Genomic DNA, 72,089 nt, shown 5'->3' on the forward strand with positions numbered 1-72,089 from the left:
CGGTGTTTGCTGGTTCGGACCCTGGGCACGCACCGACACACCGCTCATCAAGCCACGCTGTGGTGGCGTCCCATATAAAGTAGAGGAAGATGGGCACGGATGTTAGCCCAGGGCCAGTCTTCCTCAGCAAAAAAGAGGAGGATTGGCATTGGATGTTAGCTCAGGGCTGGTCCTCCTCACTAAATAAATAAATAAATAAATAAATAAATAAATAAATAAATAAATAAATAAAATGGGCAAAGGTCTTGAACAGACATTTCTTCAAAAGAGACATACAAATGTGTAATTTTGTTTTGCTTGATCAAATTAACTAAAGGTTTGTCTAGTTATCAGTCTTTTCAAAGAACTGACTTCTGGTTTTGTTGGTTTTCTCTATTTTATATTTATTATCAGGAGCTTTGATTTCTGCTCTTTTCTATTCTACTCTCTCTGAATTTATTCTATTCTTTTTCTAACTGTTTATGTTGGAAATTTAGATATTTAACTTTTTGGCTTTCTTCTTTTCTCATATATGCATTTCCATTGAGATACATGCCGGCTTTCATACCCCATGAATTCAATTCTAAGTATTTTAAAATTTCCACAAAATTTTCATTGAAACACAAATTATTTAGAACTTTTAAAATTTGAAAATGTATGAGAATTAGGGGAAAAAAATCTCATTATGAACTTATAACTTGATAGTATTGTGGTCAGAAATTTAGGTCTACCTAATATTGATTCTTTGAAATATGTTGACATGTTCTCCTTGGTCAGTTTTGGTAATTGCTCCATGTGTGTTCGAAAAAAAATGTGTATTCTTTAATTGTTGAGGAGAGTTCCATATATTTCATTTACATCATGATCGTCTATTTAATCGTTAATATTTTTCATAATTTTTCAAATCCATAGCATTCCTATTTTTTTGTCTGCTTGACTTACAGATGGTATAAGAAATGTATTGACGTTTTCTGTTATGTTGGAAAAATGCTGTATTTAGTTAATTTTGGGTTTATATATTTTGAGATTATCATATTAATTATATACAAGATTAGAATGGTCCTGGTGAAATGCACTTTTAGTTGTGCAGTAGCACTCTCTGCTCCCGATAATGCCTTTTGACTTAACATATATTGTCTGACATAAATATAGCCACGTTAGAGGTCTGTGGGTTTTCTGGGTATATCATTTGCCTATTATTTTACGTCCACCTTTTCTGTATCTTTATGTTTTCCAGTATGTGTCTTATAAACAGCAAATAGATGGACTTTGAAAGTCCATTTTGATGTTCTCTACAAATATGCTAAGCTCAGACAATAGCTTTAATTCACTGATTTCTTCTAACAGCTGCTCATTGGTAGAAACTGTGTGCATGAGAGATGAAACATTTGCAGACATCAATTAATTGTGAAAATTATTCTAAACTGCATCAGAAAAAAATTAGTCAAACATTTTTTAAATGAATGTTTATTAAATTTTGGCCACGTGTTCTGCACTGTGCACCACTGTTTACTGGCCTTTACCGATCAGGTTACGGCAGGGTGTGGTGGTGGTGTTGGAGCCGATCAATTGTAATTCTTTGTAAGAGTTAATGTGAGGCAATAATACCTGAAAAATGATGGTAATGTGGAAGCAGAGGAAAAAGTTATAGGACAATGAAAGAAAAACACAAGAACTTCTTTTATTAAACGTGGTCAAGGAATGCTTTCTGGAAGAGGTATATTTATTTTAAAATTTGCTGACATAACAGTTCCACTTATTCTCCAGTAATTAGCACTTTATAACTTGACAACACTATGATGGAAAATTTCTGTAGCGTAAGCTTGGGTTTTGGGTCTTGTGGGACTGAAAAGCATCTAGAAAGCCAAAATTGCTACAGTAAGAGACAGTTTTGTGTCCCGTGGTTCCTCATTTGCTGTTACCTCTTTGTTCTCATTGATGGGAGTGTTTCTGCCACAAAATCTCTAGTGAGTGCTAGAGTAGAGTCATGCTCTTTCCCTTTCCAGCTGCTTCTTAAGTGCTCTAAAGTGTTGTGTTTCTTACCCAGTTACTTCTATTGACTCATTTTAAAGCAAAGACATTTCTGTACGTCCATCTAAGGCACCATTAAATCTCGTACCCAGACGCTACTTTTCTTTCTTCTGTTCTTTTGCTCTTTTTATTCCCTGTGTGAAAATCAGTGTGGACTCTGAAGTATAATTCCCAGGAAAATCCAATCAAGAAAGGTCTGGCTATTCCCAAAACCGTCATTTAGTCACCAGTATTCAAGGTTGCTAATTAGAATCTGTTTTACTTGAGAGAAACAATATTAAGCTCTTTGTTTTGGGAAAGGTTACAGTCTCAGTCAGAATGTGAAATTGTCCTCCCCTGAAGCTAGAAAAACGCTCTTACTTCAAATACTATCATGTAAAACATGTTTTACAGTTTAGCAGATTGAACATTAATCCAACCTATCCTTGGGTGTCTCTCCAACTACTGCTCAGTAATTGTTTCCTCTCTTAACTTAATCTACAGTAGTATTAATATTCTACACATTTCTTATATATTCTGGGCCAGGCATGGACAGGAGTATCAAGATGAGAAAGCTATGGCTCTTGCTAAGTGTTTCGAGGAGGACGTTTTTGGAGGAGATGACACTAAGCAGAATGGTGGATGAAGGGTGGGATTTTGACTAGAAGACAATGTTTTAAGAAGACCAAACAGCGTGATAGTTTTATCTTTCCTATTTCTTTTCCCTTTGTCTTTCCCTGTTCCATATTTCCTTTTAGTTTTTCACAGTAGATAAATTCCTAAGTGAAATTTTCAGTTTCTGTGTTTTATAAACTCCCAATTTCTCTCATTTGTTTCTCAGCATCCATCAAACTAATTCTTATTTTTCTCTTTTAGAAATTATAGATCTTATATAATGGAAGCTTTCTATATTCTCAGAAAATTTAGAAGGAATTGATCTATCATCTGAAGAGAATAGATTCTTGGGTATAACTCAGGTAAGAGAAAGTTCTGGATCCCACTGCCTTTCTTTGCAAATAGGATTACTGACATTTTCATCCTTGGGTATGAGTCATTTCTAGGGCTCAGAGAAGATTCATCTGTGCTGTTTTTGATTCCACACAGATGAAGCAGACAGTGGAATCCAGTAAACTACAATGTGAAAACTTCATGATAGGGAACTAATATCGAGTATAGGCAACATTTCAGAAGTTGAGTGCCAACTTGTTGATGTCTCTTTCTGGTGTGCAAGGAAGGCAGGTTAAGAGTGGGTGAGTTGTAGCAGCTTGGAATAGTCAGGAAGCATGGCACAGTTAGGGAAATGTATAACTAAAATAAAGATATTATGACAGTTAAATTTATATAAACTCAGGTAACTGTGTTGATTTCCTCCTAATACCTCATGGAGAAGTGGCTCAACATGTAAATAATTTAATTGAAAAGGATCTGTAAAGGATAATTCTGGAGAGTAGGAATTTAAAAGAGATAGATGTGGACAAGAATGACATAGTGGAGGTCTTGGACAGCCAGAGGACAGTATGAGGATAGTAGATAACTGAGCAAGAATAGAAAGCAGTTTGATAAGAGATAGTAGAGGAGCTGGAGATGAGGTGGTGGATACCAAGACCTATTTTGCCTTCACGAAATTCTATCAAGTACCTTGACAGTAAAAGTTACTTCCTCATGCTCCTGAAGTTATTTTTTTTTTTTTTTTTTTTTTGGTCAGGAAGATTTGCTCTGAGCTAACATCTGTTGCCAAGCTTCCTCTTTTTTTTTTGGCTTGAGGAAAATTGTCACTGAGCTAACATCTGTGCCAAATTTCCTCTATTTTGTATGTGGGTCACTGCCATAGCATGGCTTGACAAGTGGTGTAGGTCCACACCCGGAATCCAAACCCACAAACCTGGGCCACCAAAGGAGAGTGTGCCAAACTTATCCACTACACCACAGGGCCAGCCCCCGCTGAAGTTATTTTTGACTTTAGGCTGTCAGGGACTTACAGAGTAGTGCAGTAAAGAAAGTCAGAACTCTGGAGTCAACTTGTTTTTTAAATTAATATTGTTTTCTTTAAACAGAAATATATGTGCCAAATAGAAAATTTATAAATGTATAAAGAAGAGGAAAAAATCATCCAAAGCCCCTTCGTAGAAAGACAGCAACTGTTAAAATTTTGACATTTTCTTTGTTTTTATTCACTTTAATCTTTACAATTGCAAGAATTGGGTTTGAATTTGACATTTAGCTGTGCAAAATTGGACAATTCAACTGATCTCATTGAGTCTTTATTTTCTAATCTGTAAAATTTGAATCATGTTCCTCTTTCCTACACTCTTCCCTGGCTACTGGGCAAAAAAAGATATGAAAGGTTTTTAGAGGCTTTAAACCTTTAGGAAAAAAGCAAATTAATGTCATAAATTCTGGTATTTATATCTCATAGGAAATGATTACTAAAACTAGATAAAAAAGATAGCAGCATTTATGGTAGAAAAGAACTTGATGTGAGAGAATAGGAACATTCTCAATTCAGATGAGTTTATAACTCATATGGCTAATCATGAGAACTAATGATATTCTAACATACACTATCTTTATTTCCAGAGGATGTAGTATAACTATAATGTATAATATTCATATAATATTAAAGTTTTCTAAAGCTAATATGAGATCAGAATGAACAGAAGTATGACCTGCAAGATTCAGGAAATAATTGTATTATATTTGTAATGATATAGTCTCATTAAAGTTTTATAACCAAGATTCATCAGCACATTAAGGAAATGGAAATGATGTGTAGGTAGTGAAGAGAACCAGAGAACTACTAATATGTTAAAAAGACTGAGAGGAGATGCCATTAATAATAAAAACTTTTAATTTACTCCAGATATCTTAAGATTAAGGAGAGGTATAATAGTTTTTTTTAAAGTTATATGGCTGTGTCATTGACCAGTTGATTTAGTTGATGGCTCCTTTGCCATTTTTCACGTGTATAAAAGATCAGTATCTAGTAGATAATAATACTTTCCATCTCTACCAAAGACTCAGCAGAAGTAAATGGTCCTAATAATCATCTTAAGTAAATTGTGTCTGAGGGTTTGGAGAGGAGCAGAAAACCATTTATGAAACCCTCAACAGAATGCCCAAAGCAGGTTTTAGAATTCATGTGTTTGCATATATTTAAAGTTAAGTTGTGCATTGTGTATTTAGGCACAATGTGCTCTTTGGCCTCTAAGCTACAAGGATTTAAGTCCTTCCCTAAGTTAATGACTCTAGCTGGAATACTTATTTGAAGAGTTATCTTCTTTAGGTCCAGCCTGTAGAATAGACATTACCAATAGGGAGAGATGACAAAGTCTTTTCACATCCCACTACCTACAATACTTCTCAGAATGCAGAAAATGGTAAACAGTATGAAATGATGCAGAGAGATCATAAGCATAAACATTTAGCTACTCTGAGGTATTTGGTGATCTTCATGAGACCAGTTTCAAGAAGGTAGAGGGAACAGCTGTCAGACTGAAAGAAGTTAAGGTGGAGGTGATCATTGGGCAGTAGAGCAGATAGTATTAAGGGGGAATAAATGTTTCTTGAAAGTGGGAGCATAGAGGAAGTTCATTCTGGAAAGATGGTATGGAGCCAAATTATAGCAGCATATTTTAAATTAGGAATTTGTACTTTCAGAAGCAATTATACCTATATAATCAAAGTGCTACTTAGAAAGAGTAATCTGATGGCCACTTTCAGGATAGATGGGGAGAGATCAGTTGTCCTGTATTGTAGGATTTCAGTAATGGTTAGTGAAAGCAAATGGAAGATTGGAGAAGAGCAGGATGCATGAGATGCTTGTGATATTATACATAACATATCTGGAGGGAAAGCTGCATTGGGGAGTAGAGAGATGGTGATGAGTTTTGTTGAAATTTCACATGCACAAGATCCATATGTAAGCATCTAGGTGGTAGTGCTTAGTAGGCTATGAGAAATATGACTATACTGTTTAGTTTACAATTAGGAGATTAATGATATACCTACTCAGATTCAACCGGCATTTAAATGCTAACAAAACTACTAGACCCTTTCATATATATTGCCTTTCACGCAGTGGTCAAGCTTTTGGGGAGGGAATAATCTGAATATAAAGAAAGCCCATTAGGAGAAGAGAACAAGGAGAGATCTTAAATAATGTTGTTATTTATATAGTGAATGAAGGATGAAAAACTAGGGAATGACAAAAGGAGGAGATTGAGATTTAGGATTGCCAGCCACTAAGGATGTTTATAATAATATCATTATAGCTAACAGTTATGGCGTTCTGGCTATGTGTGTGAAATACTGTTCCAAGCCCTTTACTCAGAGCAATTTTAGAGGCCAAATCTATTATTACTCTAATTTAACAGATGAGTAAGTTTAGACGCAATATGATTAAGTAACTTGTCTAACGTCAAGGTAAATGGTAGTGCGAGCGATCGAGACAAGTTTAAACCCAGCAGTCTGGCTTGTGATTCTTCATTTTTAACCGATGTTTTACAGCTGTCTCTCCAGAACATTAAAAATAAAAAGGAAAATGAATAAACCAATTTGAATAAACTACATAATACCCAAATTTGGATATTTGGAAAGATTAACAAGATTGGGTTTTTATTTTATATTCTAGGTCTTTGCTATCTTGTTGAGAAAAATTCACTTGTCTTCGAGATCAGCCTTCATTGTGACAGAAAATATTTGGGATGAGATTAATTCTAAGTTAGGAGCCTCAAAAAAATCAAACTTTCAAGTAAGCTTTTTTAAGTTACATCATCACAAACCAATAAATAAGAACATTGTTATTGAGAGTTATAGTTTACTTCAAACCCCAATGCCATGATATTTATTTATTTCACAGATTTCTAGGCTCTTTTCTACTGTCAAGTTATTATTCCAACAACACTTAACACAGAGTCTAATGCTATGTATTAGGTGGCATTTACAACCCTGGAGAGATTAGAGAGTGAAAACAATATCAGACTAGACTGGATATATTGAATGAGTCTTGGAATCAGATGGTCGATATAGACGATTTCTGAAAGTTCATCTAAAGTATTACGTATAAAACACAGATTAAGCATATGTGATATTAGGCTAATGTTGGATACAGAGCTGTTGGAAGAAGCAGATGCTAATTTCAATAAAAACTAATAATACATTGTAAAAGGATTCACGAACAGTATAAACAAGACCCTATGGAGCTGAACAATTTGGATGAATTTAAACAGAGGATGATTATTCTTGAAATCCAAATTTGAGGCTGGAATATTAGGTGCAATGGAGATCTTAAAACACATAGGATGAAGATGGAAATAATGAAGGGAAACAAAATAGGGAGGATAGATTCAGGAGGCATAATATGTAAAACAAATAGCAGTTCCAGAAGGATAAAGAGGAACTGATTTAATTTAAATGGGGAAAAGAAGTGAGAAGAGGGGGAGAAAAGTATTTTAAAGGTCTCATCTCAATTGATGTTGGGGGAAAGTAGGAACAAAGTAGAACATTTTGGTAGGGAAAATAGTTGGCATCTTATTTTAATATAAGAGTAGAGGAATGTATCACTGGACAAGAGAGATAAACATGAAAAAACTAGTATAGGACTTCATGTTAACAAGGGGATGATGAAGTAAATACCATCTTAATCAAACCAGCAAAAATTGATATGAAAAAAGTTCTCCTTTTTTGTTGATGACATTATACAAACCTAGAAAACCCAAGACATTTGAGTAAAAAGTTTAGACCCAGTAACAGAATGTAGTAAGGTGGCTACATAAAACAGACAAAAATAAACATTTTCTTCATTCCAGCAAGAAGAACGTAGAAATAGAAATGAGAAAAGATATTCCATCCATAATGCCAAGAAAAAGGGCTATAATATACATAGGAATAATTTTAACTAAGAAGGCAGAGAACATATATGGAAAAAAAAAGACAAAATCTTATTTGTAGGACATGACCCAAGGTTTGAACAAATCGATGGATGAACCAAGTTCTTTTTTTTGTGTGTGTGAGGAAGATCAGCCCTGAGCTAACATCCATGCTAGTCCTCCTTTTTGCAGAGGAAGACCGGCTCTGAGCTAACATCTATTGCCAATCCTCCTCCTTTTTTTACCCCGAAGCCCCAGTAGATAGTTGTATGTCATAGTTGCACATCCTTCTAGTTGTTGTATGTGGGACGGACCTCAGCACGGCCGGAGAAGCGGTGCGTTGGTGCGCGCCTGGGATCCGAACCCGGGCTGCCAGTAGCGGAGCGCGCGCACTTAACCGCTAAGCCACAGGGCCGGCCCTGAACCAAGTTCTTGAATGAGAAGACACCATCATAATAATGCTACTTCATTCAAAGTTAATATATAAATTTAATGCAATCCAAATCAGAAGTCCAAAGGAATTTTCTGGGGGGAGTGGATAAAATGATCTTAAAGTTTATAAGGAATAATATATGTTCAAGAATAGTCAAGAAAGAATGAACTATAAGAACAGTGAAGGAGGGACTTGCTTTATCAGATATAGTGAATAGTATAAAGCCATTGTTGTGAAATACTCTGATATTTCTACAGAAGTAGAAAATATATCAGTGGAAACAGAATAAAGAATTCAGAAGCAGATCCCAAAATATCTGAGAATTTAGCATAATGCAAAAATGGTAGTTAAATTTAGTGGGGAAAGAGTGATCATATAACATATGGTGTCATTATAATTCTATTCATCTGGAAGAAATTAAAAGTGGACTTATATTTTAAAACATTTGCAAAAATATTAGAGCACAGTTCTAAATAGAAAATTAAAAATAATGAAATATTGAAAGAAAATCAAAGGGTGTACAAGTATGCTCTAGGAGCTAGAGTGATCTTAAACAAGACTAAACTCAGTAGCTATAAAACAAGTAATAGCTGTCTTCAATCATATAAAAACTGAAACTGGGGTATAGCAAAATATCATAAACAAAATTAAAAGATAATTTATTTAGAAAAAATACATAAGTGACAAAAGCTTAATATCTGTAATATAAAAAGAAAACTTACAAATTGACAAGAAAAAGACAGCACAATAGGAGATAGGAAAAGACACAAATAGGCAATTCACAGAAGAGCAAATCCAAGTAGCAAGAAAAAACATGTTCAAATTTATTGATTGTCAGAGAAATGAAAATTAGAGTAACAATGAGCTATCACTTTACACTCTCTATACTGGCAACAGTTTTAAAAGGGGTTAACATTTCTTCCTGTGGAAATATGTGTTGTTACAACCTTTTTGGACAGCAATCAGGCAAAACTACTAAAATTAAAAATATATGTACTTTGACCCATCAATCTCACTCCTGGGAATCTATGACACAGAAAGAAAAGCATTAACGTACAAGAACGTATATATATATTCATATTTATTTGCAGCATTGTCTGTAAGGGCAAAGAAATTGGAAACGAGGAAAGTGCTTATTTCCCTATTATAGGCAGGCAGTAAGTAAATTATGGTGTATCCATAATTTACTCCCTAGCTTAGGAAGCCATTAAAAAGAATAAATTAGAGCACCTTTCCACACAGTTCTCTGTGCCTTTATGCACATATTTCTATTCTGTGACATATTTCAGTGTAGAAATTAGAAAGTATAAGTCTATTTCCTAATGTGCCGCTCTTTAAATTCTAAGGTGACTTTGCCTACAGTTTCCTTTCTTGATTACACACTAAAGCCCAGACAATTTAGTTTGGCCTTTATCATATGATTCAATGATCTAGGCATGGAAAAATTTCTGCTGCTGGCTCTCTGTGGTTCTTGTACCATGTAAATTCTAAGGGACTGTGTAAAATGGCAAGACAATCTTTAGTTTTTGACATTTGTGTCCCTCTATAGCCAAGACTTCCTTTTCAACTTAAAAATTATGTTTTTCTCCCTCTTATGCTCTTCAGGTAACTTAGGATCAGCCTTGCACATGAAGTTGATGGATGGAGTAAAATCACTCAATGGTGTCTGAATTTTTGTTGCTGGGACTCACCAATTCTTAGGAGATTCAGATTCTTCTTTTCGTTTTCTTCACAGTATTTTATATGGCAAGTATGTTAGGAAACCTCATTGTGCTCACAATCATCTCAGACCAACACTTACATTCTCCCATGTACATTTTGCTGACAAATCGCTCCTTCGTTGACACACGTGTTTCCAGCATTGCAACTCCGAAGATGATTTACAACCTTTTCAGAAAAAGTAAAGTCATCTCCTTGAAAGGGTGTGGCACTCAGATGTTCTTTATTCACACTGTCGGAGGTACAGAGATGGTGCTGCTCATAGTCATGGCCTATGACCCAACACATTGCTATCTGTAAGCCCCTCCAGTACCTGACCATCATGAGCCTAAGATCATCTTTTCCCTTTAGCTGTTGCTTGGACCATTGGACTCATCCATTCTGTGGCCCCACTGGCTTTTGTTGTAAACTTATCTTTTTGTGGTCCCAACAAAATGGATAGCTTTTATTGTGATTTTCCTCAGTTCATCAAACTTGCGTGTACAGACGCATATAGATTGGAGTTTCTGGTCACTGCCAACAGTGGTTTCATCTCCATGGGCACCTTCTTCGTCTTGATTGTGTCTTACGTCTTCATCCTGGTCACAGTTCACAAACACCCTTCAGGTGGTTCATCCAAGGCTCTCTCCACTCTCTCAGCTCACATCACTGTGATGGTATTTTTCTTTGGTCTTTGTGTTATTGTGTATGCATGGCCATTCCCTACCTTATGCATGTGGATAAAATATTAGCCATCTTTGATGCCTATAACACTCCTTTTATGAATCCTATTATCTATCATTTAGAAACGAGGAGATGAAGGTGGAAATGAGGAGACTGGTAAGTTTTTTAGTTTCAGGAAGAGTTCTTTCAAGCACAATCGAAGAAATTCAGATTCATCTTGACTACCCTTGGAAATTAATCTCTTTGCACTCTTTACAAATCTTTTCAGTTTAGTTAGTGATTTCAATAGCTACTGTGAAATCTTCCCTCAAAGTCTCTGTTCTGATCTGGTCAGTTTTCATAGGGACCTTTGCCCTAAGGATCATGAAAATATTGAGGAGGAATGAATTCAGCCTTGGAATGTAGTGTCCTTTTTGTTTATGATTGAAGACTTTGGTGAAGGCTGAAATCACATTCTAGGCACATTTTCCATTAAAACAAAATGTTGTCTACTCTTCTCTTTGGTAGTTGTTCTCAAAGACATATCTCTCCTAATCTACATATGTACTGTTATTCATGCCCTTTGAGTTTTTCAGTGTCTATATACTGGTAGAATGAGCAAAATGAAGATAATTGCCTAGGTACCTTTGAAAATGAGGCTTCTAACATCTGGATTTGCCCATCCACACTAAGATTTAGTTAGTACTAAGGGTTTTAGGTTTGGTTATGATTGGAAGGTGAAATTTGGGATAAATCATAGAGTGACAACTCAGGAAACTTTAAAATTATTAGTTAACAAAATGTTTTGAGACCAGAAGATGTAAACTACTGCAACATTCAGTGTGTATGATAATTGGTTTTACACCAATTATTTCCCAAACAATGATTATTTTTATACGGCAAAGAAAACTAGGTGAATATCAAAAAATTATAAACGGATTGAATATTTTGGACCTAAAAGAGGTGACACTGATTTATGAACAAATCAATAGAAGGGCAAAATATGTCTATATTACGTAAACCAGCTTTATAACTAAATAAAAAGCAAATACATAGTGTATAAATTTCAAAAGAAAATTTATTACAAAACTGGAGATAGAAAGATATAATGGAGAAATATATTAAACTTTCATGTGATAAAGTATATTATATACATCTAGTAACTAGTTTGACAAATAAATATATGTTCAGAAATAGTATAAATAACTATTCAAAGAGTATCTCATTTTTCTTTCTGAGTCACCAAATGAACAGCAGCAGGTGTTGAATGAAGGCGTTATTATTCACGTGTAGGTTGGGCAACTTGTTATGAAACTGTGCTGCCATCTATGAGCATCCAAACGATCATCAACAGCAATAGATTGTTAGTAAAAGACAGGAAGAGTAATGTTCAATGCTGCAATCAATGTTTCTGACAGATCTTTACCGTCACCCCTGCACAAATTTGCCAGTGAACCTCAGCTAAACGATCAGACCCTCTCAAGCTTGAGGAAAGATATGTTGGCACTCCTCTTTTGGTCTTCCCTTTGTGTATTAAAATTTTTCGGGGCCACCCCGGAGGCATAGTGGTTAACTTCGTGCACTCTGCCTCAGTGGCCCAGGGTTCACCGGTTCAGATCCCTGGAATGGACCTACACACCTCTCATCAAGCCCTGCTGTGGCAGCATCCCACATACAAAATAAAGGAGGATTGACATAGATATTAGCTCAGCAACAATCTTCCTCAAGCCAAAAGAGGAAGATTGGCAACAAATGTTAGCTCAGGAACCAATCTTCCTCACCAAAAAAAAATGTATCCTATTTTTCTATTGATATAATTGACATATAACTTTATATTTGTTTCAGTGTACAATATAATGGTTTGATATTTGAAATGATATTGAAATAATCAGCAGAATAAGTCTAGTTAACATTCATCACCACACATACTTACAAAATTTTTTTTTCTTATGGTGAGAACTTTTAAGATCTATTCTCTTAGCAACTTTCAAATATATACTACAGCGTTATTAACTATAGTCGCCATATTGTACATTACACCCCCTAGGACTTATTTATTTTATAACTGGAAGTTTGGACCATAATTTTTTAAACCAGCTGTCCTTTGTGTTATATTTAGTGAGTCATCAAATATGACTAATAGGAAGCATGCTATAATACGTCCTTTTGCACTTTTCTATTTCTTAGAATAAAATCTTAAATATGTAGTTACTGGGGAAAGAGTAACCATATTCTTAAGACTTTTGATTCATATTACTAATTGTCCTTCTGAATGAAGAGGATTTTGTTTGAAAATTTAGACACTGATCTAAACGTTTTCATTTTCATTCAAATCAATATATATTCAATATTTCCTTGCGTCATTTATAAATTTCAAGCTTAATAGCTTTCTTCCTCTTTACAATTTAGGGAACCTGGTTTTCTAGGAGTTTTCATGAAGAAAATGTGTTGTATTTTGTCAAATGTATGTCTTGTTGAACATTTCGTGTTAGAGTTTTTTGTTTTTGTTTTTCGGATGGGGTACTCTTTCAATTCAGAAAGTCAAGTCTTCTTTTATTTCTGGAAAGTCTTCCTAAGTGGTAGCCTTAAAGATGTGTTCTCTTCTGCTGTGTTTTCTTTGGGACCCCAATTTTGTGCAAACTGAATCTCTCATATCTATATCTTCTCTTACACCTTTTAATCTCTTAATTCATTTCCACGTCATTGGATTCTTCTCCCTGTCTTTATCTCTCTCCTGTTGCATTTCTGCAGTGATTGCTTTTCCCTGGCCTCTTTCCAATTTTACCTTAATATTAATGGTGATTAATTGTTTCCTACTATTTCTTTTTCTTTTTTTTGAGGAAGATTAGCCCTGAACTAACATCCATTGCCAATCTTCCTCTTTTTTTGCTGAGGAAGATTGGCCCTGAACTAACATCCGTGCCCATCTTCCTCTACTTTATATGGGATGCCGCCACAGCATGGCTTGATAAGCGGTGCAGTATGTCCGTGCCCGGGATTTGAACCTGCAAACCCCAGGCTGCCGAAGCAGAGCACGCAAACCTAACCACTATGCAACCGGGCTGGCCCCTGTTTCCTACTGTTTCTTTCTTGAGATATGTCTGTTCATATTTAATCTCTTTTTCTGGCATATCTTTCTGAGATTTTAAAACTCTATGTCTTTTATAAAGTTAATCAATCCTGTAAGTTTAAAAAATTCATGGTGATATATTTGCTCCCGAATTTCATCTGCTTTGTAGCAATATTCTTCTGGAGTCTTTTCTCTGCTATTTGTTTCCATGTTTATTTTGCCTTTTTAAATTGTGTAGATCTTGTGCTAGCTCTCTTTTTATTTTTAATTTTTTTAATTTAAATTTTTAAATATTTGTGTTTAAAACATTGCCTCACATTTATTTAGCATTTTACAGTTTAAAAAGCACACTTGTAATCTCACACTTTTTCCTACTACATTTTAATTTGCGTTATTATCTTGTTTTATGTATCCTTTTATCCTCTTCCCATCTCTTTCCTCCAATCATTCCTTTCTCTTTTCTCTTAGCCTCTTTTTTGATGAAAATTCAGCATGAGAGTTCCAAATATGTAGTTTTTCCATATGCCTAGATTGGGGTCTACTCTTCATTCTGGATCCATCATTGCTTGTTGTCAAACGTTCTGTCTCTGAGCCTGTGGTGGAGGTAGGTAAGGACAAGGCAGAATGATGTTCCACACGCAGAGTCATATTGCCCCAGTTGCTACAGACTCACACTCTGTCCAAGCTCTTTCCACCACGTTCCTAGCTTCTAGGGGTAATGTATTTCTTTCTTTCTCCTTTCCTTTCCTTTCCTTTCCTTTCCTTTCCTCTCTTTTCCTCTCCTCTCCTCTCCTCTCCGGTCTTACTTTCTTTCTTTCTCTCAGTGGTGCATACTTTAAACACCCACTCTCTTAGCCGCTGGCTCTTTCTAAAATGTGGTATATTCTTTCCCACACCAACTCTTTGTAGGAGTTTAATGTCAGTGAATGAATGGAACTATGTTCTAGCTTAGCAGGATTTTTTTTCTCATTTAGCTAATTTTTTTCCTTTGTCTGTGTAAGCTTTTTTTCCCCTTTTACTTATATGAGCCAGTGGAGTTAGGCAGTTATAATGCTGTACATAACGTGAAAAGGTTTTCTTTTCTCTCTCTCTTTCACACCAAAGAGATATACTATGTCTCACAATTTGTGTTTACCACTTCTAAAGGGAGTAAAAATGCCAAGATTGATTTGTATTTATCTTCTAAATTTTCTCTTTCTTATGTTTGCTAAGTAATATACACAACAAAAGACCTTCTATGTTATACTTTTTGTTTGATGTTTATCTCTTCTTTTTGTACTCTCTTCCTTTCTCCCGTGAATCAATGGGAATACTACAGCTGTACATGACATAGGAAGCTTTGGAACTGGAAGGGGCTGTAAAAATCATTTTCTATAGCCTACTCATTTTACAGATGGGGAAATAATACTATAGAGATATGAAGTGAGTTATCCTAAGCAATGCAGTGAGTTATTGGCCAAACTTGAATAGAATTTAGATCTTCTGATTCATAATCCATAACCAAGTCTAACACACTACAGTTGTTTCTGACTTAAAAGTATTATTTTTAGTGTGAAATTATGGATCATGTAATAGAATCTATAGCTAAACATTGCCATGTGAATTATGTATATGCTAGATTTTGATTGTAGAGAAGGATAGCCTCACAAATAATTAAAACACACACATGTGCACCCTGGAAGTTTCTATCAAGTTTTCTGTTTTACCTGTCAAGGTTCTTTACTGGACTTGATTTTACTACAAATTTAAGAAAATTATATTCAAATATTCCTTGGAAATCCTTTTTTAAGCTTACTTACAAAATAAATATTTGAAAGTAAGTAAAGAAAATGGTGTTTCTTAAAAAACTTTTTGATCTCTTTTTCCTCCATTTTCTGACTCATTAATAGCTTCCTCTATTGGTCCATCAGGATTCTGGTGACAAATCCCTTGGATAAATGAACTCATATTGGGGATCTCAAGTCTCTGCAAGATCATTTGGTCAGTATTCTCCTGTGTGCCAATTAGCCATATCTCCTACAATAATAGCATTTTTATAGCTATTAGTGCATGAAGTTAGTGCTAGTTTTAACCAGGGGGAGGTTGAATGTGTTAACTCTTTGGAAATAGTCACATGCGAGGTCTTTAAATGAGTGGGTTGGTGCCAAATATAGAAATAGCTTAGGGATATGGTGTACAATGCTGAACTCCCCAAAGGCCAGTGTTGGATAGATCTTTCTGGTGATAGGATTGTTTTGTGTAGAAGTTAAATGTTAAGAATTAAATGTTACCTTGTCTGATAGAAGCAGCTTTAGTCAAGCTTGATGAGCAAGATTCAATACAAATGAGAAGAAAGAGCACATACAGTCTGAAACTCAAGTCTTTTTTTTTTTTTTTAACCTATTGCTATGCAAGATTGAGATCCACAAAGGGAATCAGAATGGTTAGGAGGCAGTCTTGTAAGTGGGCATAGAATCTGACTTGGTTTAGTTCTGGGTTTTATTTCATTTCTTGACTTGGAGACAGAGCACCTTTGTTTTCTCTATTAATTAGAGAGCAGTGAGAGCTGAGTCTCTTCTATGGGAAGCTACAGAAGTTCATGTGGATCAAGACAATGGCAGTCTGGAAACTCAACCAGGATGCTCTGAGATGCAGGTATTATACAGATTTGCTTTCTCCTACCATGGTTATTTGAACAGTCAGGATGAATTATAAATGCATTTGAGGTAGCTTAAGAAACCCAGATGCTTATGAACACTTGAGGACAAAGCTTCTTTCTCACTCACTTAGATCTTCCTAGGTTGCTCAGAGTAGAACATGGGGCATCCCGAGAGGGACTATGGTGTGTCCTACAAGCAAAGTCGTGAGAAAAAGGCAAAGTGTTCTTTACATACTGGTTAAGAGGCAGACCAGAGTATCCATATCAGCTCTATCACTTACTGTTATAACATGTTTCTCCTCTCTTAGTCTTGATTTCTGTCACTGTAAAAAGGAGCTAGTAATACCATCTTTTATGGCTTTTGTAAATCTCAAACAAGATAATGTATATAAAAGAGTTACTGTGGTGTCTTACACACAGTGGCCACTGTTTTTGTTTTGTTTTGGGCTGTTATTTTTCCCTAGACAGCTCATCAACCACTGCTCTGGAGTGGGAGATGTTCCCTGATTATGTCTTGGTAGTTCTTCAAGCTCAAATGTGAAGCTGTATATCCACATAAATCATATTCTTATTTTACAGCACAGCGTAGGTCTTGATTTCTTTCTGAAGACAGCCCTGATCGCCCTGGCTTATGGATATATTTCCTGCTTCAATAATTCTATCATCATACTACTTATTAGACATTCTTTATACAGAACATTTTTTACTATTTATATATTTTGTGTGCTAAATTATAGAAAACTTAAGAGTAGTGAATATTTTAGTACTTCAATATAGTGTCCTGGAACAATGCATTTGCATGGTAGGCTTTTAGTAAATGTTTGCTGATTGATTACAGATGGTTATGATAAAGGGAAAAGTAAATGATATAGCAAATTTACAATAATTTGCCAATTGAGTCATATAAATAGTGTAAAAAGAATTAGAGAAGCGGGGGATTAATACGAGGAGAGGCCTTTCTATGGGATAAGGGACTTATAACCAACTGAAGATGAGGGAAAAGATGGTGAGCATGGTTGCAGTCTAATGCAGAGAATACCATCATTATGGATGAGCTGCATTACATACTGGGCTAGCATTGTGTTATAAAATCATAGAAATGTTGGACTTGAATGGATTACACAGCATCACCCGCCTCAGCCCCTTTACTTCACAGATGATGAACTGATTTCAAGTGAGTCGAATAGTTAATAATACTGTATTGCATATTTGAAAGTTGCTAAGGGAGTAAATCCTAAAATTTCTCACCACAAGAAAATAATTCTGTTAACGGTGTACAGTGACAGATGATAACTAGACTTGTCGTGGTGATCATTTTGCAATATACACAAATATTGAATCATTATGTTGTGCACCTGAAACCAATATAATGTTGTATGTCAATTACATCTCAATAAATAAAGAGAATTGAAATTCTGATACATGGTAGAACATGGATTAACCTTGCAGATATTATGCCAAGTGAAATAAGCCAAACACAAAAGGACAAATGCTGTATGACTCCACGTATATGAGGTACCTACAGTAGTCAAATTTACAGAGACAGAAAGTAGAATGGTGGTTGCCAGGGGCCGGGGGGCAGGGGAGAATGGGAAGTTGTTGTTTAATGGGTATACATTTTCAGTTCGGGAAGATAAAACGTTATGGCTGCACAAAAAGGTGAATGGACTTAATGCCACTGAACTATACACTTAAAAGTGGTTAAAATGGTATATTTTATGTTATGTGTATTTTATCACAATAAAATATTTTTCTTAAATGGAAAAAAAAAGAAGTGAGTCACGTGTGGAAGGGATGGGAGAAAGAACTTAAGTTCCCACAGACTTAGGGATCGGACTTGATCACAACTCTTCTGATTCCAAGTACTATGTTCTTTCCGCCATTCCATGAACCATGAAAATTGAACATGGTGTGGACAATGATCTGGAAATATCCATCACGTAGGATTTTGCTTGCTACATTGCTTTAGCTCACCCATGCTTAGGTTTCGCAGCATAAATCTCTCTTCTGGCTTGTCCTTACTCTATCCTATGCTGTCACAACTCAAGCTTTGTGATCGCTTCCACACCCTGAGCTGGGCAATAGCCGGATACCTTTAGGAATTCTACATTAACTTTTATCTTTATGAGGAAAAGGTGAACATGATCTGATAAACCTGCAATAGCATGAGACTAAACACGAGTGAGTATTGAGACTGATAGCACTGCATTTAGGAGGCGATCAAAGAAGTAAGGAAAATGAAAGTCATCAGAAATTGCCTGAGGTGTGGGGACATCCACGGGCAGGAATAACAAGCTGTGAGGGAGAAATCAATAAGTTCCTTTCCTCTTTCTCCCCTTATGTTATTCCAGGGCATTCCTAGCCTACCTCGCATAACCCTTTGATTCAGCAGAAGATTTTGCCTAATCTTCTCTTATCAAAACCTAGAGAATTTGGGGGAGGCTGGAGAATTAGAAGCAGTGATTTGTAGCAATGAGTTACTGTCCATTTTCTGCAAATACTGTTTAAGAGGTTATATTAGATGTGTTTTGGCTTCATGAAGTAAGGCGATATTTTTTCTTTACAATATGAAACTCATGCAGGCAATAACTCTCCACAAAGTTGATTTCCTCTTTACTCTCTTTTTCAGGTAAAATTCGTGTCAACTCTGCTTGCAGAGGAAATGGATGGAGCCAACGACTCTGTGGTGTCTGAGTCTGTCTTCCTGGGACTCTCCAATTCATGGGGGATCCAGCTTCTTCTTTTCCTCTTTTCCTCTGTGTTCTACACAGCAAGCCTGATGGGAAACCTCCTCATTGTGTTCTCTGTGAGGGCTGACCCTCACTTGCACTCCCCCATGTACTTCCTGCTGGCCAACCTCTCCTTTCTTGACCTAGGGGTTTGCTCTATTGCAGCTCCCAAAATGATTTATGATCTGTTCAGGAAACACAAAGCCATCTCTTTTGGGGGCTGTATAACTCAGATCTTCTTTATTCATGCTATTGGGGGCACAGAAATGGTGCTGCTCATTGCCATGGCCTTTGACAGATACATTGCCATATGTAAGCCTCTCCACTACCTGACCATCATGAGCCTGAGAGTGTGCATTTTGATTTTGGCTGCAGCCTGGGTCCTTGGCCTCGTCCACTCAGTGGCCCAATTGGCTTTTGATGTAGACTTGCCCTTCTGTGGTCCTAATGTATTGGACAGCTTTTATTGTGACCTCCCTCAACTCATTAAACTTGCTTGCACAGAGACCAATAGACTAGAGTTCATGGTCACAGCCAACAGTGGACTCATCTCCATGGGCTCCTTCTTCATTCTGATTATTTCTTACATCTTCATTCTGGGCACAGTCTGGAAACACTCCTCAGGTGGTTTATCCAAGGCCCTCTCCACTTTGTCAGCTCACGTCACTGTGGTGGTTTTACTCTTTGGACCGTTGATCTTCTTCTACACCTGGCCCTTCCCCTCATCACACTTGCACAAGTTTTTCGCTGTGTTTGATGCAGTCCTCACTCCTTTTCTGAATCCAGTCATCTAGACGTTCAGGAACAAGGAGATGAAGGCAGCAATGAAGAAACTCTGCCGTCAGCTTGTGAGTTATAGGAAGATGTCCTAAATACTCTAAGCATTAAAAAAAAAATTAGCTCTACCCTCAATAACAACAGAGAAAATAAAGTCATTGAAATTTTATCTCCTTATTAATTTTATGTACTAGTTTACATTTAGGCATTTACCCTGTTGCTGTGTATCTCTAGTACCCTAAATAATAAGGATAAACAGAACTAACATTGGAGCTTTCTGTGTTTCAGACCCTGTGCTGTATTTTTTATGTAAATTATTTCCCTTAATATGCATATTAATTCTGTACAATATTTTCATCTTGATTTTTTTGATAGATTAAGAAATTCTTTCTTCTCATGTCCTTATAATTACTATGTAAAATGTTTCAAAGCAAAGCTGATTATCACCCTAATCCACCACTTCCAATTGTCTTATCTCTCAAAAGATGCCAAACAGAGAACGTGTTCAACAATTCAGTGTTCAAAATTAGTCTATTATTCCTTTTCACTGTTATGCTTTCTCTGCTTTGAATTGGTTAACATCCTTTTCTCAAACTACCTGCCAAATTGCCATATACCTAGTTGGTTTAATTCTATTTCCTCTTAGTTTAATATCTGCCTTCTTCCTGTTAGCCCACATCCTTCAGCTACCTAGAGAACTATTGATTGTATAATAGAATCATGGAATTTTAGAACTGGAATTTGAGAGATCATTTGTTGCAATCCATTTATTTTATAGCTGAAAATACTCAGGCAGAGAGATGTTAAGTGAGAGATCTAGGGTAAGAATCAGGTCTCGCACACACACACCGAACATTATTGAGGGATAATTGAAAAATGTAACTGTATATATTTAAAGAGTACCACATGATGATTTGATATACATACACATTGTGGAATGATTGCTAACATCAAGATAATTAACACATCCATCACCTCGCCTGGTTAACTCTTTTCTCCTCACTTTAGATTTTAAAAGTTGAAAAAAAAACCTAAGCTCACTTGTTAATTTGGATTCATGAGCTTTCCACTAACAGATATACCTCTGGCCGTCTATTGCATTTCTATTTCCGACCCCTATGATAGCGGAAGTGACACCAGTGACGCCAGTACTCTTTTCATTGGTACCAGTGTCACGTGATTATTTATTGTTTCCAAGTTCTTTCTTTATTTGCAGCCCAACAAGAAATTTCTTAAACAGGGTCCTGGTTATTTTATAGTCGGATAATAATATCATCACTCATCCATGGTCTCATCCACAGCTTTTATTTATGTCACTTATTAACAATCCGCAATTAAACAGTGTTCCTCTGTCTCTATCACTTTTCTACTCTACTGAACACTCTAAAGGGCATTCACTATAACTTTTCTTATTACTACCAAGGTTTGGCAGCTATCAGAAGTAAGCTTCTAGAATTTCCTGTATAAATATTACTGCATTCCTTTATCTGTTTCTACTAGTGGATGATGGTTTCCATGACCGAACAGCTGAGGCACATTAGAACTTTTGGGAGCCAAAGATAATACAGACCAGACAAGAAATCATTCTAATCTATAAACAAACAAAGCTATTGATTTACAAACTAATAATTATGATAAAAATTATACTAATGCCTACTTATTACAAGATTCTTTAAAAATGTCACATGTATACCAATATCCCTGTAGGTTAACAATTTTTGGTAGATCCTTGTAATGAATCTATATTCTTAAACCACTGACACATTTCAGATTTCTTTTAGGAAGTTATTTTAGTCTTTCACATTCACTTTTCTTCATATTTTATTTTAGACTTCTTTAAAATTGTTAATTCATTGTTAAAATATGTATTTACTATGGTTTGCAAATATTTTTTCTCATTATGTAGGTTGCCTTATTGTGTTGATTGTTTACTTTGCTGTGCAGAAACATTTTAGTTTGATGCAGTCTCACTTGTTTATTTTTGCTTTTGTTGCCTGTACTTTTTGTGTCAAATCCAAAAAATCATTGCCATGATCAATGTAAGGGAAATTTCCTCTATGCTTTTTTCTAGGAGTTTTTAAGTTTCAGGTCTTACATGTTAAGTCCTTAATTCATTTTGAGTTGATTATTGTGCATGGCGTATGATAAAGCTCCAATTTCATTCTTTTGCATGTGGATATCCAGTTTTTCCAACACTATTTATTGAAGAGACTATTTTTCCTCATTGTGTATTCTTGGTGCCTTTGTCAAAGACTAGTTGACTGTATATGTGTGAGTTTATTTCTGGTCTCCCTGTGCTGTCCCATTGGTTTATTTTGTTCCATTGATGTCTTTTATTTATGCCAGTACCATACTCTTTTGATTAGCATAGCTTTGTAATATAACTGGAAATCAGAAAGTGTGATGCCTCTAGCCTATTATTCTTATTCAAGATTCCTTTAGCTATTTGGATTTTTGTAGTTCCATACAAATTTTAGCATTTCTTTTCCTATTTCTGTGAAAAATGTCATTGGAATATTGATAGGGATTGCATTGAATCTGTAGATGGTTTTGAGTAGTATGGACATTCTGAAAAAATTAAGTCAACCAATCCATGAAATCATGCTATCTTTCTATTTGTGTTTTCTTCAGTTTCTTTCATCAATGTTTTATAGTTTGCAATGTATGAGTCTTTCATCTCCTTGGTTAAATTTATTCCTAAGTGTTTTATTCTTTTTGGTTTATTGTAAATAGTATTGTTTTATTAACATTTTTATTTCTTTAATTTTGTGCCTCTGTTGAATTTTCAAGGGATACAGCTAAAAATTGACATAAAATGATTCTAAAGAAGACAATTTTAGTGATGCTGCTGTAACAAATCAACCTTGGAAGAAATATTTGGCCAATATGATGATGACATGACTGTTTTTACTCTAGCTTTACATACTGTGAAGCCTGTGATGGCAATAATAATGAAAGAGACTCGATGTAGTCCAATTGCATAGTAAACAGCAAGGATAAAAAACATAGATGGAGACAGAGTTACTTTTGACATTTCCCTCATTTGTCTTGAGAATCCGGAACTACATATGAATAGGAAAAGTTGAGTAGAGGCTTAAACATTTTTTATTAATAATTAACCATGGTTGACATTGCAGTGTAAAGAGACAGAAGAGTCATCTAGAAATTCTGGATGGACTTTGTAGGTTCATTACTATGTAAGAACTGGATCTCCACTTGGTTGCCTAGAAACCTAATTTCCTTAACATTCCCAGAAGTAACCTCTGTTTGGAAAAATAAATTCTGATAACCAAACTCAAAGTAACTAATGTGTATCCTCAAGTTACTATTTATTTAGTTGTAAGAAGACATAAATGCCAAAGTGTATCCTATACTGGAGGCTTCTGGTTAGCTCATTTTCTCTCTCCAGGAACAGTGATGCAGTAACTTGGATTATAATTAGAAAGTTGGAGGTAGGTCAACAATCTCAAAGTCTAAAGGCATTAAGCAGTATTCAGAATAATTTGATATGCACCAGTTAGGAATGGAGACAAAATGATGAGTAATACATAATTGCAGATTTCTAGGATATTACTGCATAGTAGAGGAGAGAGACATGGAAACAAATTATCGCAATACAGCATGTAAATATCATAAGTGATGCATATCTATACCTATATATCTGTATCTATCGATGCATCTATCTATGTCTATATCTGTAGTACAGTGGTGACATAGACAAAATCAACAACTCTGCTTAGAAGTCTCAGAGGAGGGGCTGGCCCAGTGGCGTACTGGTTGGGTTCGCGCCCTCTGCTTTGGTGGCCCGGGATTGGCGGGTTCGGATGCCCGGGTGCAGACCTCCGTACGCACTGCTCATCATGCCATGCTGTGGCGGCATCCCATGTACAAGGTAGAGGAAGATGGGCACAGATGTTGGCTCAGCGACAATCTTCCTCAAGCAAAAAGGGGAAGATTGGCAACAGATGTTAGCTCAGGACCAGTCTTCCTTACCAAAAAAAATAAAATAAAATATATATTAAAAAAAAGAAGAAGTCTCAGAGGAGAATAAAGTGGAGTTTGTCGTTGGAAGTTGAATAAGAGGTTGCCAGCTAGGTATGGAAGGACATTGCATACAGTGCAAACAACAAGGGTGCAAACAAAGGTGTGGAGTACTGTAAAAGAGCAGGTATAATTACGGAGCTCTAAAAGTCTTCTTTCTGCTGGATCATAAGGTATATAGGTGTGGTTGGAGAGTTAGGAAGAGGTCATATGATGGAGGGTGCAATATAGATATATCTAGTGGCTTGGATTATTAGCAGTAGTAGGTAATGGGAGTAACATGAGCATGAGAGTAACATGATCAGGTCTGGGTTTTAGAAGATGACTTCGATGACAGTGTGGGAGATGAATTTGAGAGGTCCAAAGCTAGAAGCAGGCAGGACAGTTGTGAGGAAATGGCTTCTGTAGTGCAGGTAAAAAAATTACAGGAGAATGAACTAATGGAGCAGAAGTGGCAATGGGAAAGTGGGGATGAGTTGAAGATAAATTGCTTTAACGTAGTGATTACTTCTATTGGTAGTAAAGGAAAATGTGGAGTTGAGTGTAAGTCCTAGGTTTCTGAGGTCTATCCCTCAGTCTTCATGGTGTAAATATTATATAATGAATCAAATCAGATTTCTTTTCACTTGTTATTTGATTTAAAATTAGATATATGCAAATTGACTTTTATAAATAACAATTCTGGCAACTTGTGTCATGCAAATCTTAGTTTCACAGCCATGTTTGTGGCAAGAGATCTTGGAATTTAATTTAAAAGCATTTGGAGTTATTTAAAAATAGTTACAACAATAAAACAGATATCTTAGAAGTCCTTCGTAAAATCAACATGAGACATCACCAAATCTCTTGATCAAGTATTCCAAGGAACGAATAAAGGCTAAAAGTGATTTATAGGACTGTCACCCTCATCTTTGTCATCACTGGTGAGACAGTGAATATTTTACAAGCACAGTCTCGTATATTCCTCACAACGATTCTATGGAGCAAGCACTGTTATTTTCCCCATTTTAGGAAGGAAAAAAGAAAAGAAAAGAAAATTTGGGGAGGAAAAATGAATTTATCATTTTGCCTAAAGTTTTCCTGTTATGGGAATTACACTCTTAGGTGCTGTGAAGAGTAGGATATGAGACACAATCTTGTTTCTTATGGAGAACACAATTTAAGGAATGTGTGTCTTTGGTTAAAGAGAGAGAAACCAGAATGCTTTGACAGAATATATCTTCCTGATAGGTTCCTAGGTGAATTGTTATTTTATAACTATTTGACGGTGGGGTGGGAGCAGAAACAGAGGCAAGGGTGCTTGGCAGAGACACGGGGAAGAGATGCTTATGTGGCTGCCTTGGATGGAAAGGTCTTCTTGCATTATGCCTCATCTTTTCTCAGATTTCCACAGGAAGCTTCAGGCTTCTCTATAATCTACAACCACTTTTGTTCATGGGATTTTCTTTAGTATCTGTTCCCAAGAGCTCAGTACTATATGTAAAATGAACTATCTGTGCAGAGTTTTCTGTTTTCCTCAAGCCATCTCTGGGCGAAGGGGAAGGAACTAATAATAACTGAGCAACTATGACACTCCAGGGGCGTCACGTATGTTGTCTTTTAAAGCTCATAGAACCCTGTGAGGTAGGTTTTGTTATGTCTGCTTCATAAATGGAGAAGCCTCAGCCTAGAAGTCACATGCCTGGAAAATGATCAAGTTGGGGTCAAAACCCAATCCTGTTGATTTCTTAGTCAAAATGTTTGGTTGCAAGTAACAGAAACAAGAAGAGAGGAGTTATTTTCATGCAGAAGTATGTTGTGGAACCCAAGGGCAGAACCACCAGGAACTGGAAGAGGAATGGGAGCAGAATAAGAAATTAAAACCATTTTTTCTTCCAACCCGCTGAGGTCGTGCGGTCTCTCATTTGTACTTCTCTGTATGTCCCACCCCTATAGCTACATCACTTCAGTTTAAGCGGAGAGCGGAGTCTGACCAGCATTTATGAATCCTGAATTTCAAACTTCTAAGGGACACAATTTGATTGGCTAGGGGGAGTCAGGACCAGTGCAGGGCCTTTTCTATGAACGAGTTCTAGATCTCATTCCTGTTTATTTCCTCAGGGCCCTTGCTCTGGTAAATATTCCCTCTGAGTACTGCGTCTTTAGTCTGTCCTCTCTATTGGTTTCTTTATATCAGTATTCAAATAAGGCCACATCTCTCCTATGATATGATATCAAAACATAAAAGGAGGGAGGAGGGGAGTTAAAGAGTACAGCTTTCAGACAGAGGTCAAACTAAAGTGACCATCAATTCTGTATAGAAGAAGTAAGGAACAGAGAAGGACTACTACAACACTGAGGAAAAAAAAAAAAAAAGTTAAAAAATGGCAGTAAGTACATACCTATCAATAGCTACTTTAAACGTCAATGGACTAAATGCTCCAATTAAAAGGCATAGGGTGGCTGACTGGATAAAAAAACAAGACCCATATATATGCTGCATACAAGAGACACACTTCAGACCTAAAGACACTCACAAACTGAAAGTGAAGGGATGGAAAAGATACTCCACGCAAATGGCAATGAAAAGAAAGCTGGGGTAGCAGTACTCATATCAGACAAAATAGACTTTAAAACAAAAACTGTAAAAAGAGACAAAGAAGGGCATTACATAATGATCAAGGGAACAATCCAACAAGAGGATATAACACTTGTAAATATCTACACACCCAATGTAGGTGCACCTAAATATATAAAGCAATTATTAACAGACATAAAAACAGAAATAGACAGTAGCACAATAATAGTAGGGGACTTTAACACTCCACTTACACCAACGGATAGATCATCCAAACAGAAGATCAACAAGGAAACATTGGCCTTAAACGACACACTAGAACAGATGGACCTAGTAGGTATATACAGAGCATTCCATCCAAAAACCGAAGAATACACGTTCTTTTCAAATGCACATGGAACATTCTCTAGGATTGATCACATATTAGGCCACAAAACAAGTCTCCATAAATTTAAGAAGATTGAAATAATACCAAGCATCTTTTCTGACCACAACGGTATGAAACTAGAAATCAACTATAGGAAGAAAATCAGAAAAGCCACAAATACATGGAGATTAAACAAAATGCTACTGAACAATGACTGGGTTAACGAAGAAATCAAAGAAGAAATCAAAAAACACCTGGAGACAAATGAAAATGAAAATACGACATGCCAGAATTTATGGGATACAGCAAAAGCGGTTCTAAGAGGGAAGTTTATAGCGATACAGGCCTATCTCAACAAAAAAGAAAAATCTCAAATAAACAATCTAACAATGCACCTAAAGGAACTGGAAAAAGAAGAACAAACAAAGCCCAAAATCAGTAGAAGAAGGGAAATAATAAAAATCAGAGCAGAAATAAATGAAATAGAGACCAAAAACAATAGAAAAATTAATAAAACCAAGAGCTGGTTCTTTGAAAAGATCAACAAAATTGACAAACCTTTAGCTAGACTCACCAAGAAAAAAAGAGAGAAGGCACAAATAAGTAAAATCAGAAATGAAAGAGGAGAGGTTACAACAGACACCTCAGAAATACAAAAGATTATAAGAGAATACTATGAAAAGCTATATGCCAACCAATTCGACAATCTGGAAGAAATGGATAAATTCTTAGAATCATACAACCTTCCAAAACTGGATCAAGAAGAAGTAGAGAATTTGAATAGACCAATCACCAGTAAGGAGATCGAAACAGTAATCACAAACCTCCCCAAAAATAAAAGTCCAGGACCAGACGGCTTCCCTGGTGAATTCTACCAAACATTCAAAGAAGACTTAATACCTATCCTTCTCAAACTCTTCCAAAAATTGAGGATGGGGAAGCTCCTAACTCATTCTACGAAGCTGACATTACCCTGATACCAAAACCAGACAAGGACAACACAAAAAAAGAAAATTACAGGCCAATATCACTGATGAACATTGATGCGAAAATCCTCAACAAAATACTAGCAAATCGCATACAACAATACGTTAAAAAGATTATACACCATGATCAAGTGGGATTTATTCCAGGGATGCAGGGATGGTTTAACATTCGCAAATCAATCAACGTAATACACCACATTAATAAAATGAAGAACAAAAATCACATGATCATCTCAATAGATGCAGAGAAAGCATTTGACAAGATCCAGCATCCACTTATGATAAAAACTCTGAATAAAATGGGTATAGAAGGAAAGTACCTCAACATAATAAAGACCATATATGAGAAACCCACAGCTAATATCATCCTCAATGGTGAAAAACTGAAAGCTATCCCTCTAAGAACAGGAACCAGACAAGGATGCCCACTGTCACCACTCCTATTTAACATAGTATTGGAAGTCCTAGCCAGAGCAATCAGGCAAGAGAAAGAAATAAAAGGGATCCAAATTGGAAAGGAAGAAGTGAAACTGTCACTATTTGCAGATGACATGATTTTATATATAGAAAACCCTAAAGAATCCACCAGAAAACTTTTAGAAGTAATAAACGAATATGGTAAAGTTGCAGGATACAAAATCAACATACAAAAATCAGTTGCATTTCTGTACACTAACAACGAAGTAGCAGAAAGAGAAATTAAGAATACCATCCCATTTACAATTGCAACAAAAAGAATAAAATACCTAGGAATAAACTTAACCAAAGAGGTGAAAGATCTGTACACCGAAAACTATAAAACATTTCTGAAAGAAATTGAAGAAGACACAAAGAAATGGAAAGATATTCCGTGCTCTTGGATTGGAAGAATTAACATAGTTAAGATGTCCATACTTCCTAAAGCCATCTATAGATTCAATGCAATCCCTATCAAAGTTCCAACAACATTTTTCACAGAAATAGAACAAAGAATCCTAAAATTTATATGGAACAACAAAAGACCCTGAATAGCTAAAGGAATCCTGAGAAAAAAGAACAAAGCTGGAGGTATCACACTCCCTGATTTCGAAATATACTACAAAGCTATAGTAACCAAAACAGCATGGTACTGGCACAAAAACAGACGCACAGATCAATGGAATAGAATCGAAAGCCCAGAAATAAACCCACACATCTATGGACAGCTAATCTTCGACAAAAGAGCCAAGAACATACAATGGGGAAAAGAAAGTCTCTTCAACAAATGGTGTTGGGAAAACTGGATAGCCACATGCAAAAAAATGAAAGTAGACCCTTACCTTACACCATACACAAAAATTAACTCCAAATGGATTAAAGATTTGAATGTAAGACCTGAAACTATGAAACTTCTAGAAGAAAACATAGGCAGTACGCTCTTCGACATCGGTCTTAGCAACATCTTTTCAAACACCACATCTGACCGGGCAAGAGAAACAATAGAAAAAATAAACAAATGGGACTACATCAAACTAAAAAGCTTCTGCACAGCAAAGGAAACCATCAACAAAACAAAAAGACAACCTAACAATTGGGAGAAGATATTTGCAAACCATACTTCTGATAAGGGCTTAATCTCCAAAATATATAAAGAACTCATGCATCTCAACAACAACAAAACTACCAACCCAATTAAAAAATGGGCAAAAGACCTGAACAGACATTTCTCCAAAGAAGATATACAGATGGCCAACAGACACATGAAAAGATGTTCAAAATCACTAACTATCAGGGAAATGTGAATCAAAACTACAATGAGATATCACCTCACGCCCGTCAGAATGGCTATAATTAACAAGACAGGAAACAACATGTGTTGGAGAGGATGTGGAGAGAAGGGAACTCTCATACACTGCTGGTGGGAGTGCAAACTGGTGCAGCCACTATGGAAAACAGTATGGAGATTTCTCAAAAAAACAAGGATAGAACTACCATATGATCCAGCTATTCCACTGTTGGGTATTTATCCAAAGAACTTGAAAACACCAATTTGCAAAGGTACATGCACCCCTGTGTTCATTGCAGCATTATTCACAATAGCCAAGACTTGGAAGCAACCTAAGTGCCCATCAAGGGATGAATGGATAAAGAAGATGTGGTATATATACACAATGGAATACTACTCAGCCATAAGAAACGATGAAATCCAGCCATTTGTGACAACGTGGATGGACATTGAGGGTATAATGCAAAGTGAAATAAGTCAGAGGGAGAAGGTCAAATACCGTATGATTTCCTTCATTAAGTAGTAGATAATAACAACAATAAACAAGCACATAGGGACAGAGATTGGATTGGTGGTTACCAGAGGGGAAGGGGGGAGGGAGGAGGGTGAAAGGGATAATTCGGTACATATGTGTGGTGATGGGTTGTAATTAGTATTTTGGTGGTGAACATGATGTAATCTATGCAGAAATAGAAGTACAATGATGTACACCTGAAATTTTTACAATGTTATAAACCAATGTTACTGCAATAAACAAAAAATTTAAAAAAAAAAAAACAAGGCCACATCTCTCCTATGCTTAAAAACACAAAACAAATAAAATTTCTCCTTTGAATCCATTTTAATTCTAATTACAGATTAATCTCTGTATTACTTTCCTAAGACTGCTATAAAAAATTTGCACAAACTTGGTGGCTTGAAAGAATAGAAATTTATTTTCTCATAGTTCTGGAGGCCTAAGGTCTGAAATCAGTTTCACTGGGCTGAAATCAAGGTGTCAGCAGGGCCATGCTCCCTCCAGAAGCTCTAGCGGAGAATCCCTTCCTTGCCACTTCCATCTTCTGGAGACTGTAGGTCTTACTCAGCTTGTGGCAGCATCATTCCAATCTTTGCCTCTGTGATCATGTTGCCGCTTGCTCTTCTGTCTGTCTCAAATCTTCTCTTGACTCTCTCTCATAAGGATATTTGTGACTACGTTTACAGCCTACTTGGATAATCCAGGATAATCTCCCATGTCAAATTCCTTAATTTAATCACATCTACAAAGACTCTCATTTGTTGGTTTGTTTTCTGGTCTTTTTCTTTTTTTTTCCATATAAGGTAACATTCACAGGTTCCAGGGAATAAGATGTGGATATCTTTTGGAGGGGGGCATTTTTGGCCTCCCACTATCTCTGTCTTCCTCATCCACAAGCAAATACCTTGAGAGAGAGTTACACCCTTGTGGTGACCTTGCTATTCTTGCTTGTTACTCTTGGTTAATGATTTCCTTGATACTAGTCCAGTGTTTTTCCTACTTGATTTTTTGAGTGGAATTCAACACTGTTGATAACTTCATCTTCTTAAAAATTCTCTTTTCCCCTGTCACTCTCATGGTTTTCCTCCTCTGTCTCTGGCTCTTTCTCAGTATTCTTTGTCCTATTTATTCTCTGTATTCTTTGTCGGTTTTTGTTCCTCTGACTACCCCTTAAATCCTGGTGTTCCTAGGGCTCTGTCTCAGGCCTATTTTCTTTTCATTTTAAACAACCTCCTTGGATGATTTTCTCTTCTTCTTGGCATAAAATAAACCTGTGTACTTATGACACCAGAATATAAATATTGAACCCAGATATCTCTGCTGAGCGACAGCCATATATTATGTATCTAGCTGCCTACTAGACTTTGCCACTTAGATGTCTGACTAATAACTAAAACCCAACCAGTCCCAAGTTGAATTTATCACTTTCCTCTTCAAAACTAGCTTCTATATCAGTGTCCCATCTTACTGGTTGGTACCACTATTGATCCAGATAAAATCTCCTTTTCATCCAATCACTTACTAAGGCCTATAAATTCTACCTCCTCAGTATTTTTTTAGTTTCTTCAATTATTTCATTACTCAATGCAACTTTCCTAGTTCAGGGACCATTATCAAACTGTTGAAATGGTCTCCTAGTGGATTTCTCTGTAGTTAGTATGATTCCCTTCTATCCATTCCCCACCCAGCCACCAACTATTCTTTCTAAACTGAAGATCTTACCACATCACTCCCTGTTTAAACCTTCATTGTCTCCCCATTGCCCTCAGGAGAAAGTTTAGACTCATGAATGTGGCTACATGGCCTTCATCATATGGTCCTTGTATAGTCTTCAGGCTTCTATTTTTCCACTCCCCCTTTCACCTTATGTTTTTTTCATTGGAAACTACTGGGGAGTTTCAAGCAGAGATATGACAAGATATCACTTCCAAACTAGAGACATCATTCCCACTTCTCCCTGAGGTTATATTTCAGGAGGAAGAGTAGGAAAAGGAGGCTGTTACATTTGCCCAGGTGCAAATCAAGTGTCTTTGCCCAGGGTTACAGCAAAGCAGATGCTAAATGTTGTTGAACTCAGGATGTATTTTGGAGGAAGAGTCAAATTTACTGTGAATTTGCTTTGATTACAATACAACGTTCACTTATTAAGTGAACAACCTGGCAATAGGAACTAACTAGAAAGTGGGATTTTCCCAAAACTCCACTGATTTCTTATGGCCACAATTGATAATCATAGCTTCCATATATAAAATTGTTCATCTCTCCTTTAAAGGGCTCTACTAGGTGGAATATATACAATCTAAAATAGACAGAAATTAGTATTCTTTCTTCATAGGCATTTATATGAATAATGGCCACAAATGCTTTCACCCATAAATGAAGGGTTTTGTAAGGAAAACCTTCCCCACAGTGATTTATACATTTTGTAAACGTAGGTTTTGAGTATCTTGGTTGGTAAAGAGTTAGAATAATATTTGGGGTAAGTAAAATATTTATCTAGGCATTCAACATTTTAATAAATATCATCACACTATTTAATAAAGCAGGCACAGAATCAAGTCAAGAAAGTAAAAATAAGACAATCAAAACAACAGGCTGCAGGACCTGTGGAATACTAATGTGTCCCATTTACCACAACGTTCCAAGTCTCACTTCTCTAAGCTGCTTGAGAAGCAGAAAATTAACCGTTTCCTGGGTTCTCCTTCTCAAGTATTCTCTCAGGAGTAGTCGGATGGGAAGGTCTTCACGTAATGAGAGTAGATCCTTCCTTCTGTTGGCCACGCTGTAGCCATTCTTCTGATTCAAGTACAGAGGCCACTCTGGGGCCCATGGCCATCTCTTTGGGTCATTGCCCACCTCTCCCCAACTGCTGACTTCTGAGTTGTCCACATGCCACCACCCAAAACACTGTGAGCCTGCTCTGGATTTCTGGCCCTTTGTTTGCTTCATGCTTCTCCTCACAGCCTCTTCTGTGGGAATGGATTCCCACAGAAGAGATTTGGGCTCTAGTTTCACAGGTCTTTCCTGGTATCACAGCCCTATTGTTTGCAGAGAGCACAGGGATGTGCAGAAATCTGGGGTGGTGAGGGAAGTGGTGGAGAGGCTGTGTTGGAGGGTGGTCATGCACACCTTTGCTCTGTACCTGGAGTTACCGCCGACTCTAACACCAGGCCTTGCTGCTTAGCCTGGCCCTACTCTGCCAGATGTCTCTGTTTTCATAGTGACTTTCTCTCAGATGCACCAGACCGCTCTCCTTTGGACAATTCAAGCTCATCAGACAATTCTGTATATGTCTGATCTCGTTTGTTGATGGTAAGAACTTTCTTTCCCACAAGACCTCTAGGCTCCTTTCAAATCAAGAAATGTGGCTATGTCTCTACATCAGTGTTCCTGAATATTCTTTGACAATTAGGAGGCTGGTCTGCCCTGGGCATAGAAGACTCTAGAAGGTCTTGTGGCTTAACCTAGTCTCATATATAGTAGCAGAAAATAAACTCGTTAAGGAAATCAAAATTATTACAAATCTGCTGACTCTAAGGCAAAACCAGGAATGGAAGAGAGCTGATGCTCCTTTAGTTAGTGAAAGTTGGAGCAACAGCACCTTGGAGCCCTATCAGACACCTATAAGGTCCCTATATTAAAGTCATTTCTAACTGAGACGTAGCCACACAACACAACCAGAATGGGTCATTATAGAGTCTGTAGTTGATTGAAAAACATGGCTAGGATATTTTGCACCTCCTCTTACCAAGAGTCTATTTCCCCAACCTTAAATCTGGCCTGGTCTTGTGCCTTGCTTTGACCAACGGAATGTGTAAAAGATGACGTTGCATGAATTCCAGAATTTAGACATAGTTTGCTTTGCAGCTTCTGCCTTTGTCCTCTTGCGATGTTCCCCACCACCCTGTAAGGAGTTTGGGCAAGACTACTGAATGATAAAAGGCCCCTTGGAGAGAGACCCAGCTAATAGCCAGCATTAAGGCCCTAGACATGTGAAGGAGTCCATCTTAAATCCTCCAACCCCGTCAGGCTTCCAGATAACGGATGCCTCATGGGAAAGCCCAGGTGAGACCAGCAGAAGAACTGCCCAGCTGAGCTTAGCTCTAATTGCAGACTTATGAGCAAGTAAAATGTTACTGATTTCAGCTACTTTATTACACAGCAATACATAACTGATGTAGAGTACTCAGTATGATTATACTTCATCAATGGCCCTTTCACTGACTTTCTGCGTATTTTCGGTGTAAAGATATAAAATATAACCAGAGGATGTTATTGCCTGTGTTGGTGTTTCTTTTCAAGAAGCTGACTTATGGGAGATTGGACTATTAGTGATTTGCCTCATCCCAGCTCCACTAGCATTTTGAGTTTATCCCCTTGTGCTGCTGTTATAACATCTTTTCATTTCTCCACATCACACACATAATAAAGTCCTAACTAACTGTAGATGAACCCTCTGTGTGTCTTATTACCTCTAATTTAGTTATCCTTTCTAATGGGACATGGATCACATTCTAGTGCCACATAGAGGCCTGGTTTTCTTCCTCTTTCTCTCCCTCTCTTCCTTCCTATGGAGATGATAAGCATTATTTTTCACTTGTTTGAAGATACATGTTTTGATTCTTATGGAGTTTCTTCCTTCACAAATAAAAAAAAACAAGCAGGTAATAAGATAAAAATCTCTAATATTCCAAAAAATCCCTGATCTCTCTTCCTCCTTCCCCTCAAGTGACCCATTAACACCTTTTCCCCTAGGTTGCTGTGGGCAGATTTCTGTGGTCCTAGGAAACAATTCCCTTGGCTAAATGTACACAGCATGGCAATCTCAGGTCTTTACAGCAGCATTTAAGTATCTTTTCAGTGCTGTTAATTAGCTGCTTTTCCTGCTATGGAGGTATTACGTATGGCTTTTTATGCCAGGTGATAATAACATTTCAAAGGCAAGAGTTCTGCATTCTGTGGTCCTCTAACTCCATGATCATTTGGACATTGGTCCAGGTAGGTTAGATGAATGGAAATGGTATTTGATGCAGATCAGAACTTCAAGTGGAAAAAAACAGCAGTGAGAGGGTGGAATCTAATCAACCAGAACAAATTACTCAATTCTGTTATTCAATACAGAAATTTCAGCAGATAAAATCACAATCAAAATATAGAAGACACAGAATGAGTGAAGTCAAATCACGACATGATGTTCTGTATTGGAGAAGTTATTCTAGTGACATTTGCACAAATGTCTTGAGTGTTGGTCTCCAGCCAAAGAATAAAGTAGGAGCAGAAGATTTGAGTCCAGTGGGAGTAAAAGGTAAAAAGTTTTAGACAATGCTGAAGAAAGTAGCTTTGATGTAATATGATTTCCTGGGCCATAAACTGGATGCAAACGTTGGACCGTCACAGCGATAGAAGCGTGGTATAGTCAAAATAACCTGGATTGCCTGGAAGGCAAGGGTCAGATATACTAATTCTGAATTCGTCACCAACTTGTTCCTTAGCTTAAGCAGAGCTACTTATCTTCTCTGTCCCTTGGTTTCCTTAACCCAAAAGAAAAAGATTTTACAGTCACTAGCAAAGTTTCATTCAGGTTCTAGCACAACAGCCTTCTACAATCTAGCCTCATTGATAGCAGTAACAAACACTTTGGGTGCAAGCAGCTCCATTGCTGATTCCTATACATCTTTTTGTGATTCTGAATAGTGTCCTGGGCTCTTTCTACCCACCTGAAGAAGAGCAAACTAGGGGAGAATCCTCTGGGATGATTAGATTGAGATGTTTTTTGCAAATTTTATTATTTTCCAGCTATTCTAATTTAAACTCGATCTTGTTAGTAATTTGAGGTTAAGGTTAGGAAGGATAGGATTACACATCTTTATCTGAGTGACCCCAAACAATGATCTCCTTTAAAAAATACTTGCTTGTCATCCTTGCTTGAATTGGTGGTAAGCTCATATTATTTATAATTTGTTTCCTATTTGTGTTGGCCAGCACAAGGATGAGCAGACCTGAGCAGAGAAGAAAGTCAACTGGTCACTAGATGATCTCTGAGGAATCTCTGATGTCTTATATTTTCGTGGTGGGAGTGTGGGCAGAAGTGAGCTCTGTGTGAAACAAAATCGTGGGACTCAGGACACTACAAAGCACACTGGAATTTAGTTGCTGATCACTACTGGTAACCTGTTTTCCTTTTGCAGAAGTGAGTTAAGTGGACAGTTGCACTCTGTCTTCACTGAAAAGATCAGATTTAAACTACTAGTCTGCCTTTGTTTAAAAGGGAAGATGCTTAGTGTGGAGACAGATACAAAGTATGGCACCCAGAGACCTCAAGTTTTCAGTATAGAGAGAACATGAAAGACTGGCTAGGAAGCAGCGCCACCAACAATGAGCATATAATCCTCTTCTCCAATTTTTTAGCAACACTAGGAATTATCTAACCTTTTAATCTGTTCTAATATGATATTTAATAATATAATCCAGTTTTTGGAAGATAAAGTTTTGTGTAAAAATTAAAGTGTTTGGGCTTTAATGGGAATTGGAAGCATTGATAGAATAACTTTCAGCTTCCAGATGAGACGTCTAGAATTCAATTATTTGCCTGATACATTGCACCACTGGGGAGGTTGCTGATGATAATCCCTGTGAAAGGAACTGAATTGGTTTCAAGTTGAGTTACTTTTTTACGACTGTGAATATCATTTATATTATTATCAAGAAAATGTCTAAAAAGGACATTTTAAAATCATCTTTAAAAGGGTTTATAGTGACAGAGAATTAAATAGTGGTCTTTGTTATATAACACTGTTATTATTAGCGTTTTGGGTTTGATTACCACAAATTAAGTAAAATGTATCATTACCTAGTGTATGTAAAAGTAAGAGTATCAGAGAGGACTTCACGGAGGGAGCTTTGCAGAGTGGGCTGTTGAAGAATGGGAAGAATCAAAGAGACGTAACGAAGGCAAAGACATTGCAGGCCGAGGGAAGAATGTGGAGGGAAGCTGTGAGCTGGGTACTTGAGTGTGTGTGTGAGGGAGAATAGATACCACCTGAGTGCATGTCCAGGTAAGAAGAAGTTTGGCTTAGAGTGTCGGGTATACGGAGGAGCGGAGTAAGACAGTTAATTCTGAATATGTTAAGAGTAGCTTTGATCTTTGTTTTAATGTGGGAGATACATTATGATTCCATATTTGAAAGCTTTGAATCTCTGAGGATAAAAGCTGTGTAATTTTCCATATTCATTTATATTGACCTTTTTGTAAAATTGAAATCAAGATATGTTCACTGCAAAAATAGATAAAAAATAAGAGCATAAAGTAAAAATGAAAAGATCCCTTCTCCTGCACAATTTTATCAACTCCACTCCTTAGAGATAATTATTGTTAACAGATTTTTTGCGTATATCAACCTAAGCATTTTCTATCCACTTGTTTTATTTATGTAATTTTACATATGAAATTTATTTATATAATTTTTTTTAAAGCCTGATGGGATAAGATGAGTGCAAGGTACTCCCTCCCCCTTCCTCCTATCTATCTGTCTATATACATTTAGGTCTACTTTAACATTATAAATGGCTGCATAGTATTCCATCGAAGGGACCTAATAGAAATTATTTAGCTAGATCCCTATTTCTCCACATTTAAGTTATTCAGCCTTTTGCTCTGAGAAGCAACAATGCTTCAGTAAACACCTCTGTACCTTTTTTTAATCCACCTTGTTCATGTACACACATACATATATCCAGAGATTTTTTGGGGGAAGTAGAATAGCTAAGTCAAATTGTATGAGCAAATAAAATTTTGGAAGGTATTGCCAAATTGGTAAATGTTTCATCAGTTTACTCTCTCATCACCAGTTATGACTCTATCTTTTCCACATTTCCCCTTAAACCCTGAATTTTACCTAATGTTTACATCTCTGCCAATCTGATAAGACAAAACTAGTGTTTTGTTATTTTAGTAAGCATTTATTTAATTATAAAGGAGGTTAAATATTTTTATATATAAGTAAACAGAGCCATGTATAAAGCCTCTGATATTGTCACTCTTGCTCTTTCTCTTCTGCTTGGGATTTATGACTCATCATTGTCACTCTGGTCCCACATTCTTTCCTCTCTCCACCCCTACTCAGAATCTCCTCCACAGAACCCATAACTGGGTCATTTTCTCTAGCACTTATCACCTCCCTCTGGTATGGTGAGTGCCGTGCTCTGGCATCCTCTAATCCTATCTTTCCTTCATTCCCCTAAATAACTCATCTTGTCTTCCTAACTTACAGAGAAGAGAAATTTACATCTCAGGTTTAAAAAAAATGCTTCTAAGGATTTTAAAAGAACTTGCTATTGTGATCATAGATATGGTATCAATATACTGAGAGATGTCCAAATTATGAAATCCATTTTTACTTAATTATTTCATATAATTATTTATAAAAGCCTTTTAATTTATAGTCATATATGAGATATGACTATGAAATAATGACACTTAAAAATACAGCAGAACTAGCCATGCAAATAAGTAAAAGGATTCTTATTCTGTGGAATATATTTTGGCAATGAAATATACAACAGAGGAATATATATACATAACTATATTGCTTTGTGACTGAAATGGTCTCCAAAGACATACATCAGCCTTTGCCTAGTTTTCTAATAACTATTCCTTTTTTTTTGAGGAAGATTGGTCTTGTGCTAACATCTGTTGCCAATCTTCCTCTTTTTCTTTTTTTTCCCCAAAACCCCAGTAGATATGTGTGTATTATAGCTCTAGAGTTGTAGCTCTTCTATGTGGGACGCTGCCTCAGCATGGCTTGATGAGCAGTGAGTAGGTCAGCGCCCAAGATCTGAACCAGCAAAACCCGGGCTGACCAGGGGGAATGGTCCAACTGAACCGCTACACCACGGGGCCAGCACCCTGACAACTATTTAATATCCCAAGATTCAGATCAGTGCCATTTCTTTTAAATCAGTTTCTCCTTACTCTCTCTTTCAGGTAGCATGAGAGCTCTCACTGCTGACAGAGGCAATGGATGAAGCCAATCACTCTGTGATGTCTGAGTTTGTGTTCCTGGGACTCTCCAACTCATGGGAGATCCAGCTTCTCCTCTTCCTCTTTTCCTCTGTGTTCTATGTGGCAAGCCTGATGGGAAACCTCCTCATTGTGCTAAGTGTGACCTCTGACCCTCATTTACAGACCCCATGTATTTTCTGCTGGCGAACCTTTCCATCATGGACTTGATATTTTGCTCCTCCACAGCTCCCAAGATGATCTATGATCTGTTAAGAAAGCACAAAACCATCCCTTTTGAGGGTTGTGTAGCTCAGATCTTCTTTACCCATGCCGTTGGGGGCACTGAGATGGTGCTGCTCATCGCCATGGCCTTTGACAGATACGTTGCCATATGTAAGCCTCTCCACTACCTGACCATCATGAGCCCACAAAGGTGCATTATATTTTTAGTCACTTCTTGGATTATTGGCCTTATTCATTCAGTGACTCAGTTGGCTTTTGTTGTAGACTTGCCTTTCTGTGGCCCTAATGAACTAGACAGCTTTTTTTGTGACCTTCCTCGATTTGTTGAACTTGCTTGCATAGAGACGTACACATTGGAACTTATGGTTAGTGCCAATAGTGGCTTGATTTCTGTGGCCTCCTTTCTAATTCTGATCCTCTCTTATATCTTTATTTTGGTTACTGTTCAGAAAAAATCTTCAGGTGGTATATCCAAAGCCCTCTCCACTCTGTCAGCTCATGTCACTGTGGTTGTTTTGTTCTTTGGGCCATTAATCTTTTTCTATGTGTGGCCATTTCCCACATCACATTTGGACAAATTCCTTGGCATCTTTGATTCAGTTATCACTCCTTTTCTAAACCCAGTCATCTACACTTTTATGAATAAAGAGATGAAGGTGGCAATGAGGAGACTATGCACTCAGGTTGTGAATTACAATAAAATCTCTTAAATATACTGAGGATGTAAAAAAGCAAAGTATACTAGAATTTCAGATGGATATGTACTAAATAAGGTATGTTAAATTTAACCAGAATGTCACTATACACTAGAATGTGTTGTGTCCTATTTTTTTCCCTCTCCTAATTGAATTATGATGTCAATCTCTGGACTCTGCTTATGTAAGAGACTTAAAGACTAAAGGTTGTGGCTTTCTTATCTCATCAGTGGTCTTACCTCTATATAGTGCCAAATAGAATTAATGTAAATGTTAAACAAGCCCTTTGAATGTCAGTATGTGGTTTATTGTCCATTTTCTATTTTTCCCATGTTAAATAAACTATCTTAATTTAAAGATAAATATTAATTTTTACTTCATGTCATTTGTCTTACTAGACAGCTGATTTGTTTTCTATCTTTTCAGCTCATTGTGTGTTAGTTTCCCTCATTGTTTAACTGCTAATCTGACTTTTTTGGGGTCCAGTAAGGGGACAGAAACCATACCAGTTTTTTTGAACAGACAACGTTTGATATAAAGAATAGTTAAATAAGTATAAAGTTCTTAAGCAGTTATTTGTAAAAGAGTGAGCTCTAAGATATCACAGACATAGCATTTGTAGGAAGCAGCTTTCACCCCTTGCAATAGGAAATAAAGGGACAAAGTTACAATTATTACAACTTAAAAACAAAAGAAAGATTAAAAGCTTAGAGGAAGGATCTGTGGAGTTGAAACACAAATATTTGAGGAAGGGATGCCACCTGGCTGGTGCTAGTGTCTCTGAGCTTAGAGGACGGCCTGTGGGGCAGGGACACAACCTCTGAGGAAGGGCGCTGCTGGCTAACACAGGTGTTTCTGAGGAGAGTGTGATGAGATGAGTTCCTCTAGTGCCAGAAAAACCGTAACTGGATTCAGCCCCTGCTTTGGAAAAAAACCAAGGTAGCTGAGGAGAGTGTGGTTGGGTGATGCTCACAGGCTCAGTGAGCAGAGAGGAAGCCCACAAGCAGCAAACAGGAAGGAGCAAGTTAAGTCCCTTTTTCCTCCCCTAGACTTGTAATCTCCCTCTAGTGCCCTCTGGAGCTGGCAGAGCTGACAAAAAAGAAATGTAGTTTGCACAGCCTCAGCTCTTGAATCATATAGAGCGTAGACAGGTATTTTAGAGCTGAAAGATAATATAGCACATGTAGTTATATAGCTTATACAGCATATGTAGTTACTTATATAGCACATGTAGTTACTTAGAAAATTATTAAAATTCAGTTAAGATCACACAGCTTTTGAATGCTAAAGTAAGTTTTAAACCATCTCATAGAATTTCCCTATTTTAGAAAGTCTCAGGTACTGAAAAATTAACTAATTAGCTCAAGATCATAAAAGAAAAATATGGAAGACCCAAATTTAGAATCTAGGTTGACAGACTCTTGGTCCTTTGCTGTCTTCTGCCATTTTAGATCTTATTTCCTCAGTTTCTAAGTCTCATGTCTCTTTGGACTATTAATTTTTCACTGACACGCACCATTATATTATGCACCTTGTGTCTTGAATAACCATTTGTCAAATAGCTGTTTCAATAAATGTTCATGAGTGATTTTCACTTGGTAAATCTATTCAGCCCTAGTTTACATTTCTTTTTCTGATCCTATGTTTTTTCGAAATAAAGCTTTTATTTTGGAATAATTTTAGATTTACAGAGACAGTTGCAAAGATAGTCCATACAGTTCCTATAAACCCCTAACCTAGTTTTAGTTTTAATTTCCTCTAATATTATTATCCTAGGTTCCCAAATCTGAGAAGTTGACACTGATGCATAACCATTACTTAAACACCAGACTTTATTCGGATTTCACTAGTTTTTCCATTAATATCCTTTTTCTGTTTCAGAGTGCAATCCAGGATACAACATTACATTTAGTTATCATGTCTCCTTAGTCTCCTCTGGTTTGTGAGGTTCTAAGTCTTACCTTTTTTATCATGACCGTGACAGCTTTGAGGAGTATTGGTCAAGTATTTTATAGAATGTCCCTCAATTTGGGTTTTCTGAAGTTTTTCCTCATAATTAGACTGAGGTTCTGGGTTTTTGTAAAGAATACCACTGAGGTGAAGTAGCTTTTTTTTTTTTTTGTACAACATTTTATGAGGAGGTACATAATATTCATGTGTCATCTCTAGTGATGTTAAACTTGCTCAGTTGTGTTATTATCTGATCCTAATAAAAGAGATGTGACTTATTGGTTGTTACTTCTGCCATTTGCATTCTTTCTTCCTATTTGAGTAGTCAATCCCTTACACTAAGTTGTCTAAGGGCTTGATGATGGTTTATCATGATTTTTGCATATATAACATATATTTCTTGGGAGGTCTAAGCAAAAGTTTATTTCAACCCCATCCCACCTTGGTTGGACTACAAAGGCAATCTGTGTAGATGATTGTTTATGGTCCTCTTCCCCTGCTCCTTCTTTGATTCAGTCACTTTTTGCTTCTATCCATATGAAACTCTTGATCCTTCTCTTTTTGAGTTTCCTGATCTTATGCCTTTAAAACTGATGTTTGTATCTTGAACCTCTGTCTATCAACTCTTAGTTTTCTTCAGCACTTCGCATTGGCGTGTCTTTGGTAGTGTGATCACCTTATCCAGCTCCTAGTGCACCAATATTTTATCCAGACTCTCTAGTCTAATTCTGCTTGAGTGGGCATTTGAATATTATGTCATGAATCTTTGAAGCTAACTGTTACCCACCTGACACAGGTGAGTTAATGACTCCTCTCTGTAACCTCAGCCTGGGGTTCAGAAAAGTGGAGAGGAAAATTGTCTTCTTCTCCCCAGATATTATTTCTAGTGTTGGAATTTACTCCTCATTTAGATCAGCCACTTGCTTTATTTGTATTATTTTTTCTATGCCATAAAAGAGTGATTAATAAAATAATAATTACTAGTTCAAAAGTCAATGCTTCTTAAGGCATCAAGAGGCTTGATCATGGGCACTGCTCATCTTCAGGGAGACATGTATTAGGGTGTTCCTTGCAGTGTTGCTTTTAGCATAGAGAAGGATTCCATATATGAAATAACTGTATGGTGTGGGTCAGACCCATCAGAACAGTTGTTTGCCACAGAGTTGCAGCAGGGTCCTGGAGACCTCTGCTTTTCCAGGCATTAACTTTTGTATCTGATTCCTAAGGAATTCTGGGGAAACAACTTGGGTGGCAGGTGGAACCCCAAGGGACTTGTGACAGTTGCTATATTCTAACCAGCGTGCACATAGTTTAGAATTTTAACAACCAGTTTTACCATACAGTTGTATTCCAGCTGAATATTAACATTACTGGGGTGTAGGGGTTGGAGAATTTGGAGGCAGGGTCATTCAGTATTTGTGCAATCATATTCAGTGGCCCTGCAAAACTTGGACAAAATCTTGTTGGTGTTGTCCTTAGATGATCACACAGGCAAAAGTAGTGCATACCCACCATGGATTACTTTGATCATTTGGAGATATTAGACTATATATACACATGACAGAGTGGGATAAGTGAAAAAAGAGAATTGGAGTGTGTCTAAATATGTTTTATATGTATATGCATACAAAACAACATACATATTTTATGATAAGACAGACAACACCAGGATACATTTTAAAAACACTAGAATGGTTGCCTCTGAGAGAAAAGGAGTGGAAATGGAGACTGGAGATTAAAGGGAATAAACAGTAAATGAGAGAGAGTTCCTTTGTAAACCATTGCTGATAGTGTACCATGGCCTGAGGAACATGATCACCTCAATCTTCTGCACCTGAGGTTAAAAAAGACAGAAGGAAACATGTCTTGTTACTTCCTCTCAATATTTTGAAGTGAACGTCCTTATTCATGTTATTCCTACCTGCAAATGACAGGCACAGGAAGGGACAATGGAATTATTTCAATGACTGGATTCCTTTGTTAATTTCAACACATAAATATTAGGCTCCCTGGATTGCGGGAAACTGTTCAAGTTGTTTTGGAAGAAACAAATATAAGTTAGACAAAGCTTGTATCTTCAAAGTACTTATTATAATGTGGTAAATTTATTATTTATAAAAGTCACATTATAAGTTATATATATAGTTTTTTTTTTCTTTGCTGAGCAAGATTCACCCTGAGCTAACATCTGTTGCCAATATTCCTCTTTTTGCTCGAGGAAGATTTGCCCTGAGCTAACATCTGTGCCAATCTTCCTCTGTTTTGTATGTGGGTCACCACCACAGCATGACCACCAACAAGTGGTGTAGGTCTGCACCCAGGAACCAAACTCCAGCTACTGAAGCAGAGCATGCTCAACTTAACCACTAGGCCATGATGGCAGCCCCATATAAGCTATTTTTTTAATTACTTTCCTGTAGTTTATTCTTTAACTTGCTCAGGTTATTTATGTGTAGTGAAAATTTATATTTACAAGGTTATTCTATACCATTTGTATGAATCCTTTGGAAAGTGAATATTATCAAATTACCCAGGGATGCTTTCATTTGTCATGGTAAGGTTTAACTTGGCAAAGAAAATGACAGATATTGATGATCTTAAAGATTCCAGAGTCATTCCTCCCTCCTGTGATTCATTATCAACATTTCCCCTGTGTTGCTTTGATCACAATGAATATATTTTTAGGAGACAATTTCCTTGACTAATTGACTTTAGTTTTGCAGTCCCAGGTCACTATAGCATTATTTGGTCACTATCCTCCAGGGCAGTTAATTAGCTACTTTTTCTATTTACAGACACATTTTATATACCTCTATGTGCTGGAGATAATAGTCTGTGAATAGCTATAAAGGAAGGATGAGGTAAGTTGACAACAGGAGGAAGATATTAAACTAGATAAACTTCAGTGACAAGGAAAACCCAGGTAGTATTTTGCTTTTTGTATATATCAATTAAGCTTTGCCCTTGAGGCACGAAGAAAAGTGGTGGTGGTGAGATGATGAGCACACAGGAGAATAAATGTGAGTGATTGTGGATGTGGAGAAAGAGAATTAACCTTAATTTTTAACTAGGACTTGAAAATGACTTGGAGATCCAAAGGGGCAACTGAAGATACGTTGCAGAGTCTGGAGACCACACTGTGGTCAGGACTAGGAAGCAGGTGGAGTTGTTAACTGGACCTAGGGATTTTTAGGGAAATTTATTAGCACTGAAAGTAAAGACAAATGTATGTGTTGTCTTCATAACAAGCTTGTTTTCTGCTTTACATCTATCTTCAGAGAACTAAGATATAAAGAGGAGAAAGTACATTAGGTACTAGTGATAAGTGAAATTTAAAAAAAAAAAACCAATTTCGTAGAATCAAGGTGGAGAAAGGGTGATTGAAAACTTCTTGGGAAGAAAAATATTTAGGGATCAAACTTACCCTAAACTAAAATAATGTAGTGTCAGTTAAAATTAGGTGATGGAAGAATTAAGAAAAAATGTAAGAAACTAAATGTATTGTGTTCAAAAACCAACAACCAATCCTTCTGTTTTTGTTTATGTTTTTCAAACATTTATTAGAATTTTATCTAGGTCACTACAGTGAGATATTTGGTGGAGAAATGGGAATAGACAAAGTGACAAAAATAAAGGAATAGAAGATAGGCCTATGAAAAAAGTCTAACTTAATTGAAGTTATTAAAACTAGAGGGTATAGATGTGTGATATTATTTGCTTTTACTAAATTGAAAGATATTAAACATTTATCTGAGACAGTTGATGACAACATCTATAAATTCACGGAGTGAGATTTAGGTGGACATCAACTTCATTGAAAGGATGAGAGATTTTCTTTTTGTAAGGAAGAACCTCTGGACTATTACACTAATAAAAAGCAGAAAACCAAGGAAGTAAATGAATTTTCAAACTTTGTAAACTGTGGAAGAATTGACATGTCCTGGATGGAGAAACAAAAGAGAAACGTATTTTTAGATCTCTTCCAGCTAAATGATTTTGTTAATTAGGATAAGGAGCATCTCTTCCATTTTATTTTCAAAATTTTAAAATGTAACATTACTGTAAATCTATTCTAAGAGGTTTCCCAATTCTATATAGATCAAGTTCTATATAGATCAAGACATTTAAATGATGATTCCATTAAGTACTATAGAATCTGAATTTTTCACATATTATAATCTTTTAAGTAGTCTAAATAAATGATGGCTATAATTCATGTCATTATTATTTGTATGTGTAATAGCTAGACCAGAACACAGAACTCAAAGTGGAATATATTCTGATGGCAACGGTCTTAGGAGAGCAGCACTCTTTCCATGGAGGGTCTGGGATGCCTCAAAGTGACTAGACTTGCAGAACCTAGCATCTCCCTCTAGAAGCCATTCAGAGACTATAACTCAGAGCCCTAGATGAAGACTTAAGAGAGGAGCTGGGTAAGTTTCCAGATCTGCTGATATTTGTTATTTGTATTACTTTGTCTTCTTTGCTCTTGAATGGATTGTAAAGTAAGTATATTTTGTCTTTGACCACATTTCTCCTTTTCTTAGCTTTACCTCTCATTCCTGGGGTCTGCCCCTCTCCTGCTAAGCTCATCTGTTCTTTACCTGTCTTCTGCAGCAACCTATCCAAGCTAATCCTTCTTGGGTAATGAATCAGGTTTAAAATGGATCACTTATTTTTCCATCGTCAAAATTCTAATTTATTGCATGCATAAGATCTCAGCTAAGGAAGCCGTCTGGTAACTTACTTGTTTTTCTGTAATAGCTGACAGAGCACCCTTCCCTTAACAATGTAAGTAAAACTAGGGAGTGCAGTAGGTTAGTCTAAAAGAAGGCCACTCTAATGCTGGGTGCTAGCAGGAAATAATTTTGGGCACTGGGGCTTTTAAGACTGCACATCTGATCAAGCCCCTCAGGCTGCCATTTCTTCTCCTTTCTCATAATTTTCCATCTAAATGGCAATCTTGGTCTCCTGCTGCATTCAATAATCCAATTTTGCTTTGCCTTCATTTTTCTTATCTGTCAATTTTCTCTCTGATTTTAAAAACCTTTTTACTTCTTTTAAAAAAGCAATGCCTTCTTGCCCACTGGCTGAACTCTGTTTATGTAAACTTTACACAGAATATTATATACGTTTTTTCCACATAACTCCATAAATCCTGTTCTGATTTTGCTAACTCTATTTCTTATAAATTCATTAACTGAAGTTCACCACCATTTCTTTTGCTATTCTCATCTGTTATTTTTTGCTACTCAATTTTCAATTTGGAGGAAGCACCACTTGTATTTTTACTTCATAGTATATTTCTCATTGTTATTCCTACTTCATGGAGGCCTTAAAAATCTTTGGCTGCAAGTATTTATTTACCTTAGTGATCAGAAGGAATTCTGTTGCATTATTTTTCTGACAGAAATTTTGAGTAGTTCATAGTTCATGACATGAAGGTTAGGTTACAAGTCATAATGGTCTATACAACTCTTACTGAAAATTCTTCTGATAGGGGCCGGCGCCGTGGCTTAGCGGTTAAGTGCTCGCGTTCCACTACCGGCGGCCCGGGTTTGGATCCTGGGCATGCACCGACGCATGGCTTCTCCGGCCATGCTGAGACCGCGTCCCACATACAGCACCTAGAAGGATGTGCAACTATGGCATACAATTATCTACTGGGTCTTTGGGGAAAAAAAGGAGGAGGTATTGGCAATAGATGTTAGCTCAGAACCGCTCTTCCTCAGCAAAAAGAGGAGGATTATCATGGATGTTAGCTCAGAGCTGATCTTCCTCACAGAAAAAAAAAAATTCCTCTGATAACCCTAGAGTCCTACTTTGTATATGTTCAATTTCTTTTTTCATTACTTTATTCCACATAACTGATATCTATTATTTTTTCATCTTTATATTATCTCTAAGGCTTAGCAGAGTACTACACACTTTATAGACATTGCATAAATATTTGTTGGATGAATGAGTGACTAAGCCAAGAAATCCTATAGGCATCGTTTTTTAACTGCTTTTCAGTCAGCACAAAGAATTATGATACGTGAATCTTGCCCCAAATGTTTTATAATATATTTGGGGACATAAAACCCATTCATATTTCTTAGAAAGCCACTGAAAAATTAGTGTGATAGAAATTATAGATGTAAAACTTCAGATAAGGGAAGAATTCAGAATACTGAGAAGGGGCTTCCTGAAGGTGGAAATTGAACTAGAAGCAAGAAGAGTGTTTGACACTCCCCAGGGATTTGATGACTACAGCATTTCTTCGAGTGTTCTTATCTTTTCTAGAGAAGGAGGATCCATATGTAGCAGACCCAAATTGTATTTTCTGTCATGAATGTGGACTCCACAACGGCAGGAATTCTTGTCAGTGCTGTACCCCAATGCCTGGAATGGTGCATGGCACTCTGGGCACTCAAAAATATTTATTGAATTAACGCATAAAAACCATTCAGAGAACCACTCAGGAGTCAATTATATACCTACTTGCCCAAGAACATATTGGGTGGCTGATTATCATAGGTTCCCTGTCATCAGTGGACATTAGTTGTTCAGACTTGGTCCTCGATGTAGTTGGAGTCAGAAGTCACTTACTTGTAGTTTCAGGGAAAAAGTCAGGATGTACTATTCATCCTTCCTCCTTCAATATCTCTTCCGTCTTCCTAACTGGCTATCTGAAATGCCCTCTGTCAGATTCAATGCTTAGTTTTAAGATTTTCCTTTTCCTCCTAAAATATTTCTTCACATGTAAGACAGTTGTAGTATGCAGAATAATGGCCCCCAAAGATGTCCATGTCTTAATCTCTGTACCTGCGAATATGTTGCCCTACATAGCAAAAGAGACTTTGCAGATGTGATTAAGAATTTTGAGTTGGGAAAATAAGCCTGGTTTATCTGGATGAGCCCAATGTATTCATAAGAGTCCTTAAAAGATGAAGGCAGGAAGATCAGAGTCAGAGAGGAGCTGTGATGACAGAGGCAGAATTTCAAATGATGTACTTTGAAGAGGGAGGAAAACGTCACGAACCAAAGGATGCAGGCAACCTTCGAAAAGACAAGGAAACGGATTCTGCCCTAGATCCTCCAGAAGGAATGCACTTCTGCCAATACTTTGATTTTAACTCAGAAGATACATTTCTGCCTTCTCATCTCCAGAACTGTGAGATAATATATTTGTGTTTTTTTAAGCCACTAAATTTCTGGTAATTTGTTACAGCAGAAATAGGAAACTAATACAAAGGCTATTTAATGCAAAGAACTTTCAACGGGAGTCAGGGGCTCCTGATTCTGGTATAAACTCTCCCGCCAGTTACATTTGTGATGATGAGCAGTCACTTCCTATATCTCTTTCTACATAAATAATTTCACTGGCAAAGCATGGATGTTGTACTAAATCAGGAACACCCCATTGAACAGTGGACCTGTGACGGTTTATCTCTGGCAATATTTTAATCTCTGAAGAATTGTAATTTTGTCTTTACCTCCCCATGCTGGGACATGGCTACCTTCCTTAGATTATTTTTATGGACTTTATAATTCAATCATCACCCTCTCTCAATTCCAGACACAGGCACTGTCTGGCTCTTTTCACCCTGTATTTTATTCCTGTCACTCTTTTAACCATTATAAATGTATTTTGAAAAAGAAAAGAGACTGCCTTTATGTTGCAGAGTTCTTATCTTTGGGGATCCAATGAATATATGTATGCATATGTATATATACTATATATATACAGCATATGTATATATACTGTATATATATAGTATATGTATATATACTGTATATGTATATATACTATATATATACAGTATATGTATATATACTGTATATATATACTGTATATGTATATATACTATATATATACACTATATGTATACATACTGTATACATATAGTGTGTATATATATACTAGAGAAGGACATTGTTTGTCTCAGTTCATCACATATTTTATGGTAGAAATTGAGATTTTGGGGGGGAAGTGATCATCGTTTATAAAATAAAATGTTTTTTCCATTTTGAAACATATCAAAGGCCTTTTATTGATTATTTTAAATTAATAATTGATACTCCCAATTTCTTTTTATGACAGAATTTTCTTGTGCAAATCTTACTTTGTGTAGATAAACAACTGTGGGAATGAGGCTTGGGATCCTCTGATAACTCTTTATTGGCAACACCAAACATACTATTAATATGAAACTTACTGAATTATGATATACTGTCTTGACTCAAGGGTCATTTTTCAATCTCATTGATTTCTTCCTTCATTCAACAGGTGAGAAGCACTTGTGTTACTCACTATTGGTGATTGTGATGGAGGGAAAGCTATTCATATGAACCGAATGAAGCTACATGTTAATTGAAGAGATGGAAATTTATATAATCATAAGAGGCAGAGTGAAATAAATGCTAACAGTGCAGAGGAAGTATGGACACTTGGACAGATTTGGAAGATTTCACAAATGAGGGAGCATTTGAGATGGGATGTTGAGAACTGGATTTTGTGAATTGAAGAGCTGAATAGAGCAAGTTTGAAAGTTGAAAGAAAGAAAATTTGAAAGTTTGAGCAATACGAATAACAGAATAGAGACTTTGAAAGCAATATACTGTGCATGGGGAATAGTTAGGTGGCTCATATGAGAGGCTGAAATCATCTCCATCTACAAGAAATCAAAGTCAAAAGTGTTTAGAGATATCCTTATATGTTATTGAAGTTGAACACACTGGGCAGGAGGAAATAGGAAATATCCATGTAATACTAGAAGAAAGCAGAAGGGAAGTAGGTCCAGAGATGGAATTAATTTAGTAGTAGTAGTTTTGAAAACCATTGTGCCATATGGGAACCAGCTGACTCCTCTAAGTAGAAGTCAGATATGCATGAGATGAAGATTATCTGGCCATGTGAGATGATAATATGATAATTGTTTTCATGGACTCGAGGCTTTCTTTCTTGAACACTAATACTTGCCTAGGCAATTCTGATCCATTTTCTTTGTCCTTTAGGTAACATGAAAACTGATCCTCTTAGTGTGTGAGGCAATGGATGGAAGGAATCACTCCATAGTATCAGAGTTTGTGTTCCTGGGACTCACCAATGCATGGGAGATCCAGCTTCTCCTTTTTGTCTTCTCCTTCTTGTTCTACTTTGCAAGCGTGATGGGAAACCTTGTCGTTGTGTTCACTGTATCCCTGCATGCTCATCTGCACTCTCCCGTGTATTTCCTCCTGGTTAACCTCTCAGTCACTGATGTTATTTTGCTCAATCACAGCCCCTAAAATAACTTGTGATATTTTCAAGAAGCACAAAGCCATCTCCTTTTGCGGCTGTATTACCCAGACCTTCTTAATTCATGCTGTTGGGGGCACTGAGATGGTGCTGCTCATAGGCATGGCCTTCGACAGATATGTGGCCGTATGTAAGCCTCTCCACTACCTGACCATCATGAGTCCAAGAGTGTCTATACATTTTTGTCACTTCCTGGATCATTGACCTTATCCATTCATTGGTTCAATTATTTTTTGTGGCAGATTTGTCTTTTTGTGGCCCTAATGTATTGGACAGTTTTTACTGTGACCTTCCCCGGCTCCTCAGACTTGCCTGCACAAATACCCAAGAACTGGAGTTCATGGTCACTGTCAGTAGTGGGCTCATTGCTGTGAGCTCCTTTGTCTTGCTGGTCATTTCCTACATTTTCATTCCGTTCACTGTTTGGAAACATTCTTCTGGTGGTTCATCCAGGGCCCTCTTCACTTTGTCAGCTCATATCACTGTGGTAGTTTTGTTCTTCGGGCCACTGATGTTTTTCTACACATGGTCTTCTCCCACATCACACCTGGATAAATATCTTGCCATTTTTGATGTATTTATCACTCCCTTTCTGAATCCAGTCATCTATACATTCAGGAACAAAGAGATGAAAGTGGCAATGAGGAGACTGTGTAGTCGTCTTGTGCATTACTGGAAGATTTCATAAATGGATGGCTGTGAAGATATGGAACTATAGATTCTCCAGCATGCTGGTTGCAGAGAAGACATTATGTAATTTCAGAAAAATACTCAAGACTTAGGCCATGTTATATGCCTAGAAATCTACTCTCTACTAAAATATGGTATTTATTTCACCTTTAAATTAGAAGTGATATTATTCTTTGACACTTTGTACATCAAAGTATTAAAACCAAATCATATCTGCTTTGCAACCTACATGGTCTAGGAGAGGGCCACGTAATTGAGCAAGTAATAATATTTTATCTTTTCCTATATTGGACAGATTATTCTATTGATAGACAAACTATGCCTTCATATTATCTTTCATCTACTTATTACGTAGTGTATTGATTTTAATTCTCTTTGTTCCTACTCTGTTTGCTTCTTATTTCCCCAGTTTTTACATATTTTGCCTCTTTATCAGGCTCTATCTGCCAGTCTGGGAAGTTGTTAATCTTATGTTAAAATTTTAGAATTTAGAGCTGGGATAGATTACCAACACCATTTGTTTTAGTCCCTTCAGTTGCACATGCTAAAACCCAGGAATTGGGGGATGACTGTAATTTTCCTGAGGGCACACAGTCAGAAATCACCAGAGAGAGCCAGGCTCTAGAAACCATGCCTCTAGTTGCCAGGTCAGAGCCCTTTCAGTTTCAAATCAATTTGGTATTTGAATTTCTGCTTATATTCCATGCTTTCATACTTTTCCTGTATGTATGTTTGAAGAGCGAGTTCTACTCCTCTCACTTGTATTCCTTCTTCCTAGTAAATTTTCATTAGCATTTAGCACTCTTTTATCATTTCTAAATTCTTTCCTAATTTCTACTACTACATTTTTTTAAATTTTAACTTATTTCATTGGGGTTACATTGGTTTATAACATTATATAAATTTCAAGTGTATGTCACTATATGTCAACTTCTGTATAGACTGCATAGTATTCACCACCAAAAATCTGGTTGCCATCTGTCGCCATACACATGTGCCCCTTTACCTGTTTCACCCTCCTTCCACCCCCTTCTGCTCTGGTAACCACCAATCTGTTCTCCATATCAATGTGTCTCTTTGTTTATCTTCCACATATGAAGGAAATCATACAGTAATTGTCTCTCCCTCTGACTTATTTCACTTAGCATAATACCTTCAAAGTCCACCTGTGTTGTCACAAATGGCATGATTTCATCTTTTTCATGGCTGAGTAGTATTCTATTGTATCTATACACCACATCTTCATTATCCATTCATCCATTGATGAACATTTAGGTTGATTCCAAGTCTTGGCTATTGTGAATAATGCTGCAATGAACACAGGGGTGCATATATGTTTTCGAATCAGTGTTTTTGTGTTCTTTGCATAAATACCCAGAGATGGAATAGCTGGATCATATGGTATTTCTATTTTTAATTTTTTGAGGAATTTCCAAACTGTTTTCCATAGTGGTTGCACCAGTTTACATGTCCACCAGCAGTGTACAAGGGTTCCTCTTTCTCCGAAACATCCTCTCCAACACTTGTTATTTCTTGTCTTTTTAACAATAGCCATTCTGACAGGTATGAGGTGATATCTCATTGTAGTTTTCACTTGCATTTCCCTAATAATTAGTGATGTTGAGGGTCTTTTCCTGTGCCTGTTGGCCATCTGTGTATCTTCTTTGGAAAAATGTCTGTTCATATCCTCTGCCCATTTTTTGATTGGGTTGTTTGTGTTTTTGTCGTTAAGTTGTATGAGTTATTTATACATTTTGGATATTAACCCCTTATCATAGATATGACTTACAAATCTTCTCCCAATTGTTAGGTTGTCTTTTCATTTTGTTAATGATTTCTTTTGTTGTGCAGAAGCTTTTTAGTCTGATATAGTCCCATTTGTTTATTTTTTCTTTTGTTTCGTTTGTCTAAGGAGACATGATATTCAAAAAGATACTGCCAAGACCGATGTCAAAGAGCATACTGCCTATATTTTCTTTTAGGAGTTTTATGGTTTCAGGCCTTACATTCAGGTCTCTAATCCACTTTGAGGTAATTTTTGTGTATGGTGTAAGACAATGGTCTACTTTCATTCTTCTGCATGGGGTTGTCCAGTTATCCCAACACCATTTATTGAAGAGACTTTTGTTTTTCCATTGTAGGTTCTTGGCTCCTTTGTTGAAGATTAGCTGTCCATAGATGTGTGGGTTTATTTCTGGGCTCTCAATTCTGTTCCATTGATCTGTGTGTCTGCTTTTCTGTCAGTACCATGTTGTTTTGATTACTATAGCTTTGTAGTATATTTTGAAATCAGGGAGTGTGATACCTCCAGCTTTCTTCTTTTTTCTCAGAACTGCTTCGGTTATTTGGGGTCTTTTGTTATTCTGTATAAATATTAGGATTCTTTGTTCTATTTCCGTGAAAAGTGTCATTAGAATTCTGATTTCATTGAATCTGTAGATCGCTTTAGGTAATATGGACATTTTAACTATGTTAATTCTTCCAATCCAGGAGCATGGAATAGCTTTCCATTTCTTTATGTCTTCTTCAATTTCTTTCAACAACATCTTATGGTTTCCAATGTACAAGTCGTTCACCTCCTTGGTTAAATTTATCCCTAGGTATTTTATTCTTTTTGTTGCTATTGTAAATGGGATTGTAGTCTTGATTTCTCTTTCTGCTAGTTCCTTGTTAGTGTATAGAAATGCAACTGATTTTTGTATGTTGATTTTGTACCCTGCAACTTTACTATGTTGTTAATTATTTCACAGGCACCTCCACCACAGGGATTTTTTTGGGTCTGCAGGTGCTGCTGCTGCGGGTGAGGGGTCTGAAGTTGTGGGTGCCTCTGCAGCTGGGGGGACTTTGGGTCATGGGCTCTGCTGTCATTGTTACCAGGCTCTCCATGGGCTCTCCACCAGCCCGGGTGCTGCAGCCACGTGCACCACCAGCACTGCTGCTCCCAGGTATCAGGAGGTGCTGGCAACACCAGCTGAGGGCGCTGGGTTCATGGGTTTCACGGCCTCTGCTGGGGTCCAGGGGTTTTGTAGGCAGCCCCCCGCTGCTGGTAGGTCCGGTGTGGGAGTGCTTTCACTGGGAGCTGGGCCAAGTACCTCTCTGGCTCCTGAAACCCCAGGTCACAGGTGCCCACCCACCACTGCTGTTCCTGCAGCCTCTGGTCTCAGGCACCAGTCAGCTTTTTGGAACCTCAGGTCACAGCACAGCCGGGGGTGGGTGGGGTGGGTATCCATGTCTACATAAGAACTGGCAATTTGAGAAAAAGTGAGTTTGAAGGAGAAGGAGCTATAATATGGAACCTAATAGAACAACACTAAGTGTTCTTTAGTTACGCTGGAATGAGTAATGGAACAAAAAGTTAGAAGTCAAAAATAAATTTTCTCTAGATGTACTAAAAGAAAGAGAAATACACAACCAAATACCAGAGAATATAGAAACTCACCATTTGATGTGTGAAACTTACAAGTCAAAAGTTTTAATTCCACTTGAGGCATAGTCTGGATCCAGTTTTCCACCCTGAGCAATAGTCAAAGGTAGGATTCTAGATGAAGTAACCAGGATATGATGTTTATTCACCTAGAAGTCATCAAATACCTACAATAAACCACCTGGTTGACTATGTTCTGAAACCACCTTCTCTTATAAATTAGTTGTGCTCATTTTTAAATTGCTTTTCTCAAACATGTTAATTTTAACCATTTAACACATGAAACATCCATGATATAAAAGAACAGACCTAGCTCTTTGCCTTTTATTGTGATTAATTCTTTTTCTTGACACATACAGAATTGATCAATCTTCCAAGACACTTAATTCTTTATAGATGAAGGAAATATTGGTATCTGGGATTCAAAATAATAGAATTATCAAGCTGAAAAGGACCTACAGACATGTCCTAGGGTCAAATATCTAAACCATCATTTATAAATTTTCAATCTAAAAATATTGCGGGGTTAGAACCTCCCTAGGTAAAATATCCTGTATTTTTTCTTTTAAATTGTCATAAAATCCTTCTGCATACCTAAATAAAAGTCTTCCTCCCCTAATTTAAGACATTTCTTTATTTTTTATAACTGTGGGCAATATAAATAATTTTCAGTGTCCCTTTCGATTAACTTTATACACACATCAACTCAACCAACTAAGTTCCCCCTTAGCTTTCTATATCTGAAACTCAAAAACTCAGTCCCTTTTATATTTCCTCTTAGAATCTCTTTCTCATCTACCTCGCCCCTCCAAAAAAAAAAAAAATAATAACATTTATCAACTTTCTCTAAACCCTTCTGCATTCAACTTACAGTTTAGAGACAAAATTAGCAAAACATTCTAAAATTCCAAAACACGTAAGATGGCAAGAGAATTAATTTGATCTCCTGATAGTTTTCATTTTGCTTGTAAATTTTCCACATCATATTTTAAGATGATATTTACATTGGAAATAATTTATTCAGCTTTGGGTCTTTGGGTGTCTCTTCTATTCAGATATCTGTAATCCTCTTTTCCATCTTCAAAATTTTACAAGTACCTAATAAATACCTGCCTTTTCACAGAAGATAGTCAGTTTATATTTCATCTCTTTTGAAAAGCTAATGGAGAGTACAACAACTCTTGTTTTCTAGGTTTCGTATGTCATCAATTTTTCTTACCTGTTTATCAAATTGCAAAGTATGAGAATTATTCATATAATCGTTGCTGGCAACAGAGTGCTGAATCCCAAAGATTATAAAGCCATTGACTTTTTCTAATATCTTTCACATCACCCTAGCACTGTGTAATTCTAGTTAAAAGTCAAGGTGTTAACCTTCTCCAACATGTCAATACCCCTTTTCACAACTATTCTCCACTACTAGTTAATTTGCCTGACACTAGCTACTTTCCTCATTGTTAAATTTATTGTCATTATTTCATTTTACCTTTATAAAGACCATCTTCACGGAGTTTGAGATATTCCTGTGTTCTTTAACACAAAGTGCCATAAAATCTTGCCATATGTGGAAAGGAAGCTAATTAACAGTCTATAGGACAGTGATCAAGTGATACTGCAAACACAGGTGTGTAGAAGGAGCTCATGGGTCAAGGGACTTTACAATTAGGGACTGTTTAATTTGACCAGAAAAACCATAGGTCCTAGAAACTCATAATAAGACACTGGAGAAGAAGAGGAAACAACACATATTTATCAACATAGAAGGACAGAACATACAGTACGCAAGATTTTCTTACCTTGATTTATAACTTTCAAATATTTCAACATATGGCTTATGGGTTTCCACTTTTACTCTTGCCCTAGTCCTCACAAATGTCAGAAGCAAGCCCTTTTTCATCTGCTGGTTCAGTGACATGAGGAGCCCAAAATGGTCACAGGCCAGTCTCAGCTGTCTTCCCTCTAGAAACATTCTTCTCTGGGACGCTAGGACCTCTGAACATACTAAACCAAAGTACCCATCAAAAGGAAACATAAATCCTCCTAGGAAGCATAAATCTTCATAGTAAATGATTTGGTCCATTTATAAAATGATTTTTAAAGTGACTTTTTCCACTTTGGGTTCATATATTCTGAGTATAGGACAGAGGGCAATACACATTAGCCAGTGGTTTAAGATAAGTACTGCATCAAATAGCCAGCATCCTAAACTTGCAAGGTGTTCACCTCCCAGTTGGGACAAAAGCTGAGCATTCACCAGGCCATTCCACCACTCTATCAGTAAGTTGTTCCTGGGTTGTGGAGCATGAGTAAGTGTAGTGAATGCTGTGGGTGTAAGCCCATAGTCACACTTCATTTTCTATAAAAATGTGTCCAGAACCGATGTTGAATGGGACACCATAGCATTAGATAAGGCAGGAAAGGATTCTATATGTCCATGAATGGTAGTGCTAGCAAAAGCACCATAAGTGGGAAAAAAAAATCAGTACCCAGAATAAATGTATAGTGTTATGAAGAAAAGTCTCTAATACTTCCAAAAAAGTGGGCAGTGAGTCTCCTGACAGTATGGTGAGGTATGGTACCACAGAAGGTATTGAGGCTCTACTTTTGCATTGGCAATTTGGGCACTCAGCCATGATAGTAGCCAGATCACCCTTAGCGGGGGGGAAATTCATGTTGTTGAGTCTATGCAGAGACATCAACTATGCCACTATGGCCACTCTTTAGTACCAATTAAGAACGAATTAGGAGGGAGGGGTCAAGATGGCAGCATAGGCAGACTCTGAACTCACCTCCACCCGCGGACACAGCCAATTTACAACTACTAGTGGAAAAATTACCCCTGAGAGAGAACTGAAAACTGGATAAGAGGAACTCCTGCAACAACGGACAATCCTAATTGAGGTAGGAGAAGCAGAAACTCCCTTCTGGAGAGAAAAAACGCCACCTTCACAAGCAGCCAGCGTCACGGCCGCCGGGGAGCAGCTCACAGGTACTCAGCCTCCCTGGAGGAGCAAGGCCCTGAGCCGGGGAGCGCCCCCGCTGTAGGCATTTTGTGGACCCAGCACAATCGAGACAGGTAGCGTAATATCTGACTTTGCCTGCTACTAAAACATTGGGGAGTACCCCCAGAAAACCAGGTTCACAAAGAAATTAAAACCAACTCTTAAAGGGCCCACATGCAAACTCACCGTTTCAGAAAGCAAACTAAAATCACCAGGAAGAAATGTGCACAGTGCTTTGTTGAAAAAAGACTCACCTAATAGGCCCTGTGTGCATCTCAGTGAGAAGTGAGACCTCTCCAGGGACTAGGACATTGGCAGGACCATTGATGTGGCCTGGTGTGGGTGTGCTGACACAGATGCCATTGGAGTTCTCCCTGAGGCCTGCTAGCCCAGGGTCTGCCCCACCCGCTAAAGCACCGATTTATTTTTTTTTGAGCTTGCCACTGTCTTTTGTTTGTTTGTTTTTTTAATTTTTTGTTTATTGCAGTAACATCGATTTATAACATTGTAAAAATTTCAGGTGTACATCATTGTACTCCTATTTCCGCATAGATTACATCATGTTCACCATCAAAATACTAATTACAACCCATCACCACACACATGTACCAAATTATCCCTTTCCCCCTCCTCCCTCCCCTCTTCCCGTCTGGTAACCACCAATCCAATCTCTGTCCCTATGTGTTTGTTTATTGTTGTTATTATCTACTACTTAATGAAGGAAAGGAATAACCTCAATGTTGAAAAACTGAAAGCTATCCCTCTAAGAACAGGAACCAGACAAGGATGCCCACTCTCACCACTCCTATTTAACATAGTACTGGAAGTCCTAGCCAGAGCAATCAGGCAAGAGAAAGAAATAAAAGGGATCCAAATTGGAAAGGAAGAAGTGAAACTGTCACTATTTGCAGATGACATGATTTTATATATAGAAAACCCTAAAGAATCCACCAGAAAACTTTTAGAAGTAATAGAGCACCGATTTAATTCAGCTCAGCCAGTGCAGACATCCCACCCTAGAGACTGGCCCCACCCAACAACAGGCCCTCAAGCAACTTGTGGGCCTGCATAGATTGGTGACTGGATTCTCTGCAGCCAGGCAACTGAGCTGACTTCAGTGGGGCAGGGCATGCACAAGGAGCGGGTGGAGAGTGTGGGGCAGTGGTGGAGTGTGTGGGGCTCCCGCCATGGAGAGACTGGGTCCGCTTCGGGAGGTCGGGGAGCACACAGAGGGGAGGACTGTGTTGACTGTGTGTGTGGACCTTGTCAGTGCAGAAGATTTGTGTTTCCCAAAGACCCACATAGGGGGTGTGCCCCACCTTCTAAAGCCTGAAACAATTGGGTGCTCCCGTGCCTGAGGCCAGTCCCACACAGCTGCAATCCTCAGAGAGCTGACAAGAGACCTAAAGGCTGGAGGTGTATAGCAATTGTAAGGCCCAGAGTCTAACAACCTGCCACGCTGGGGGCCTACTCACTTAAAAGAAAGACTGCAACACAAATGTGGTATTAGAATTTGCAGCCAACTGTGCTGGGGTTCCCCATACCTGATAAAGAGACTGAAGGGCCCACAACAACTAAAACAGCTGAGCATTACAACAGCTGACCAGGAACATAACTCGGCCTACCTGGGCGCATAAGGGAGAGCAAACAGGCCACTACAGAAGGACACACGTAGCCCACATAGGGGTCACCCCTGGAACATTGAGAACTGAGGGAAGCACACGGCAGGCCTCCTAAGCCATCATTTACATAAGGTCACCTATCCAAGACCAGGAGACATAGCTGACCTACCTAATACGTAGAGACAAGCACAGGGAAAAGGCAAAATGAGGAGGCAAAGGAATACATTCCAAGTAAGAAAACAGGACAAAACCCCAGAAAAGGAACTAAGTGAAACAGAAATGAGCAACCCACCCGACAGAGAGTTCAAACAAAGAGTGTTAAGGATGCTCACTGATCTGGGGAGAAGAATAGATGAACTCAGTGAGAATGTCAACAAAGAAATGGAAGATATAAAAAAGAACCAATCAGAAATGAAGAATACAATACTGGAAATGAAAATTTACTAGAGGGACTCAAAAGCAGAGTAGAGGATACAGAAGAACGGATCTGTGAGCTGGATGAAAGACTAGAAGAAATTGCCCAGGCTGAATAGGTAAAAGAGAAAAGAATTAAAAAGAGTGAAGACAGTCTAAGGGAACTCTGGGATAACATCAAGTGCACTAACATCCATGTTATAGGTGTCCCGGAAGGAGACGAGAGAGACAAAGGGGCAGAGAATCTATTTCAAGAAATAATAGATGAAAACTTCCCTAACCTAAGGAAGGAAACAGACATCCAGGTACAGGAAGCACAGAGAGCCCCAAACAAGATAAACCCAAAGAGGCCCACACCAAGACACATCATAATCAAAATGTCCAGAATTAAAGACAAAGAGAGAATCCTAAAAGCCGCAAGAGAAAGTCAAGTTACATACAAAGGAAACCCCATAAGGCTATCAGCTGACTTCTCAGCAGAAACCTTACAGGATAGAAGAGAATGGCGTGAATATTTAAAGTGCTGAAAAGAAAAAACTTACAGCCAAGAATACTCTACCCAGCATGGTTATCATTCAAAATGGAAGGAGAGATCAAAAATTTCCCAGACAAGCAAAAATTAAAGGAGTTTGTCACAAAGAAACCATTGCTACAAGAAATGTTAAAGGGACTGATTTAAGGGGAAAAGAGAAGACCACAAATGGGAAAAATTATCTATTTCCATGATAAGAGGGTAATGGATACAAATACACAAAAAAGAGGTTAGATATGATATCAAAAACATAAAATGAGGGAGGAGGGATGTTAAAGAGTACAGCTTTCAGACAGAGGTCAAACTAAAGAGACCATCAATTCTGTATAGAAGAAGAAAGGAACAGAGAAGGACTACTAAAACACTGAGAAAACAAAAGTTAAAAAATGGCAGTAAGTACATACTTATCAATAGCTACTTTAAATGTCAATGGACTAAATGTTCCAATTAAAAGGCATAGGGTGGCTGATTGGATAAAAAAACAAGACCCATATAGATGCTGCATACAAGAGACACACTTCAGACCTAAAGACACTCACAAACTGAAAGTGAAGGGATGGAAAAAGATACTCCACGCAAATGGCAATGAAAAGAAAGCAGGGGTAGCAGTACTCATATCAGACAAAATAGACTTTAAAACAAAAACTGTAAAAAGATACAAAGACGGGCATTACATAACGATCAAGGGAACAATCCAACAAGAAGATATAACACTTGTAAATATCTACGCACCCAATGTAGGTGCACCTAAATATATAAAGCAATTATTAACAGACATAAAAACAGAAATAGACAGTAACACAATAATAGTAGGGGACTTTAACACTCCACTTACACCAACGGATAGATCATCCAAAGAGAAGATCAATAAGGAAACATTGGCCTTAAACGATACGCTAGAACCGATGGACCTAGTAGATATATACAGAGCATTCCATCCGAAAACTGAAGAACACACGTTCTTTTCAAATGCACATGGAACATTCTCCAGGATTGTTCACATAATAGGCCACAAAACAAGTCTCCATAAATTTAAGAAGATTGAAATAATACCAAGCATCTTTTCTGACCACAACGGTATGAAACTAGAAATCAACTATAGGAAGAAAATCAGAAAAGCCACAAATACGTGGAGATTAAACAAAATGCTACTGAACAACGACGGGGTCAACAAAGAAATCAAAAAATACCTAAAGACAAATGAAAATGAAAATACGACATGCCAGAATTTATGGGATACAGCAAAAGCGGTTCTAAGAGGGAAGTTTATAGCAATACAGGCCTATCTCAACAAACAGGAAAAATCTCAAATAAACAATCTAACAATGCACCTAAAGGAACTGGAAAAAGAAGAACAAACAAAGCCCAAAATCAGTAGAAGAAGGGAAATAATAAAAATCAGAGCAGAATTAAATGAAATAGAGACCGAAAAACAATAGAAAAAATTAATAAAACCAAGAGCTGGTTCTTTGAAAATATAAACAAAATTGACAAACCTTTAGCTAGACTCACCAAGAAAAAAAGAGAGAAGGCACAAATAAGTAAAATCAGAAATGAAAGAGGAGAAATTACAACAGACACCTCAGAAATACAAAAGATTATAAGAGAATACTGTGAAAAGCTATATGCCAACCAATTCGACAACCTGGAAGAAATGGATAAATTCTTAGAATCATACAACCTTCCAAAACTAGATCTAGAAGAAGTAGAGAATTTGAATAGACCAATCACCAGTAAGGAGATCGAAACAGTAATCAAAAACCTCCCCAAAAATAAAAGTCCAGGACCAGACGGCTTCCCTGATGAATTCTACCAAACATTCAAAGTAGACTTAATACCTGTCCTTCTCGATGAAACGATGAAATCCAGCCATTTGTGACAACATGGATGGACATTGAGGGTATTATGCAAAGTGAAATAAGTCAGAGGGAGAAGGTCAAAAACCGTATGATTTCCTCCATTAAGTAGTAGATAATAACAACAATAAACAAACACATAGAGACAAAGATTGGATTGATGGTTACCAGAGGGGAAGGGGGGAGGGAGGAGGGCAAAAGGGATAATTCGGCACATGTGTGTGGTGATGGGTTGTAATTAGTATTTGGGTGGTGAACATGATGTAATCTATGCAGAAATAGAAGAATAATGATGTACACCTGAAATTTATACAATGTTATAAACCAATGTTACTGCAATAAACAAAAAATTTTTAAAAAATAAAAAAGAACGAATTAGGCACTTAATTAGTACATGGTACCAATGAAGCCATACGAGGAAAGCTGGGGAAAGAGGCTGATTTATATCACAGAGGCAAGACATCTTGTTCCTGTACAGTGAATAACCTCTAATAGGCTTTTACATGGGTATTCTCTGTGCCCTTTCTGAAAAGTCCATCCACATAACTCTCCCTAGACTCCATCTCAAGAAATTTATACACTTGTTCTTTCTTAGGCCTCAAACAAATGAACCATTAGGCCTGCCCACAAATCAGTAAGATCTGTACCACAGGCCATCTTTCCCTCTAAGGGAAGTGTACAACTAAAGGTATTCCCTGAGGTTCTTCCCATTAGAAGGGTTTTCCTTTCCCACAATCCTCGGGGCAGTTTCTGGGTGGGGTTTGATACAGTGGCCATTCACTTCCAGGTAGTGCCAGCATAACACGTACATCCATTCATAAACCAAGCTCGTGTTTTCTCCTCTATTGTTAATTGGTTATAGAGAATAATCCATGTGGGAAGAAAGATGTAGTGAAAGAGTAGGAGACCATGGGAGTCTGAGCCTCCTGCTCATATAGGCTACTTTTGCCTTCCAGATTGTCTACAGAGGCTTTTCTTGCACCAGAACTACCTCAAAACTGGCAGTCTTATACATTTCCCAATAAATAGTTTGAAGCAACACAGTCAAGTGCGGTATATGTTGCCTCCAAAATACAAAGAAATTCACCAAGGATTGTTCTTCTTTCTTTGCTGGGTATTGCAATGTGCAGCAACTTTAACAGAAATATCATGACACGTTCCAGACCAAATGGAGATATCACTAATGTGGAAGGTCCCAAAAATTTTGACGGATTCATCTCATCATCTGACACACGTCTTACTACTTCTAGCTCACAAGGTCTGATTAGCATAATGTCATTAGAGTAACGGACCAACATATTATGATACCAAAACCTTCAAGTACTCTCTCTGACAATAATGTGAGAAGGATCAGGAAAATTGTGTCAAAAGTTGGGTTCCCAGGGGTTGGCCCTGTGGCGTAACGCTTAGGTTCACCTGCTCAGCTTTGGCTGACTGGGGTTCGCTGGTTCATATCCCTGGGGCAGACCTACGCACCACTCACCAAGCCATGCTGTGGCACCGTCCCACATAAAGTAGAGGAAGATGGGCACGGATGTTAGCCCAGGGCCAGTCTTCCTCAGCAAGAAAAGAGGAGGATTGGCAACAGATGCCAGCTCAGGGCTAATCTTCCTCAAAAAAAAAAAAAAAAAACAAGTTGGGTTCCCAGAGAAGCAGATTCTGAGATGAACATAAGCGTATGGGAAGTTTGTTAGAGAGTGCTATCAGGATCAATTCTATTTGGAGGTAGGAAATTAAGCAGGATGTGCCAAAGGCAGAAGTTAGACAACAGTACAGTTACAATAAGGCCTCAGTCAACCTTTCAAGGAGCTCTAAACCTGGCATGACCTTTCAGAATTGTCCCAAATTAACTGTTAATCAGTCATTAGATGCAAAATAACACAGAAAGAGGGCATGGCTTTGGGTACTTTGGCTGTCTTGTGCCAAAGACATTCCAAAGAGAGCAGAATGGTGAGAGATGTCAGACAACAACTCCCAACAGCTGGAGGTATAAATTTTTCTATCCTAAAGAGGGGATTTGGGTGGCAGAGCATAGCACATGTGACATCCACCCCTAACACTTGTATCTTCTTGATTTATTTAGGTTCTAGGAGCAGCTCCTTCAGGACTTTGGTGAACCTCTTATTCTGTGGGCATCTTATCAGAGGATGTTAATCAGTTAATCAGTTAATGGGATGAATTACAAAACTTGCTCCTGAAGTGAGTAGTGAAACCAGAACTGGTACTTATGTCCCTCATCCACTATATAGTCTAGATTCCTTAGTTGTCAATTCTTCTGACCTAGATGACTCAGCTGATAAGGTGACCTAAGTCCTGATGCACACTCCAAGCACCTGTTTACTATGCTCTTCTCAAGCCATGGCTGTTGAATTTGTCTGTTTACCACCAAAATTGGTTACGGGAGTTCTAAAAGTCCCCTATATGGATCAACTGGTGCCAGACTGCATCCTCCCTAATCTCACTCTGTAACAATAGCCTTACTTCTTCTTAATGATCAATTACCCCAACCAGGATGGTGAATCCTTTTCTTCCCTGTTTGTTCTTGGTGCAAGAAACCTGAATTTCCTGGGACAAGGAAAATTTCCTGAATTTTTCCATAGACAAAAATTTAATGGAACTTTTACTGTGTCCCTGATGGAAATGTTTCCTTTTGTTTTTGAAACCATGACTTCTAAACCCATAGTGCCCAGCGTTCCAAGGATGGGAAGCTCAAATTTCCCAACCGTACTCTGGTTCCTGTATGTACGCTACTTAATGGGGACACAGCACCAAATAAAAATTATTTATTGTGTATATATATAGTATTCTAGAGAATACCACCACATTCTCAAAATATCACGTCCAAGCTAGTGGTTCAGCTGCAAATGCAGTAAGCCATTTCATTGCTCTTTTATGCCAGCAGATTCTGGGTGGTACTGTAGAATGGAGACAGTAGATCCAATGTCATATGCCAACTCCTACACAGCCTTTTCTTTAATGTAGATCCTTGGTATTCTATGATGTTTGTGGGATGCCATGTCTGTTTGTGAATTTTAGGAAAATGGTTGCTGTAGGACCATAGCAATTTGCAGTTTGATTATCCTGTTGACACTTGCTATGAACTTCACATCTTTTGTCTTCTCACTAACAATTTTTCTAATTCTGTGGTAGTCCAGGTAGTATGGCCCAGGCAGTAGGGTCCTTTGCCCAGAGACTGGAACTGCTGCAAAAGAACCTTTTCCAGATCTGGGCTCCACTCAAAGCTGGCAGACTTTCATGTTATCTGGTATATGGGTTGGAGCGGTATTCCTGGATATAGACTATGTTTCCTCCAGAAAAGGAAGAAACCATACTGTTTTCCATAACAGCTGTACCATTTTACATTCCACATCTTCACCAACATTTGTTATCTTTTATTTTGCTAATAGCCTTCCCAAAAGATCTGAGGTGATATTTCATTTTGGTTTTGATTTTCATTTCCCTGATAATTAGTTATATTGATCATCTTTTCATAAACCTATTGTCCATTTGTATGTCTTCTTTCGATGTCTATTCAAATGTCTGTTCAAATCCTTTGCCCATTTTTTAACTGGGTTGCTTTTTGCTTTTGAGTTGTTTGAGTTCCCTATTTATTTTGGATATTAATCCTTTATCAGATATGTCATTTGTAAATATTTTCTCCAATTCTATAGCTTGTGTTTTGACTCTGTGATTTTTTTTTTTTTTTTTTTACTGTTCAGAAGATTTTTAGTTTGATGTAGTTCCACTTTTCTAATTTTGCTTGTGTTGCCTATGCTTTTGGTGTCATATCAGAGAAATCAATGCCAAACCCAGTGACATGAGTCTTTTCTCCCATGCTTCTTCTATACATTTTAAAGCTCCAGCTCTTACTTTGAAGTCTTTAATCCATTTTGAGTTGATTTTTGTATATGGTGTAAGGTAAGGATTTAATTTCATTCTTTTTCATGTGGATGTCCAGTTTTCTCAACACCGTTTGTTGAAGAGACTATCATTTTCCCATTGTGTATTCTTGACACCCTCGTCAAAGATCAGTTGACTGTGTAGGTTTATTACTGGGCTCTAGAGTCTGTTCATTTGGTCTATATGTCTGTCTCTACACCAGTACCACACCGTTTTAACCACTGCAGATTTGTAGGATGTTTTGTTATCAGGAAATATGATGCTTTTGGCTTTATTCTTCTATCTTGATATTGCTTTGGCTATCAAGGTCATTTGTGGTTCCATATGAATTTTAGGATTGTTTTTTCTATTTCTGTAAAAATTATCATTGAAATTTTGGCAGAGATTGCATTGAATCTGTGGATCATGTTGAATAATATGGACAATTTAGCAATATTAAGTCTTCCAATCCATTATCATGGGATGTGTTTCCATTTATTTGCATCTGCTTTAATTTCTTTCATAATTAATTTGTAGTTTTCCTCCAAGTCTTTTGCCTCTTTGGTTAAATTTATCCCTAAGTATTTTATTCTTTTTGATTCTAACTGTGACTGTTTTCTTAATTTCTATATTGGACAGTTCACTGTTAATGGATAGAAACACTTTAGAATTACCATATGATCCAGCAGTCCCACCTCATGGTATATATTCAAGAGAATTGTAATCAAGATCTCAAAGAGATATATGCACACCCATATTCTTTGCAGCATTATTCACAATAGTCAAGATAAGGAAATAACCTAAATATCCATCAACAGATGAATGGATAAAGAAAATGTAATATATATATATACACACATACACGCACAATAGAATATTATTCAGCCTTAAAAAAGAAAGGAAATCCTGTCATACGTGACAACATGGATGAACCTTGAGTACACTGTGCCAAGTAAAATAAGCCAGTTACAGAAAGACAAATACTGCTTAATTCCTCTTATATGAGGTATCTAAAATAGTCAAATTCATAGAAACAGACAGTAGAATGGAGATTTCTAGATGCTGGGGGGGAGGAGGGAATGGGAAGTTATTAGTGAAAGGGTAAAAAGTTTCAGGTATACAAGATGATAAATCCTAGAAATCAAAGCCTAACAGTACTATATTGTACATTTAAAAATTTGCTAAGAGGATAGATCTTATGTTAAGTGTTTCTATCACAAAAAGTAATAACAATAAAAATAAAGAGGGAGGGAGGAAACTTTGTAAGTGATGGATATGTTTACAGCATAGATTGTGGTGACAGTTTCATGAATGTATACCAAATTCATCAAGCTGTGTATATTAAATAAGTTTAGTTTTTTGTATGTCATTCATACCACAATAAAGTGGTTTAAAAATATATGGAGAGAGTAAACCGTTTGTAAATGATGAGTTAAAGTAGCCATGACTTTTGTCTTTAAGTGTCTTATATAGGCTGAGTCTACAGAATGATATTACAATTCAGTTTTAGTGGATGAGGAGATACAGCAAAAGATCGATTTGGGGGGTAATTTAGATAAAAATTTGTAATCCTCTACTTCTTAATCCTAGTCCGGAGTTACTCACAAATGATGGGTTTAACTTGGAGTTACTCGGAAATAATGAAATTTGCAGAGAAATATCTCAATCTGATCATCCTAGAAGTTTCTCCACCAGTTTGTTCTTCCTGAGGTGGGTAGAAAGATCTTGGGACACTCTTCAGACTAGTAGAAAGATGTACAGGAATGAGCACTGGAGATGCATGCTCCCAAAATGATTGTTTTTACTGCTGTCAATTCAGCAACCTTATAGAAGGCTTTTTTTACTAGAACCTGAATGAACCTTTGTTAGTGACTATAAAATCTTTTTCTTTTGGAGTTAAGGAAACAAAGGTACAGAGAGGATAAATAGCTTTGCTCAAACTGAGGAACAAGTCAGTGGCAAATCTAGAAATAATATGTTTGACCCTTAGCTTCTAGACAATCCAGGTTATTTTCACTACACCGTGGTTCTTTTGCTGGGATAGTCCAAACTCTGCATCCAGTCTTTGGCCCAGGAAACCATAATATATCGAAGCTACTTTCTTCAGCACTGTCCAAAATTCTTCACATTTTACTCCCACTGGACTCAAATCTTCTGCTCCTATTTAATTCTTTGCCTGGAGACCAACACTCAAGTCATCTGTGCAAGTGTCACTAGAATAACTTCTTCAATATGGCACATGAAGTCATGATTTGATTCCACTCATCCTGCTGTCTTCTATATTTTGGCTGTCAGTTTTTCTGCTTCAAATCCTCTATTGAATTACATAATTGATTCATTTCTGGTTTGATCAGAATTGTCTCTCCTTCCTCTATTTCTCCATAAAAGACCGTTTCCATCCATTTCACCTACTTGGACCAATATCCAAATCATGATGGAGTCAAATGACCACAGAATTCAGAGCTCTTACTTTTAGAATAATATTATGATCTGTCATAAAAAGCATGTATAAAACTTGCATAGTGGAGAAGACAACTGAATAGCAGCACTGAAATATTGTATACACAGTTTCACTTTTAATATGTACTGCTAAATGGTCCTATATGGAAGTCTCATGATCACAACTGTTTATTTAAAAGAATACATTCGGATGTTTATTCATATGAGATATTTATTGATTAGAGCAAAGGATAAATTACATTACCAAATGTACAGAGCTTATTGATGCCTTCTTTTCTGCTGGGTTGGTGGACTTATGACCAGTAAGAAGTGGAGCTACCATAACAGAGGAACACGGGGTGTATCATTCTAGGACTCACATTCTAGGACTCACCCAGAAAGACATCATCAATGTCTTACCAATCAACCTACACCCTACCTGCCACATCATTTGGACTTTTTTCCAAGTTCCAAGAACAGAATCTCTCACTATGCCACAAAGTTGAGGAAATTTCCAACCCAGGTCCTAAAAACAACATATTTTCCACTCAGCATTTTCAGCCTAGAGACTGGTTTTAATTTGGATTTCCCTAATTAATAGTTAAGTTGAGCATTATGCATACTGACCATTTATTTTAAACTTCTTAAATGTCTTAAAATGCAGCAGCTTCTATATTTAATTCTGGACATTTTAATTATGATGTGTTTTGGTGTGGGCCTCTTTGGATTTATCTTTTTTGGTGCTCTCTGTGCTTCCTGTACCTGGATATCTGTTTCTTTCTTTAGGTTAGGAAAGTTTTCAGCTATTATTTCTTCAAATAGATTCTCTGCCCCTTTGTCTTTCTCTTCTCCCTCTGGACACATATGACATGGATGTTAGTGCACTTGATGTTGTCCCAGAGGTCCCTTTGACTGTCCTCACTCTTTTTAATTCTTATTTATTTTATCTGTTCACCTTGGGTGATTTCCTCTAGTCTTTCATCCAGCTCGCTGATCCATTCTTCTGGATCATCTACTCTGCTTTTGAGTCACTCTAGTGAATTTTTCATTTCCATTATTGTATTCTTCATTTCTGATTGGTTCTTTATTATATTTTCTGTTTTTTTCTTGACATTCTCACTGAGTTCATCCATTCTTCCCCAAATATCAGTGAGCATCATTATGACTCCTTGCTTGAACTCTTTGTCAGGTAGATTGCTCATTTCTGTTTCATTTAGTTCTTTTTCTGGGGTTTTGTCCTGTTCTCTTACATGGAACATATTCTTTTGCCTCTTCATTTTGCCTCTTTCTCTGTGCTTGTATCTGTGTATCAGGTAGGTCAGCTACGTCTCCTAATCTTGGAGAGGTGGCCTTATGTAAGTCATGCCTTATGAGGCCCAGCAGTGTGCTTCCACTCATCACCAGCTCCAAATGTTCCAGGAGTGGCTCTCATGTGGGCTACATGTGTCCTTCTGTTGTGGTTCTTGTTGTAGGTGCCCAGGGAGGCTGAGCTGTACCCCAGGCTGGCTGGTTGTAATGTTCAGCTGCATGTGGTTGTTGCGGACCCTTCAGTCTCTATTGGGTTTGGGGGAGCCCCAGCACAGTTGGCTGCAAGGTCTAATAGTACATTCCTGCTGCAGTTTTTCTGTTAAGTGATTAGGTCCCCAGTGTGGCTGGTTGTTAGGGTCAGGGGCTTACAATTGCTATAGACCTCCAGCCTACAAGGCCCTTGTCAGCTCTCTGAGGATTACAGCTGGGTGGGGCTGGTTCTAGGACCACTCAATTGTTTCAGGCTTTGGAAGGTGGGGCCAATCCCCTATGTGGCTGTGTGAGAAGCACAAGTCTCATGCAGCTGACAAGCCCCACCGCCCACGGGGCCACGCACACAGTCCACACAGTCCTGCCCCATGTGCATGCCCCAACCCTCTGAAATGGACCTACTCGCCTCACAACAGAGGCACCACATACTTCACCAAAGCCCCACACACTCCACCCACTCCTTACACACGACCTGCCCCACAGACATGGACCCACTCACCAAGCTGCAGAGAATCCAGACACCTAGCCTATACAGGCCCACAAGTTGCCCGAGGGCTTGTTCTTGGGTGGGGCCAGTCCCTAGAGCAGGCTGCTTGCCTTGGCTAAACTGGATTAAATCCGTGCTCCAGTGGGTAGGGCAGACCCTGGGCTAGCAGGCCAAGGGAAGAACTCCAATGGTGTCTGCCAGTGTCTGTGTCAGCATACCTGCTCCAGGTCACAACAATGGCTACTACCAATGTCTCAGTCCCTGGAGAGGTGTCACCTCTCACTGAGATGCACCTAGAGCCTATCAGGTGAGTCTTTTTTCACCAAAGAACTGTGTACCTTTCTTTCTGGTGATTTTAGGTTGCTTTCCAAAACGGGTGAATTTGTGCACGGGCCCTTTAAGAGCCGGCTTTAATTTCCTTATATCCCAGCTTTTCTGGGGATATTCCCCATTATTGTAAGTAGCCAGAAAGCCAGATATTATGACACTCATCTCAGCTGTGCTGGGTCCAAAAAATGCTTATAGTGGCAACGCTCTCTGGCTCAGGTCCCCCCTCCTCCAGGGAAGGCTGTGTATCTTTGGATTGCTCCAGGGCAGATGTGAAGCATGGCAAGTTGTGAAGATGGGTTTTTTTTTTTTCTCTCCAGAAGGAAATTTCTGCCCCTTCCACCTCAATCAGGACTGTCATTTGTTGCAAGGGTTCCCCCTCTCCAGTTTTCAGTTCTCTCTCAAGGGTAATTGTTCCAAGAGTAGTTGTAGATATGTTGTGTCCATGGAAGAAGATGAGTTCAGGGTCCACCTAGGCCACCATCTTCAACAAATGTCTTGTGTCTCCACTTTTGTGTGTGTGTGTGTAAGGAAGATCAGCCCTGAGCTAACATCCAATGCCAATCCTCCTCTTTTCGCTGAGGAAGACCGGCCCTGGGCTAACATCCGTGCCCATCTTCCTCCACTTTATATGGGATGCCGCCACAGCAT

At 37.6% G+C, this 72,089-nt stretch overlaps 1 protein-coding gene and 3 pseudogenes across 1 annotated transcript; all 4 read left to right on the forward strand.

Moving 5' to 3' along the window:
• The first annotated feature begins 9,930 nt into the window (after window positions 1–9,930).
• On the forward strand, window positions 9,931–16,414 carry LOC147917517 (olfactory receptor 4F3/4F16/4F29-like; annotated as a pseudogene).
• Window positions 16,415–19,011: 2,597 nt separating this feature from the next.
• LOC101399003 (olfactory receptor 4F3/4F16/4F29-like) lies at window positions 19,012–19,959 on the forward strand (annotated as a pseudogene).
• A 19,124-nt stretch (window positions 19,960–39,083) lies between these two features.
• On the forward strand, window positions 39,084–40,030 carry LOC101399266 (olfactory receptor 4F6-like; annotated as a pseudogene).
• Window positions 40,031–51,001: 10,971 nt separating this feature from the next.
• On the forward strand, window positions 51,002–51,936 carry LOC101399535 (olfactory receptor 4F15-like). The gene is given in 3 exon segments (XM_014781029.2): window positions 51,002–51,210; window positions 51,212–51,430; window positions 51,432–51,936. Coding segments are annotated over 3 exon segments (933 nt in total).
• The last annotated feature ends 20,153 nt before the right edge of the window (window positions 51,937–72,089 follow it).

The sequence above is a fragment of the Ceratotherium simum genome, chromosome 3 (assembly GCF_057802395.1).
Source record: "Ceratotherium simum simum isolate JZ-2026a chromosome 3, ASM5780239v1, whole genome shotgun sequence".
Lineage (NCBI taxonomy): Eukaryota > Metazoa > Chordata > Mammalia > Perissodactyla > Rhinocerotidae > Ceratotherium > Ceratotherium simum.